At 38.6% G+C, this 71,038-nt stretch overlaps 5 protein-coding genes and 1 long non-coding RNA gene across 10 annotated transcripts in view; 2 read left to right on the top strand and 4 right to left on the bottom strand.

Annotated features, from left to right (window-relative positions):
• The window catches only part of kiaa0513 (KIAA0513 ortholog), a 15,298-nt gene extending 8,817 nt beyond the window's left edge, over window positions 1-6,481 (top strand). For 2 of the 3 annotated variants that reach the window (XM_058387721.1, XM_058387723.1), the window contains exons 8-13: window positions 165-243; window positions 1,043-1,120; window positions 1,701-1,730; window positions 3,869-3,949; window positions 4,076-4,170; window positions 4,685-6,481. In XM_058387721.1, the coding sequence (XP_058243704.1) occupies window positions 165-243; window positions 1,043-1,120; window positions 1,701-1,730; window positions 3,869-3,949; window positions 4,076-4,170; window positions 4,685-4,734 (413 nt within the window). In that variant the 3' untranslated portion in view covers window positions 4,735-6,481. The remainder of the gene's footprint in view (window positions 1-164; window positions 244-1,042; window positions 1,121-1,700; window positions 1,731-3,868; window positions 3,950-4,075; window positions 4,171-4,684) is intronic. The other variant, XM_058387722.1, reaches the window with a different exon arrangement.
• An 8,069-nt stretch (window positions 6,482-14,550) lies between these two features.
• foxl1 (forkhead box L1) lies at window positions 14,551-17,696 on the bottom strand. Its single transcript, XM_058387135.1, has one exon. The coding sequence runs from the start codon at window positions 17,298-17,300 to the stop codon at window positions 16,149-16,151; it is 1,152 nt and encodes a 383-aa protein (XP_058243118.1). The 5' UTR covers window positions 17,301-17,696; the 3' UTR covers window positions 14,551-16,148.
• Window positions 17,697-21,345: 3,649 nt separating this feature from the next.
• phaf1 (phagosome assembly factor 1) lies at window positions 21,346-37,702 on the top strand. Of its 3 annotated transcripts, XM_058387941.1 has the most exons (17): window positions 21,346-21,578; window positions 22,211-22,339; window positions 23,335-23,417; window positions 23,518-23,601; window positions 23,788-23,831; window positions 25,552-25,631; window positions 25,815-25,909; window positions 27,608-27,705; window positions 29,598-29,710; window positions 30,511-30,644; window positions 30,991-31,074; window positions 31,859-31,941; window positions 32,222-32,265; window positions 32,378-32,427; window positions 32,520-32,578; window positions 33,900-33,972; window positions 34,538-37,702. In XM_058387941.1, the coding sequence occupies exons 2-17, from the start codon at window positions 22,276-22,278 to the stop codon at window positions 34,625-34,627; spliced, it is 1,278 nt and encodes a 425-aa protein (XP_058243924.1). In that variant the 5' UTR covers window positions 21,346-21,578; window positions 22,211-22,275; the 3' UTR covers window positions 34,628-37,702. The 3 variants fall into 3 exon arrangements, with proteins under 3 accessions (XP_058243924.1, XP_058243922.1, XP_058243925.1); XM_058387939.1 differs by having other exon boundaries at window positions 21,346-22,339; XM_058387942.1 differs by having other exon boundaries at window positions 21,347-22,339; window positions 27,641-27,705.
• Window positions 37,703-46,093: 8,391 nt separating this feature from the next.
• Window positions 46,094-51,002, bottom strand: b3gnt9 (UDP-GlcNAc:betaGal beta-1,3-N-acetylglucosaminyltransferase 9). The gene is made up of 2 exons (XM_058387033.1): window positions 50,799-51,002; window positions 46,094-48,246 (listed from the first exon to the last, which is right to left on the bottom strand). Exon 2 carries the CDS (start codon window positions 47,925-47,927, stop codon window positions 46,590-46,592), a length of 1,338 nt encoding a protein of 445 aa, XP_058243016.1. The 5' UTR covers window positions 47,928-48,246; window positions 50,799-51,002; the 3' UTR covers window positions 46,094-46,589.
• Window positions 51,003-53,277: 2,275 nt separating this feature from the next.
• Window positions 53,278-63,921, bottom strand: bbs2 (Bardet-Biedl syndrome 2). The gene is made up of 18 exons (XM_058388560.1): window positions 63,540-63,921; window positions 62,884-63,021; window positions 62,562-62,789; window positions 62,321-62,446; window positions 62,162-62,224; window positions 61,076-61,153; window positions 60,863-60,967; window positions 60,666-60,752; window positions 60,441-60,576; window positions 59,238-59,377; window positions 58,528-58,666; window positions 58,223-58,394; window positions 56,754-56,883; window positions 55,335-55,454; window positions 55,062-55,199; window positions 54,430-54,542; window positions 54,195-54,343; window positions 53,278-53,735 (listed from the first exon to the last, which is right to left on the bottom strand). Exons 2-18 carry the CDS (start codon window positions 62,998-63,000, stop codon window positions 53,629-53,631), a joined length of 2,148 nt encoding a protein of 715 aa, XP_058244543.1. The 5' UTR covers window positions 63,001-63,021; window positions 63,540-63,921; the 3' UTR covers window positions 53,278-53,628.
• A 4,322-nt stretch (window positions 63,922-68,243) lies between these two features.
• LOC131352232 (uncharacterized) overlaps window positions 68,244-71,038 on the bottom strand; it is a 5,346-nt gene continuing 2,551 nt past the window's right edge. The window contains exons 2-4 of the long non-coding RNA XR_009204482.1: window positions 70,480-70,810; window positions 70,216-70,341; window positions 68,244-70,121 (exon numbers count right to left, since the gene is read on the bottom strand). This is a non-coding gene — a long non-coding RNA (uncharacterized LOC131352232). The remainder of the gene's footprint in view (window positions 70,122-70,215; window positions 70,342-70,479; window positions 70,811-71,038) is intronic.

Below are 71,038 nucleotides of genomic sequence, written 5' to 3'. Positions count from 1 at the left end.
GAGTGTTTTAGCCTGTAGTGAATAATAGACACCTCCCTCAGCTCTAAATATCTTGCTTGATTGCTCTGTCTATTAAAATCTCTGCTAATGAGCAGTCCTCATGCCTGATTGATTCTGAGACAAGTGTGATGAGTGTGTGAAAATGTGTGTTTTCTCATCTGCAGTTTCACCACCTGCATCTCCAGACAAGAAACAAGGAGAGAAGATATACTTGTACACACACCTTAAACAGCAACCAATCTGGTGCGTGATTCACTATTTGTTTGCAGGTTTGTTATTTTTAAAGCTCCAGAGGCAAGGAGTTCACACTGTGTCATTTGATCCATGAATTCTCATGAGGTTTTGATTCAGTCATCATGTTTGGTACACACCAAAAGAAAATGGAACTACTTTTATTCAATCCGCTGCTGATTTCTTAAATCAGATCAGAAGGTGTTGACTAATTTTCTCGGAAAGTTGTGCTAGCTATAAGACGAATCACAGATCAGCTCTTCCCAGCAGTTTTTCTTTATGTAACAGTCTTTAGCATAGAAGATGCTGTACTTTCCAGAATCTCAGTCACCTGACAGGCTTTGTTTTGTTTTGTTTTGTTTTGTTTTGTTTTGTTTTGTTTTGTTTTGTTTTGTTTTGTTTTGTTTTGTTTTGTTTTGTTTTGTTTTGTTTTGTTTTGTTTTGTTTTGTTTTGTTTTGTTTTGTTTTGTTTTGGAGGAATATTATAGAGAGAAAAAGAGAATATTGAGGGAATGACTTTTATAGCTGCTGTAGTGTAAGTAGTAACAGGAACTCACCTGTTTTGTGGACAGCAATAAACTGAACTGTAAACATATAAAACACACTAGTAATTCATTAAAAATGGAGCTGTTGGCAAATTACTGTGGTATAACAGGAAATAAACGCCTCAGGAAGTGCTATTATGTAAAAATAACCAGCTTGAAGTTAGTAACAGTAGCTCTGTAACATGTTGGGTCACATGACACCACTCTGCTCACAGGAATATGATTTACAGCCTTCATACAGTTAATGATGGTTTTCTCTGTTTCAGGCACACACTAAGATTTTGGAATGCTGCTTTTTTCGATGCAGTGCACTGTGAGAGGAACAAGAGGTCCCCCACGACGAGGTGAGAGTATCTGTAAAGAAAGAAAGAAAGAAAACTGCAGTAACAATATTACATGTCCTTTAAGTGAAATTTCCAGCCTGCTGCACCCTTTGTCTCTAGTTCTTTCTTCTAACACACCTCATTCATAATAAAAGGACTAACAGGTTGCTTCAGGTTTGTTCAAACAGTGGCCTTAAGAACTGGAATTGCCACGAGGTGTGTGATACCTGGGTGTGACTTTATAAACACTTTCAGATCATGTGATGTTTGTGAATAAGTGTTAAAGACTAAGGTCATGAGATTGCACAGCTTCAAGTTTGAATAGGATTTTTGTGCCTAGTAATTAGTACATTGTCTGCCTGAGTGAGAAACGTGTGTGTGTGTGTGTGTGTGTCTGTCCTCTACATACTTGCATTCAGTAATGTCTGATTCTTGCCTTGCTCTCTGAGATCACTCTGTCCCCGTAGTAGACTCTGCTGCACCAAACTGCTCAATGGCCTCTCTTTCCCTCTCTCTCTCTCTCTCTCTCTCTCTCTCTCTCTCTCTCTCCCTGCATGCAATTTTAACTCTTTATCTCCATGTGCCTTGCTGCCTCACACAGGCGGACAGCTGAGGAGGAGAAAGACGAGAGGTCTGTCGTTCATTCTGTCTGCTCTACCGGACACCACTAGACAGAAAAAGGCCCCAGAGAAATAAAAACGAGAGCAAGCTAGCAATAAGCAAAGAGCAAGGGAAGGTGTCAGGAAAAAGGGGTTTAGGGGAACCTGTGGATGTGTAGGTCTTTTATAAAGCAGGAGGCTCTGTCTTAGATATTTATGGTGTACAGTTGCACAGAAAACTGCAGAGTCATCAGACATTTTTCTGGCAGGAAGTTGTGCTAAGCTGATAACAGCGAAATGCCAAACAAAATGCTTTGTGGTTTAAGACACAGTAGTAGCTTCCAGATTGTTAATAAAAATAAGATTATATCTTGCCTCAGTTTCAAGAGTCTTAGTGTTAATACTGTAACTACTGACTGCACTAAAGTGTGGAGACACAATCAGTGTCTCACTAATTTACACTTATAAATCTATGAACAGAAATAAAACTTCACCATCATGTTAAAAAAACAGTGTTTTCCATGCCCCAGTCCACTATAACTACACATGACTGCCTTCATACTAAAATGTTTTATTTCTTGTAACTTATTGTATCTGTATTAATATGCGAGTCCATTAAACAGCTTAAGCTTTGATCAGTTCCCATGAATCGTCCATTACAGGTGGCAAAAACTCCAGGTTTTAACTCTGCAGGGTTAATGCAACACTGTGACCTAAAAACATTCTCCCCTATGAATTATTTGGAATAGTCCACAAGTCATGTGTTCAACAGGAAGTTGAACAGCATCAGAATTTCCTGGAAGAAGTCTTTACATTTTTGTGTTGACACAATAGTGACTGGCAAGGTGTTTTTAAAAGCACATCCCAGATAACTGATTAAATGATAGCATGTTAGTAGATAAAATGAAATAAATGTGTAAAGCTTGACAATGCCCTCATGATCGATGAGGACATGTGCTGTTGACCACATTTTGGGTGTTTTGTGCTCGAAAACATTTACTTTTCTTGCCGGGTTAAAGGGCATTGTAATCGCAAATTGAGTGCTAGGAGAGCTGGGATTCTACTATATGGAACAAAAAATATTTTTTAAGGTAAATAAATAGTCTATAAGTAAACTAGGCAGCTTCAACAACCTCAACATGTTGAGGCTATTTTGTGAAACTCCATGAGCATCTTTCTGGCTCAGGATATTTTCGAAACGGCCCATTACATATCTCATTTAAACTGTCCTTCCTTTGCTCGTAGTTGACATTCTTTGATGAATGCATCAGTGCCGACCGTATTTGCATAACGTTTTTGGAGGATTAAAGGAATACTTCAGTAATAGCTTCAGATCCTGAGGCCATGATTTCTGGATAGTAGTGTCTGGGCTTCTGTCTCTGGCCTCTGCATTTCCTTTGTGCATTTTATGTGGCTCATGCTCTGACTTGTCGTTGCATGCTTGCTGCGTACTGTGCAGGTCATCCGCATGCTACATGTCCTCTCATTTTATGGACAATTTTTTTTTTCACCCCTAAACATAGAAATACTAACCTTCTAACGGCAAATAGAAACTGTAACGGAACAGATGCATGCTAGAGTCAGATCAGCAACTTGGGAGTAATGGTTCTAGTCCTGATTAACAACTAACAAACGTGTTTAAGGTCTTACGTTCATAAGAAGATATAGGGAGATTATAATGAGTAAAGGTTTTGTTAGCTATTACATAACCATCACAGAATTAAGTTTTCTAAGGAATTTTGGATAAAACGTCTTATTTTTTTATTTTATTTTGCTGAACACATTTTACTTCATGCTGTTTAATTATTATCCCTGATTTAATCTAACCATGAAGCACTGCTAAACAATAAAATTGCTACTGATAAAACTGTAAGCTCTGCTCACATACTGTATGTGTGCATGGGTGCTACTATCAGGCTAATATTGTGTCATTTGTCTGGCCTTTTGCAATGTTTTCCATTGCTCATGAATCTTTTTGCTCATCACAACTCGCTATGGAATTAATCCTAACAAAATGAATTATGAATGTAAATGCACTAAACGAGAAAAAAGATCATGGCCCTGGTATACCTTGGCTGTGATTTCCCCCTTTGTTGGTTACCGTAAAATCACTGGAACTGCGAATGACCTCCAACCTTGAGCTTCTGACCTCTGCCTTCAACCTCCTTAGGGAAAAGTGGTGTCACATGACCCAAGAAGAGAAAGACGACAGCTCCAGGATTGAAGAAAACATCACCTTTGGACAGCTGGGGTGAGTGAGAGCATCTTTATAGTGGTTAAATTAAAGTAAAATAAAGAAAATTAAATATTTGTTAATCAGATAATGTGTTTTTTTTAACTCTGCAATCGTGTGTTATATTCGTTTGTGTACTTAAAGGACCTTCACCCATAATATGATCGCCTTTGGATTGAGTAAGAAACTCTGCAATGACTTCCTCAAGAAGCAGGCAATTATTGGAAATCTAAATGAAGGTGAGACACACACACACTTCCAGTATTTTCCTCCGTTTATTTTTTGGCAGTATTCCACCAACCCTTTGATAAAATGATTAACTTGGTTGATTTCTGCAGCGACTTTAAGTGAATTCAGTTTTATTAGTGTAGTCATTGTCACAAAGTAGCTTTTACAGTAATATAGGTATAGATATAGACGTCTAATGAGCAAGCCAGAGGTGCCAGTAGTGAAGAAAAACTCCTTTAGATGACACGAGGTAGAAATCTTGAGAGAAGCCAGACTTCTGAGGACACCGGATAGTGGGGTTATAAATCATTACTCTACTACAGCTGTGTACGATGGAGTCAAACAGTACTAAGTGTGTTGAAAAGATGTTCACTATGAGTCTTTATGCTTACAGCAGCATTTCTTACGTACAAGTCAGCGGTATGTAGGTAGGATTGTCCTCTGAAGAAAGGGTGAGACTTGGGCGTAAAGTGAAGGAAAAATACATGTTTGTTTGTTCTCTTTTTTTTTCTTTCCCCGTTTTAGAGCAATACAAGTTGCTGAGTGAGCATATCGAACAGATGGCAGGGGAGTGAATGGCAGCTACAGAGGACGTCTCTATCCTGCTGTTCTGTCCTACTGTTCGGTTCCCTAATGTACAACACCGTTCAGCTCCAGGTAGAAGCTCACGCCAGCCTCGCTCGTTTATCCTATTGAGCACTGCTACAACCCACCTTGATTTGAACAATCTTTAACAATCCAGCAACTGAACATATCTAAGAGGTGGTAAAGACATCAGTGCTGCTCACTGTAACTCAGTATACTTCTGCTATGCTGCAGCATCACACAAATGCCATGTTTAAGATGCATATCAGTACCTGACAACATCAGCTATACTCTCAATGGTACGGTCTTATGCAATAACCAGTTTATAATGTACTCAGTACTCAGTAACCTGTTTGACTAAGCTAATCCTGAAAGTGTCTTTATTGAGCTGTATGAACTGTAAAGGTTCTGTCACCTCTTTCTGTTCCCACTTTAAATAGTGACAGAATAAACAAATGTATGACAGGGCATTTAGGCTGTAAGTCAAACATGCGACACACTCTATCCTACTCTCGAACACCTTATCAGATTCTCATGTGCACACTATCAAACCCATGACAGTGTGAAGGCGTGATATTGTGCGTAAGAGGTTTGATAGTGTGCACATGAGAATATGATAATGTGTGTTAGAGAGGTATGATAGTGTTGACAGGGGGTATGATTGATGGTGTGTGTGTGTGAGAGGTGAGAGAGAGAGAGAGATGTCAAGTTTGAATTATGCTTAAACAGCCCTCCATAAAAAAATCTCAGCATTTCCAAACTGTTTATAGTGTAATGTTGTTGTTTTTTTTACCTGAAATGTGAGCCCCATATTATTCATGTTCAAAACAGTATTAAAACAGCTTCCTGTATTATTATTATTATTATTATTATTATTATTATTATTATTATTATTATTATCCATGTTGTGCACGAACCTTCAGAGTGAACTTTAAAACTCCAGTCTGTCCAAAGTGCCTTTTATAAATTCCCCTCGTGATGTGTCCTTGTTAAATGTTGGAAACATAAACCTCCAGTTTTACATATTTTGTTCCCCCAATCCTACCACATTTACTGTGGTTGTTGATGATGTTTTATCCAGTTTTGCATTTGTCTGTAATCTTACATGCACTCGAAGTGTATTGCTGTGTTTATAGAGTTGTTCTAATTGTTTAGTGATAGATCAGTGCGAGCTGTAGTGCTGTGTAACGGCTGGTGTTGTGTTGTGTTGTGTTTTGTTGTGCTGCGTTCACTGTGCATGTGACTTCCTAAGTATCGCTGTAGTGTAGTTTCATGTCCAGTCAATAGAGGGCGGTCGTGTTACTCCATATTACTGTAGCTGCTGAGCAGTGGAGGAGATTATTCAACAATTCTGGTGTTTTCGAAAGATTTATGAAATTACTGAAGTCTCCTTGCATGAGGATAAGGTAAGGTTAATATATATAATGAACAATTTGTAAATACAGAGGTTTTTATCACAGAATATTGCAGTTTGCATTGCAGCACAATGGCTGGTTCACAAAGGGATCACTGGATTGTCAAATGTTTCATTTATCTAAGGTTTATATGTTGACACATGGTGCCTGGATATTTAATGGATGTAGTACGTCCATTTTTGGAAAAATGTGTGCTTTGCAGATCCTGTATGTATCCCTAATGTACTGTGAATGCTTTGCTTTACTGCCCTCATGTTCCCTGCTGGAATGTACCTGTTAGATCATGCCTGTTATGTGTTAATAATAAAAAAAAAGATGTTTATCCTGATGTGTAGTGAACCTTTTTACAATGCATTATTTCAATTAATTCAGTTCAATTCAGTTTTATGTGTAGAGCACTTTTAACAATAGACGTTGCCACAAAGCAGCTGTACAGAATTCCAGATGTAGATCTAGATCTCTAAAAAAAGCAAGCCAAATGCAACAGTGGCAATGAAAAGCTCCTTGAGACAACACCAAGAAGAAACCTTAAGAGGAACCAGACTCAAAAGGGAACCCATCCACTTCTGTGTGGAATTGTAAATGATTACAGTAATTCCTTATAACATTTTTCACACTAAGAAGTTCCTCCATCATGGCTGATCCATGTTTCTTCACCAGAATTTCTTTTATCATTCCTGCGTGTGTGTGCATGTGTTATTTTGTGAACATGTGTTTTCATGTGCCAGTGAGTGCGACCAGGCCGAGGCTGCTCAATGTGGGAGCGCTTAAGATTCACTGGTTGAGGGAGCTGCCAAATGGCTGCCACGGCTGACTGAGAGAGTAAACAAACAGCAGTCACACTGGCCTGGACTGATTGGACACACAGTCATGAGCTGTGAAGCGCCAAAGCCTGGTGTCACACAGCAAGAACTCCAACACTGCTAATTAGTGCCAGACCTGGAGCTGAGCAAATACTTCTATTCTCATGTATCACCACACACTAATCACATCCTGCACTTTCACCTAGCTCACCACTCTCCTTAGCATGTTTATTCAGTGTGTTTATTTCTAATTAGTATCTCAATCGAGTAAGCACTGAAGTGAAACACCTCTATTTCATGACCTTGGTGATGTGATATATTAAAGCGGTGTTTGACTTGGGAAGGGGATTTCTTTTAGATGTAATTTGAGTCATATTAAGTCCATAATAAGTGTGAGTCAGTCCTTTGGGTGGTCTCAGACACACAAACACACAAGGTTCTGCTTTTTTAATGCCATTTCACAAGAGATATAATCACTTTATGCTAACAAGACAGTTCCCAATATGTGTGCCATACTTGTATTTACATAATAATCACAACAATATGTTGCAATTTTTTTTTTGTCCAAATATATGTACACAGCATCCTCAAAGAGGAGAACTGCTTTAAACCTGAACCATCTGTTTCTTCAATACTCAATATTCTGCTGAAGTTCGCAACATGCCTAGACTTTGATTTGGCACAAATGGTTCCTGATAGCCTTGGACCTCTTGACCTTGCTATGACCTGTCTGCACGGGTCACTGACACATAGCACGTGCAAGTCCCAGATCATATCTTGCACTATATAATGCACTCATTATTCATTCACAAAGGAGGCTTAATAACATGTAACAGCTATGAAAGAAGAACATTTATAAACATCTAGGCTACTAATTAATTCAGCCTGTAATAGGGATTGACAGATAATAGACACAGTAAAAAAAAAAAAACGTTCCTCAGTTCATGGGTGGTCAGTTTTTAGATAAACGTGACGCAACAAGGGTGTCACGGTTGCCTCAAGGCCAATGACCCAGTGCGCTTGGAAGTGAGCCAGGAAACAAACAGCAAACTGATTCTAAACCAAACTGAGAGGCAGCTGCACTTTGGTCAGCTAATGACCTAACTATTACTAATAAAATAAATCTAATACGACTTCAGTTTAAAATCTATAGTAAACTCAGTTACAGTCAGAATTTAGTTATATATTTTCCTTGCACAGCGTAAACCCCCGGGTCTGAGCAGATATTGTTAATGCTTATATTTTAATATGTAGTAAAATGTGGTAAATACAAATAAAAATACCCTTGGCTCTTTTGGCTTGCTTAGCTGATCCGAAGGTGGCCATTTCTAATCCGGCGAGTGCAAAATACACTAAAATACCAAATATTATGGTTATTTATGTAAGAATCGGTTTGGCCCAAGCGACAACACTTGAACAAGTTTATTTCTAAAGAGCTCTTTGTTTTTCGTTGTTATTTTTAATTTTCACAGTGTGATCTAGGAACCATATGTGTGAGCGGGATGGCTATTTATTGTGCTAACCTCATGTTACAGCTTTCCAGCCATGAAAATTTTAAAAGGTATGTAAACATTCAATCTTCAGAGAGTTCCTGGTGACAAAAGAGCTTTTCAATATATAGTTCCACCGTTTTAAGTTATTCATCAAGGATAGGGATACCTGACTCTTTTGAATGTGTCTCAGTGGCTGGAATTAATACAAATCCATGTGTGTGGTTGCTATTCCATGGGCATGTGCATATGCATGGCCATGATCCCACCCTGAAGTGAGCCATGCAAACATAAAAATATCAATAATTTCTGTCAGTATTCTTCTCGGAGCTGTAGAAGCTAGAGAAATCTTTATTTAAGTGACCTAAAGAAATATTATTACTTTTCCAATGCTGTATGATGTTACTCAATTTGTTTGTATAAAGTAATGGAATTACTACAGCAGATGTGACTTTGAATTATACCCTGACCTTGATTAATACATTTGAGGTTTATGCAGTTCTGAGCGCTGTAACACCGATTTTTTTTGTGTACTGGAATATGTACATGATTTGCAAACATGGTTCAGGTCCATTTATCCACTTAGAGTACTTTTGGCTGATCATCTCTATCATATAATGATATATTGTGACAGTGTCTCTATCCACAGGGCCCAAAGGATCACTGAAAGGTTTGATGAGGCTGAATCATATGCAATGGTTTGTTGAACACCTCTGAGAGAGTTTGGATTGATGTGTTAGACAGCACACTCAATAACCAGCATCTCAATGCCAATTGAGGGAATATCTTTTTAAAGTATGGTGTTAATCCTTGCACATTTGGCATGCACCTCTGGGGATGATGGTTTGAATCCCACCTCTACCATGTGTGTGTGTGTGTGTGTGTGTGTGTGTGTGGAGTTTGCATATTTACTCCATGCTTCCTGGTGTTCTCCCACTTTACAAAGACATAGTAGGCTGAATAGCATGTCTAAATTGTCTGTGGGGTGTGTGTGTGTGTTATTCTGCCCTGTGGTGGATTGGTAACACATCCAGAGTGTCTTTTGCCTTGTGCCCCAAATCCCTTGGGATAGATTCCAGGTTCTTTGTGCAGAGATAAACAGTACAAAAATGGATGGATGGATGGAGTTCATCCTTCTAGTACAGTTCCAGAGACTTGTAGAAGCTGTGTCAAGGCACATTAAAGCTGTTCTGGAGGCTTACTTTGGCCCAGCAGCTTACTAAGACACTTTAGGCTGATTTTTCCTTTAACTCCTCACATGTCTGTGCTATATCCTTTGTCATTTCTTCATGTTCTATTCTCCACACTTGGATAATGATGTATAAAACAGTGTGCCAGGAAGTGTAACCGGATTAGCAGTGAATGTTCCTCACAGCAATCTCATCAATCTTCATCACAGCCAGCCCACCCGCTGCACTGAGCACATATTTGGACAACTGAGGTCTGTTTATGTAGAGAGTGAAAATATATAACAAACAGCAAGATTAAACCCCTTTTGAAGGCACTGCTCTTAAAAATTATGATTCAATGCTGACTTGAGCTGTGATCGCAGATGAAATGAAGATGAAGACACTTCAAACAGTTACAATCTTACTTCTTTCTCTTAATCTCACCCTAATCAGGCCTTTGCAACTTAATGTTAACTCACATTGACAACTTGAGTAGATATGAAGGTCCAAGTGTGGCAAGAAATGTGAAATATACTATAAGGAAGCAGTGTTCATACTAGTTGGAAATCACAACCCACTAGCATATAAGTTGTTTGTGTTTACTTTTAAGATTTCTATATTCTATATATACTTATCTAGAGAATTGATCGATCTATTGAATTGATTTGAATTGGATTGGATTAAACTGACTTGAATTAAACTGAATTGAATTGAATGAGTTTTATCTGAACCTCAATATCTCTAAAAACAAGTTGCCTATAAATAAAGATTCAGAAAAAAAAAAAAAAAGATATAGAAACTCAGACCTGATGTGTTCTGGTAGTGGAAAGTTACGGAATAAAAAGCTCTATGGCCAAAATAAATAGACAGAGTGTAATTGTACACATTAGAATAATAAGCCTAATATTTAAACAGACAGATTATGTTCAGAATATTAATGTGTCCTGAGGACATCGGTTTGGGGATGTAACCAAATGCAAAATAAATGATTTGCAATGAACATATCATGTGCTTTAAATAGATACATATGCATGTTTTTTTTAAAGTAAGCTGCCAGAAAGGTTGAAACTATATCCTACTAGAACTTAGATCCTGCAGGAACGTTTAAAACCCCCAGTGACTGAGTTTCTTGTGAGTCAGTAGTCAGCTGTGAAGCTCACAGGACAAACAAAGACCACATTCATTAACATGATGTATCTTTAGTAACTCTCGGGCTGAAGTGATTTAAATAAGGCTAGTTCAAAATAACCGAAGCGACTAAAATCATTAGAAAATATTGCAGACAGACAAACAAACAAAATCTTGTTGAAAGCCATTTTGAACAGGAACTGAGGTAAAGGTGCTGTCAGAGCCAGAAGCTACAGACCTTACTGACACTGCCGTCTTTTGGTTCATTCTGAATGTGAAGTTTTCAGGTTTAGGCCACACCCTATTTGTGTTTGGTTTAAATACAAATACACATAAAGATATTTGGAGCACTAAGTAAACACAGATGGTGGCTTAGCTCACACCTGATTACAGTTAAAAGTCCCAAGCTTTGAAGCATTTCAGAACTTTTACCCTTAAGTCTTTCACTTAAGTTCTTGAGCTCTTTCACCTGTGTCTAGGCAGAATATCTCTACAAAATCTGATGATGAAAAAGAGAAAATGTGCATCCATCCATTGTGTATACCTGCTTTATTCCTAATTAGGGTCATGGGGGTCTGCTGGAGCCTATCCCAGCGCACATTGGGCAAAAGGCAGGGGTACACCCTGGACAGGTCACCAGTCCATCGCAGGGCCACATATAGACAGACAACCACACACAGACAATTTAGAATTACCAATCAACCTAATGTACATGTTTTTGGACCATGGAAGGAAACCTGAGTACCCAGAGTAAACCCACGCAGAACTCTACACAGAAAGGCCCCTCCCCGGGGACTTGAACCCAGGACCTTCTTACTGTGAGGCAACAGTACTAACCACTAAGCCACCGTGCTTAAATCTTTCTATTTTGATTGTCTATCAGCTAGTTTATAGCAAAAAAAAAAAAAAACTGCTTGTCTTTGACAGCTTTCCCCCTGGGGCATTTGTGGTTATGGCTGCACAGAGGGAAAGTGCTCTGTTTCCCATCAAAAATAAATGTGAACATGGGGATGATGCTCTCTAAGACCTAAATGCAGATATTTTACGCTTTAAACACTTTGGAGGATCATCTTTCTTTTCTATGTTTATTTTAATACGAAGCTGGTGAAAGAATAAACCCAAACTGAAAATGTTATTCTTTGAGTTTTCCCTCTAATCTGTGGCCCATAAACTCTGAGCTGTCAAGAGAAACTTTTGCCGTCTGTGATATCATACTCGTGGCCACAGAAGAAAGACTTAGGCAAGGCTCAAACGCTGCTTTTGTATAATGGTTATGGATAGCATGTGATAAACCTTCACATAAATGTTATTCATAATTCTTCTTTGGAAGAGGGCATTAGGGTATTCAAATAAAATGAACTAGGTCAACTTGTAATTATTGATCTTTAGGTCTTCATGAATGGCAGATGTGTAGGTGTTGCAGGCTTGAGTTCCTTAGCAACTGAAGAAATCAGAAAAATGTTATCTAATATTTCTCATTATGAGTATTATATAAGAACTATGAGACCATTCAACCCATTTCATATAGACACATGTACTTATTTCAAAGTTTAAAACTTATGTCTTCTTTCTGGCAGCTCAGTTTGCTTCTTTCTAGATATAAACATTTGAAGCAGGCACATTTTATCTGCCAAAGGAATATGGACATTTTCAACAAGTTTGAATATCTAGAAACATGATTAATAATCTTTGATTTGTTATATCAAGTGCATTTGCCGATATTTATGGTATATTTATTTTTTGCAGTATGTTTTGTTGGATTATAAATTACTGATTGAGTAATGGAACAAAACTGGTACAATACATTTGCAATGGAATTTTCATTCCAAGAAAAGACCAGATAAGAACACTTTGTGCTAGAAACAGTGAAGCTGTCGGGCTTTTGGTAGAGTGTCCTGTCCCACAGGAATGTTTATATTGGAAGAACATTTAGCAGTTTTCCATTTCTACAAATATGCAGATATGTATTCCAGCTCAAAGATTATGCACATGGGCATAAAACATGTAGCAGTGGTCTGATTTTGAGCATTATTCACTAGTCTTTATGTGTTTGATCACTGTATGATTCATAGACACTATTTTTAACCATAATCCCTGAAAAAGGCAGTACTTTCTAACTTGACACATTCTTTTTTTTTTCTCTCTTAAATCAATTTTGTAGAACAAATTGATTTAAGGATCAGTATTGTTCCCATATACTACGTTTTTTGATGAAAATAAAAACCTGCGTCAGAAAAGTCACAATTCACAATCTGAAATTTACACGTAATCTTTAGACGCTTCACCATTCACACATTTTTCAAATGGAATGCACATGACTTATTTTTCCTGTGTTATTTTTCTCACATAAATAATACTTTGTTTACATGATCGCATATTGTTCACATGTGCATTGAAATGCTGCTTCACGTTACCCATTTTCCCCACACATTATTGACATCATCCCATGTGAAAATTTATAATCAGTATTTAATTCTTCGATAAGGGATGGTTTCATAAAACCATCCAGTTCAGCCATCTGAGTCTATAAAGATGATGTTTTTGAAGTGTCTGATTAGTCAATGAAAAAAAATGTCATTCATGGATATGTGTTCTGCTACAGAGGCACAAAATGATAAGCTATTGTAATAATAATATTAAAATGATGTAATGAAAGTGATGAGGTTGTGTGGGTTATTATGAATGTGAGGCACTTTCTCACAGTGACACTTCAGAATTGTACAAATTGTATTACAATTCACTGACAAAGAATCCAAGCTTCATGGTTAATTATTCAGATTGACATAATTTAATTTGTTGTCTGATCATGCACATAAGTACTCTCAGCCTGTGAATGTCAAGTCGAACTATGAGTTGAATTAATGACTGTTATAGTCACTTCATAACTGGCTTGAAAGCTTCAGGCTGAGAGAAAGGGGAAAGTTCCCGCCTGCTTCATCTTTACAGCACATCTGCACAGGGGGATAAATGAGAGCCGCTGCCTCTCGCTCACTCCCAGCCTTCGGGTGGATGTCGCTCTATTTACACGTCTGACCAAAAGAATCCTATACACAGGAAATGCTTGTGAATGTGAGTCCCCCTTCTCAAATGTGGGGAAGTTTATTTATTTCCACGAGCATTCCTGATTTGCACTCTGTAAAGCTACACAGAGAGGCTGTGCAGCTGAATCAGACACATGGCTATATATAGTGGCATGGGATAAAGTGGGTACCCAAGGGGCTGGCTCTTCAGACTAAGATTAGATTTTATCCCTAAAGATAAATCTAGACAAGAAATTCACTATGAAACTGTCCACTGTCACCATCTGTATTCAGGTCCAAGTGCTACTTTAAGTTTAAAGTATCATATTTTAATCCCTAATTATTTTAGAACAAAATTCTTGTTCTTGCAAATAAAATGCCAATCATAAAACATTACACTAAAAAAAGCTAGTAAGAGAACAAATGATCATATAGTTGACAAAAGACTTATTTAAAGGCAATGAAAATCCTTAACACTAACAGCTATTTTAGGGTGCCTTATATCAAGTGCCTAATTTATTATTTTATTAAAATTCACACTGTGTTCACAAGTGTTCACAAGAACACTTTGTCAGCTGTTCATGAACAGACACATCTGGTTTCATATTAAAATAATAAGTTTAAAAAAATAAATAAATAAATTCATATTAAAATGAAAAGAGCATTTAGACAGTATAGGAAATAACATCTGGAAAAACAAGCACACACACACACACACACACACACACACACACACACACATTACTAACAGAGATTACACATAAAAAGTTGTTGTGTAAAAAATATTTTATTTATACAATAAGTGTTCCACAGACACCACTCGTTCACTCCTTTTATGTTTTTCCTCAGAAATGTTCCAAACTATTTGCATCCATGAGGTACTTAAGGAGCGAAGAAAAGCAACAACATGATACAATTTGTAATTTATCTTGCATTTCTTTTACAAGCACTGAAAGGAGCATAATAATCAAAGTTCAAATAAACATTTACATTTAAACAGCAACATCCATGAGGGTTTGCATGGAGCAGCTCTCGACGGATAATCCATCAACCGAGCTAACTACTGTCAGCCTTATGTGAACCTTTGAAGTGGGCCACCCAAGCTGTGCCAAACAACAACAACAACAACAACAATAATAATAATAATAATAATAATAATAATAATAATAATAATAATAATTTATGGCAGTTATTGAAATAAGGTATTGAAATAAGCCCTTATTACTGTGTCTTATCCCACAGCACTGCTGGATATTTTATTCTGACTGGTCAGAAGATGTTGATTAATAATAAACAGCATGTCTTTGCCAACAGTAATGCCAGCGGAATTCAAATACGTTCATGTTTTTGTACACTCTCAGAAAGAAAGGTACAAAACTGTACCTTTTAAGGTACAAGTGGTCGTCGCTGGAGTGGTACCATGAAGGGTACAATTTTGTACCTCTAGTTGTACATTTATAACTTGTTTTGGGAACATAATTGTACCCCAAGGTATACCCTGTTTTGTACCTATTTTTTGTTCCCCTAGGAACAAAATTGTACCTCCGCGGTACCCTTTTTTCTGACAGTGTAGTAACAACTTTCACATGTACCCCAATCTACAGCTAATAATAAAAGATTTGTTATTCAGCAAAGATATATACTTTCTAGAGATTGAAATTTAACATTTATAGAAGGAGTCTTCTGTGTCAGCACGTTTTAAGCAGTTTTCTGTCGTGGAAACTTATTTCTGGTTTCTTGATAACGCTGCTTCACATCTGCATTTTGTTGTTTCAAAAGACAGAAAATAGATGCTAGTGAGGGTGTGACTCTTTATAACTGGTGTAACATTGGTGATAAGAGGAACTAATGTTCCACACCGTTGCCTGTAACTATAAAAGGTTTAACATGTGATGTGTCATTCGATAATCATAAGAAATTCTTGGCTAATTGTAATTATGGGCTGTGTTATAAGAGCTTATAAAACACTTCAGAGCACCCACTAACACTCGGTTATTGGAAAATAATCAGCTTGGACCCAAATGAACACTGCAGGAGTTAATTAAACACTGTAGATCTTAATTCATAAGTGTGCATGTTAGTTCAATGCCTGCGTTAATTGAAGCAAATCTTCTATTTTATGAGTTCAGCCAGCACTCTAAGACCTCTTAACAACAAATTTCATGCAATACTAGGGACTTTCACCACCTCCAGTTATTAAAACACATCTGTATAGCCTATCAGAGCTTCTTCGACAGATGTCATCAGCTGGATCAGGTGAGTTGAGGAGTCTTGACTCTGAGCTGCAGTGAGTTCCTGCTCTATTCGCGTTAAGAACAACTGCTACAGATGTGAGTTTGATTCCTCAGTCAGATGTCCCGTGTTGATATCTGTCATATCTCAGACAAATTTTTCACCCCTCTTCTCGCAGTACTGGAGCAGAGTTTCAGGCCACGCCAGGGACATATAGGAGCACAGCGGGTAGGCTCTCGGATAAAGGTGCGGCGCGTGCGCAGCCGGAAGTAGCGCTGACGCGAGCGCGCGCTGACGCGTTTCTAGACACGCAGACTCTGAGCCTCCGCAGCTGCACCTACGTTGGAGCCGGTTCACCTTTTTTGCTAAAATGCTATCTATGCTAAATTCTTTCGATTTGTCTGAAGTCTTCTTGCTGTCCGTTAGATCTTTGGAGTCTCCCTTTGGAAGAGCATCGCGAAGTTTCGCCCAACCCAGAGTCGGAGTGCCAGCAGTGCTGTCTGCGCTCGTGGAATTCCCAGTGTGCATTTCGCGCACCTGTGGAGACAGCAGTTCTGACTGATGCTTGGGCTTCGGCGGAGGCGCGCTTTGATCCGCGGTTACGGAGCGGGGACGCGCGCTGGCCGGATTTGCGCCACGACAGTGTTTCAGAGAGCTGGGAGGAGAGTAGCTCAGATGTCCTCGAGGTGGAAGTTCTTGGTCTTTGTGCTGAATTATCATTTCAGCCAGTGGCTTTTCACTAGTCATGGTCCCGTCTTTCAAAGCCGGCGTTCCTGCGCAAAGTTTGGTGGTGCCCGGAACCAGAGGAGTCGGACCCCGGTTTCGTTTGTGACTTGGTTTAGCCTCGCTAGACTCCTGCATTTTGGACTTCCTTTTCCTCCTCCTGTAGTTGCCGTTCTCAAACATGTCCAGGCACTTAGGGTCTAGTGTCCAGTAGCTGCCCTTACCCGGGCGCCCTTTCTCCCTGGGCACTTTGATGAAGCAGTCGTTCAGCGACAGGTTGTGTCGAATGGAGTTTTGCCAGCCCTGTTTGTTGTCGTGATAAAACGGAAAGCGGTCCATAATAAACTGGTAGATACCGCTCAGCGTGGCGCGCTTGCCTGGTGCGCTCTTGATGGCCATGGCGATGAGCGCGATGTAACTGTACGGAGGCTTCTGTGGAGGTTCCTGTCGAGCTGATGCGAGTCCCAGTGCCGGTATCACGCCTCCCACTTCTCCACCATACAGATAGATCAGGGACGAATTGGTAAGGCTGAGACCCGCGGGTCCCTGCGATACCCGGCCGTGGTATAAGTTCATGTTGAGTCCCGTTAAATGCGCGCCGGATCAAAAGAGCGCGAGCTGCGGTCCATAGAGATGCTACAACGACGCCCGAGAGTCAGTCCGTCTGGCTGTCCTGCACTAGTCAGCAACGTTAATTGTTGCACGTTTTGCTTTTTTATGTTGACTTAGCGCTGGAAAATAAATTGTCTATGATAAACACTCGTTGTGTTTCTCTCAGCCCACCCACATTAATTAAAATTTCATTGCCCCAAAAGCCCCGTCTCTTCGTCTCTCTGCCTTCTCTCTTCCCGTGTGTCCCCTACCCACCAGCCAATGGTGAGCTCGGTTTATTCCCTCATTTGTTTATAGAATTAGTCTGTTGATAAGTCTGCCCACCCAAGTCGAATCAAGCTGTGTTTATTTGGAAAAAATTTCCGGGCACCCAATACATAAACGCGCTGATCTGATGTTTGAAAGATCACGTCCACCCCTCGACGCTGAGAGTTGCTCACACAGAGAGAACAAGCAAACACGACAGAGCTCGCGCTCCGGGTTTCTCTGGTCTGCTCGAAAAGAAAACAAAGCATGTAAAGGAAACAACTTAAACAGTTCTTCTTATATGTCAGCTTCGTAGACGTGGCGTATTTTTCACCAAACACCAAAAGCGCATCGTTTTCACCTACATGACAGTTACAAATTGTTGCTTCAACTCATTTCATATCGGTTTTTAAAGCTTTTAAACATATTGCATAAAAATTGAATGAGACATTTATGAGACTCCTTTTAAAGGAACATCACCGGAGTAGTGCAGATTTCAGCTGAAGTCGCTTAACCCTTATCACTTGTGAATAATGGCAGTATCATTAGATCTACTTTTTTAAAAAAAAAAATAAATAAATAAATAAAACATCAATAATCAAATCTCAATCATTTGAACAAACATGGCAGTCATTTCCAAAAAAGGAGAACTTGGCAGGATCCCGGAGTAAACTATAATTTTGTGAATGTGCACATGATGCTGTATATTATGTATTTTCCTGTTTATAGGAGCAAGGGGGATTATAACAACTTTACAAGTGCACACAGCTGGCCCATGATTACATTACGTGTTTGGAGGTTTCAATGGATAAACTTAGAAGTTTTCCTGAGTTTGACTTTTCCATCCACAGACAGTGATTCATAAAGTTTTATACATGCCAGACCCAACAGCAATATGTCTCAATGTGTGGGCATTGAGCGTATTCCTCTGTTTGAAATCAGTCAGCTCCGTTTCCCCTGCAGATGACTCTCCATTTTGCCCCATACCCTGCACAATTGCATCATACGTCTTGTACAGCAAATCCCACACTCTCAGTACTTTTGTCACTAGAGTAGTATCCTGGGGAAGCATTTAAGCAGCACTCAGGCTACATTAAATAAGTGAGTTGTCTGCATATGTCTACAAACTTATAAAAGTAGAGTTATTTCAACGAATTCCCATTTATCATGTTCATTAGACAGAACTGAGTAGGCTAAATGCTCTAATAAAATAATTTATAAACTATAATTCAGGCAGGTATGGGTGAGCTGATATGGCTTAGCTTACACTTAACATTACAAGAAAATGCTTTTATTCTTTCAGGGTTATGATTCCTAGGGGCCTTTCTGTGTGGAGTTTGCATGATATCCCTGTGCCTGCGTGGGTTTACTCCAGGTACTCCGGTTTCCTCCCACAGTCCAAAAACACGTACATTAGGTTGACTGGTAATTCTAAATTGCCTATAGGAGTGAGTGTGAGTGTGTGTGGTTGTCTGTCTATATGTGGCCCTGTGATGGACTGGCGACCTGTCCAGGGTGTAGCCCTGCCTTTTGCCCAGTGTGCACTGGGACAGGCTCCAGCAGATCCCCGTGACCCTAATTAGGAATAAAGCAGGTATAGACAATGGATGGATGGGTTATGATTCCTCTGTGTTTGATTATATGGACATTTTGATTACACATGTGAATATCTGAAAAGGAAATCGTGCTTAAACTAACAGAAAACCCATATCAGATAACTATTTGCTGAATTTGCTCTAAAATTATGCTAAAAGGATTACAATTCATACTTGATATTTAAAGTAGGAAAATATTGCTCAAGAAAATGTATATAGTTCAAGAAACAGGATATGAGGACTATAACAAAGGGGGTTTCATTTTATTGTTGCTTTTACACTCAAATCTGTTATAAAAGTTTACAATTAAATAATTTGTAGATTGCACTTTTGTACTCGAGCTGACACAGACTCTACAAATTTATATAAAACCTTATGAGCCATTTTAAATCTGAACACATGCTTCACTAGAAGAGATTAAGTCTGATGAAAATTTGACCTTTTGTACACAGCCGTTAAAATGGTGTATAATAATGCAGAATCTTGAATATTAAATTTCAAGAACTTGAACACTTATTTTTTTGTTAATTTCTAAAAACTTCATGTATGTACATATGTATGAATGTATGGTTCCAACCTGCATCCTGGTGCCATCTCTTCCCCAGGTAAAGCGTTGTACGCAAACACAACTGTCCACATGTTTACAGTAGTGGAAAGGGGTCTGCATGGGCTCTCTGAACGGTCTTGGCACCCATGACCCAGTCGTTAATTCATCAGTCCTTACTTGGACACACTTTTGGTAGGTACAAACCACTGAATATCAGGAACACCTCATTAGACTTGCTGTCTTGGAGATGCTCTGGCCCAGGAGTCTATGGGGAGGAAACTGGAGTACCATACCTTTGGAAAACAAATTTTAGGTTCTTTTTAAAAAAAATTTTTTGCTTTATTTAGCTTTTCCCCTGCACCTGCCTACCTGCCAGTTGGTGTGTGTGTGTGTGTGTGTACACTATATTGCCAAAAGTGAATTCAGTTGTTGTTTTTCAGGGTTTGGTCTTGGCCCTTTAGTTCCAGTGAAAAGAACTCTTAATGCTTCAGCATACCAAGACATTTTGGAGAATTCCATGCTCCCAACTTTGTGGGAACAGTTTGGGGATGACCCCTTCCTGTTCCAACATGACTACACAACAGTACACAAAGCAAGGTTCATAAAGACATGGATGAGTGAGTTTGGTGTGGAGAAATTGACTGTCCTGCACAGAGTCCTGACCTCAACCTGACAGAAAACCTTTGAGATGAATTAGAGAGGAGACTGTGAGCCAGACCTTCTCGTCCAACATCAGTGCCTGACCTCACAAATGCGCTTCTAGTGGAATAGTCAAAAATTCCCATTAACACACTCCTAAACCTTGTGGAAAGCCTGTTATAGCAGCAAAGGGTGAGCCAACTCCATATTATATTCATGTGCATGTAAGGGCAGACGTCCCAGTTTTGGCCTGGCTTGCAGTCTTCGCTCTAATTCATTATAGTATATAATATATACTATATAATATATGTCAATATAGTGTATGTTTCCAACCTGCTTCCTGATACCATCTCTTCCCCAGGTAAAGTGTTGTACGCACACACAACTGTCCACATGTTTACAGCAGTGGACAGGGGTCTGCATGGGCTCTCTGAACGGTCTTGGCAAACATGACCCAATCATTGATTCATCAGTCCTTGCTTGGACACACTTTTAATAAGTACAAACTGCTGCTTATCAGGAACACCTCATGAAACCTGCTGTCTTGAAGATGCTCTGGCCCAGGAGTCTAGCCTACTACCTGCTTTGTGTGTGTGTGTGTGTGTGTGTGTGCCAGTACTACCGTGTATGCTACCATCTGGTGGACATTTCTAGAAACGTGTTAAGATTAGAAGTGTTTCTTTCCAGCACAGTTCGTTAAATTATGAAGTTAAATTAAACACTGTAGTAAACTGTATGTGGAAGGCTAAATGCTGCGGATTTACACTTGGAAAGGTGTGACTCTGAACCCTGTCAGATTACTATTAATGGAAATGATTACTACAATCCATAAAATAATGATATTAGAGTTAAATGTTAGTGTAAAATGTCAAAATGTTTCGTTTTTTTCATTACACTGGAATCAACAGCTCAGTCATATTCGCCACAGGACTGTTACTTTGACAACTGGAAAATGCCCTCGGTTTCGGAAGTGCAGCGACTCTTCACACCGGAAGTTGAAGTATCAGCTGATCGAGGTGTTTTTGATGGAAGTTGCAGGGCTTTTTATTGTGTCGAGCTGAAGAGAAACATCTCAGTGAGGCAGGGGCAGAAGCGCGGTGGTAACAAGAAGTACGACTGAATCCGAGAAACACGGAGGCGCTATGAACAGTCTGGAGGCAGTGTTTTGAAATACGCTAGCTGCTGAACCTCAGTGAAGAAAGAAAACAAGGCTAGGCGAGTCACAGTGTGTTCGGTGTGTGTGTGTGCGCGTGCGTGCGTGTGTGTGTGTGTGTGTGAACGTGTTGGTGTTGAATCCGTTAGCTAATTTAAATAGAGTGGTCTGAGTCTGAGAGTAAAGGCAGCTAAATTAACTAGCTTTGTTTAATAACTGCTGAATAAGGGCATCGGAGTGAAGAAAATAAAGGAGCGTGTTTGTTTGTTTGTTTGTTTTTACTTGAGCAGGACGTTTAGGTTGTACAATCTGAGTGTGTGTGTGTGATGTTGGCAGTGCTTGAGTTCAGTGTGTTAAACATTTCTCTTTAACTGGACTGATTGATTTTTTAATGTTCACAGTATAGTTTAGAGGAAAGACAACCTGTAGCTCGTCATATTTAATAAAGTTTTCTGTATTTATGCCACGTTGATATTTATAATATATTGCTAATAAAGTGTGCTTGTATTCATTAGCTTGTGTTTGAGTATGCAGACACTGTCGCTGATCGGACAGCAGAGTTAACGATCGTGTTAAACCCGAGAGTTAGGGTTTTTAGTGAAGCCCAGATCGACAGTGTGTGTGTTGATTGGTTGATGTGGCCTCTGTCAGAGGTGCAGGTGAAACTGACCCCTGTGTAACAGCAGTTTTTCAGTCTGTAGTGTGTGTGAGAGATAAGGTCCAGCTCTGGCCCAGTCCGAGAAGCCCGCTGAAAACCCAATGCTGGATCTGGAGGTGGTTCCTGAGCGCTCTTTGGGAAATGAACAATGGGAATTCGCATTAGGTAAGATTCTTAGGAACTGGTGCTTAAAGGCTTTAGGGTCCTTCAGCAAAATCCTTAAACCATCAACTGCTCAGTTGTGTTTATTTATAAATAACTAAATAAATAGAGTGCAAATGAATGTCACTTCATCTCGCACTGTATGAAGCTTGTATTCTCTTTTGAAATCGATAAATCTTATACACTGATCAGACATAGCATTACAGACATAGCATTATGACCACCCGCCTAATATTGTGTTGGTCCCCCTTTTGCTGCCAAAACAGCCCTGACCCGTTGAGGCATGGACTCCTCTAGATCCCTGAAGGTGTGTTGTGGTATCTGGCACCAAGATGTTCGCAGCACAGTCCTCGAAGTTGCGAGCGAGCAGAGATGTAGAATATATCAGGCCCCCATGGATCGGACTTGTTTGTGCAGATCATCCCACAGATGCTTGATTGGATTGAGATCTGGGGAATTTGGAGGCCAAATCAACACCTCAAATGTGTTGTTGTGCTCATCAAACCATTCTTGAACTATTTTTGTCGCACAGCACATTATCCTGCTGAAAGAGGCCACAGCCATCAGGAAATACCATTTCCATGAAAGGATGTTATGGTCTGCGACAATGCTTAGGTAGGTGGTACCCTGTTGCCGGTTCACCACTGTTCCTTCCTTGGACTACTTTGGATAGATAGTGACCACTGCAGATTGGGAACACCCCACAAGAGCTGCAGTTTAGGAGATGCTCTGATCCAGTCGTCTAGCCATTGCAATTTGGCCCTTGTCAAACTCGCTCAAATCATTACGCTTGCCCATTTTTCCTGCTTCTTACACAACAACTTTGAGGACAAAATGTTCACTTGCTGACTAATATATCCCACCCACTAACAGGTGCCATGATGAGGAGATCATCAGTGTTATTCAATTCACCTGTCAGTGCTCATAATGTTATGGCTGATCAGTGTAAATAGAAGGTTAGATACATTAATGCAAATAATTGTTTTTATTTCTAAAAGGAATGCCATTGGCCCAGGCCATTTCCATCTTGCAGAAGCACTGCCGAATTATCAAAAATGTCCAGGTGCTCTACAGCGAACAAGTAAGGATTGACAAATCATTAGTTTGTTAAAAGAAAAACACCAATAAAGGCAGACTGGTTCTAGATCTTGGTGTTTTAAACGTCATTCTCTTCTGTACAGATGCCACTCAGTCATGACCTCATACTCAACTTGACTCAGGATGGAATTAAACTGCTGTTTGATGCCTGCAATCAGAGACTGAAGGTCTTTGTGTGTTTGTGTTTGTTTGTGTGTGTGTGTGTGTGTACGTACACTGGTCAGTTGCTTTGCTTATTTATAATTTTAATGGAGAATTAGCATTTGAATGTTTCTCAATAGGTTAGTTTGGTTATGTGTTCTGTCTCTTTGTTTTCTGTTTCACATTTACTAATCAAGCATTATTATTTCCAGGTTATTGAAGTGTATGACTTGAGCAAGGTGAAACTGAAATACTGGTAAGTAATATAAGATAATCCTTTGTTTGTAAATTTGCATTGTTAGAGCAGCATATGGATACCGAAAATAATATAAAAATATAAATACTCAATAATTATTGAGTTAATAATAGGATTTCACATGTGGTGGGGTGTACTGGGAGCAGTGCTGGTTGTTGAATGGGGTGGAAGTCATTCATATCTCTCTCTCTCTCATACACACATATATATATATATATATATATATATATATATATATATATATATATATATATATATATATATATATATATATATATATATATATACACTATATTGCCAAAAGTATTCGCTCACCCGTGCAACAAATCCAGTCGTGAAATTTCCTCGCTCCTAAATATTCCACAGTCAACTGTCAGCTGTATTATAAGAACGTGGAAGTGTTTGGGAACGACAGCAACTCAGCCACGAAGTGGTAGGCCACGTAAACTGACGGAGCGGGGTCAGCGGATGCTGAGGTGCATAGTGCGAAGAGGTCGCCAACTTTCTGCAGAGTCAATCGCTACAGACCTCCAAACTTCATGTGGCCTTCAGATTAGCTCAAGAACAGTGCGCAGAGAGCTTCATGGAATGGGTTTCCATGGCCAAGCAGCTGCATCCAAGCCATACATCACCAAGTGCAATGCAAAGCGTCGGATGCAGTGGTGTAAAGCACGCCGCCACTGGACTCTAGAGCAGTGGAGACGCGTTCTCTGGAGTGACGAATCGCGCTTCTCCATCTGGCAATCTGATGGACGAGTCTGGGTTTGGCGGTTGCCAGGAGAACGGTACTTGTCTGACTGCATTGTGCCAAGTGTAAAGTTTGGTGGAGGGGGGATTATGGTGTGGGGTTGTTTTTCAGGAGCTGGGCTTGGCCCCTTAGTTCCAGTGAAAGGAACTCTGAATGCTTCAGCATACCAAGACATTTTGGACAATTCCATGCTCCCAACTTTGTGGGAACAGTTTGGAGCTGGCCCCTTCCTCTTCCAACATGACTGTGCACCAGTGCACAAAGCAAGGCCCATAAAGACATGGATGACAGAGTCTGGTGTGGATGAACTTGACTGGCCTGCACAGAGTCCTGACCTCAACCCGATAGAACACCTTTGGGATGAATTAGAGCGGAGACTGAGAGCCAGGCCTTCTCGTCCAACATCAGTGTGTGACCTCACAAATGCGCTTCTGGAAGAATGGTCAAAAATTCCCATAAACACACTCCTAAACCTTGTGGACAGCCTTCCCAGAAGAGTTGAAGCTGTTATAGCTGCAAAGGGTGGACCGACGTCATATTGAACCCTATGGATTAGGAATGGGATGTCACTTAAGTTCATATGCGAGTCAAGGCAGGTGAGCGAATACTTTTGGCAATATAGTGTATATATATATATATATATGTATGTATGTGTGTGTATATATATATATATATGTGTATATATATGTGTATATATATATGTATATATGTATATATATATATGTATATATGTATATATAAGTTAGTCCTCAACATCAGAAAATGCTGTTGTCAAGACTTGTTAGGACATGGCCAGAAAATGGCATCTTCGCCTGTGTTAAAAAGACCTTTTTGGGGGAAAAAACAGGAGTGTGTTTAGCTCTGTGCTATAGCACCACCTGCTGGTGGGGAAAAAACAACAGGTTTAGAAGCACCCATGTGTTGTCTAGGTACTGCACAGAACACACTAATCTTTTCTTCCTTATCTTACAGTGGAGTACATTTTAACTCTCAGGCAATAGCACCCACCATAGAGCAGATTGACCAGTCCTTTGGCGCTACTCATCCAGGAGGTACAACATTCAGTCTCTTCGCTTCTATGCTACTAGATATACTGCTTTCTTTACTGACTTTATATGGACTGCAAGTGTACAGTGTGTTTAAATGTCTGTTTAGAGAGTTATGTGCATTGAGCATGCAGTGACCTTTCAAAGGAATTGCTCATGGTAATTAAATAATTGTCCCTCCATACCTAGTGTACAATGCTGCAGAACAGCTATTCCATCTGAACTTCCGAGGCCTCTCGTTCTCCTTCCAGTTAGACTCATGGAGCGAAGCCCCAAAATACGAGGTAAGCCCTGTGTCCATATTGTTGCTTGTGCTTTTCCCCTGATGTGTTGCTGCACACAATGCTTTAATAATTTTCTAGATTCTTCTGTCAAATTTCAGAAATTCTATCACGTTATTGGATAATCTAAAAACACAATACAGTATAATCTGTGAGTATGAAACATGATTGGATGACATAGTGCTGTTATGATTTTATATCCCAAAGTATTTTATTCTTTTACACCAAAGCAGGTTGTCAGCAAATTTTAATTTATACACTACCAGTCAAAAGTTTGGACACATCTTCTAATCCCATGGTCTTTCCTGATGTTTATTTCTTTCTACCTTGTAAAACAATGCTGAAGGCGGCCGAAATACACAATAATCTCGTTTGAACAGTTGATATTGAGATATGTCTGCTACTGATGCTCTGTAAAGCCTTCATAACGGCTCTAATCTGAGGTGCTGTTAATTGGTGATTTCTGAGGCTGGTAACTCTAAATGAACTTCTCCTCTGCAGCAGAGGTAAGTTTTGGTCTTGCTTTACTGGGATGGTCTTCATGTGAGCCAGTTTCATCATGGTGCTTGATGGGTTTTGCAAATGCACTTGACAATACTGTTCTTGCAAGAACTATTCCAGAACACCTGACCTTCATGTCTTAAAATAACAACTGACTGTTTTTTGTTGTCGTTACATATGGATTACTTAAGTCCATGTGTGTTATTTTATAGTTTTGAAATCTCCAGTATTGTTCTAGAATGTAGAAAATAAATCCCTAAACAAAAAACATTGAATTAGAAGGTGTGTCAACTTTTGACTGGTAGTGTATATGAATGACACAGGAAGCTCAGTCTCTTAGAATTTAGCACGTTTTCCTCGCACGTGAGGGGATAGGGGTTAGATTCCTGCCTCTGTCCTGTGCATGTTCTCACCAGATTCTAAAGGGTTTCCACTGGGTTCTCCTGTTTCCTCCACCAGTAAAAAGACATGCATTGTAGGTTGATTGGCATCTTTAAATTGTCCTGTGTGTGTGAGAGAGAGAGATTGTGCCCTGCGATAGGTTGGGCATCATCATAAGACTTAATGATTTTTGTGGGGGTGTTTTTTAAACACCAATGTAAAGGTACATTTTATGTTATGAAACGTCTGTGAAACAAGTTAATTTCTCTTATCACTTAAATACCAGCCTCTATTAATGAATGTTCTCTCACTAGCCTTTTTTCTATTTTTTTTACTCTATATACTCATGACATTTTTATCCATTTTGTTATTATTAGCCTTAGATTGTGAGTTTTAGAAAAATGTTTTATTAATATAAACCTGTGCTTTTAATTACACTCTTTACCATCAGAGCTTTACTTTTTATAGAAGATTATTAAACACCAACAACCAATCAGATTCAAGAATTTTACAACACTGTGGTAAAATTATAACCCTTTTGAGAATCTGCCATCTTGAGGGTTTAAAACATAACAAAACGCACAAAGGCTTCACTTACCTGAGAAGAATGCTTAATTTCCGTGATTTTATTCTAGAGTTGAACATTAAGTTAAAACACACTTCTAAATGAATTGTTTATTTCCTCTATTCATCCTAAGCTACTTTAAATTGCTTAGATAAATAAAAATGTTATGTTCACGAGTCTCAATAATTTATTGCATGCTAAATCCACACCTACACCCGCATGCCAATCCATTCCAAGTTATTTTACTTTGACAGCCTAACTTTGCCCATGGCTTGGCCTCCCTGCAGATTCCTCATGGGGCGACCGTCAAGAGGATGTATATTTACACTGGAAACAACCTTCAAGAAACCAAGTAAGAGCTTTGTGTTTGTGTTCAGCTGTGCATACACATGCCTGGCATGTGAATCAAATCATAATCTGAGAACATACAATCTCTGAGACTAGGCAGAAAATCTCTGTAACAATAGGTAGATGATTTCAAAAGCAGCATACACAAACTGCTTACCTCCCATTTAATACAGGAAAAATATAGTTCTCAGTCGGATGTAAGTTGACCTGCAAAACTGATGGATTTAAAAATGTGTAATCAGTTATAAATCCCATTAAGAAGATTCAGGACCTGAATAATAAAGTTTCAAGGGTCTAAGTCGTTTGGCCTAGACTGCTTAACTTTTCTCACAGCTTGGTCTCACTGTAGTTTTCCTCATGGGAAGGAATTTGATTTTCGAGGAGGATAGTAAGAGGGGGGGGGGTTTCATATACCATATCCATAAGAGCAGGCTGTATTGAAACATATCCATGTCAGGATATTTTTATCCAAATCATGGTTGCCTCTGCCAGGAAGTTAAAGGGAGTTGGAAGGGAGTTGGCTCTAAATGGCATTTTTCGACAAGATAATAAATTTTGGGTTCAAACCTGTGGTCTGAATTAAAGACTGAAGTTATATGATTGTAACTGTAGAAACAATTGTAATTTCTGCATGAAGGACTGGACCAAGATTGCTCTACAAGAGGTGACAAACTCTCTATACTCTACCTAATATTGTGTTGGTCCCCCTTTTGCTGCCAAAACAGCCGTTGACCAGTCATGCACTGTGTATTCTGACACCTTTCTATCAGAACCAGCATTAACTTCTTCAGCAATTTGATCAACAGTAGCTCGTCTGTTGGATCAGATCACACAGGTCAGCCTTCTCTCCCCATGTGCATCAGTGAGCCTTGACCGCCCATGACCCTGTTGCCGGTTCATCACTGTTCCTTCCTTGGACCACTTTTGATAGATACTGACCACTGCAGACCGGGAACACCCCACAAGAGCTGCAGTTTTGGATATGCTTTGATCCATTCGTCTAGCCATCACAATTTGGCCCTTACACTTGCCCATTTTTCCTGCTTCTAACACAACAACTTTGAGGACAGAATGTTCACTTGCTGCCTAATATATCCCACCCACTAACAGGTGCCATGATGAGGAGATAATCAGCATTATTCACTTCACCTTTCACTGCTCATAATGTTATGGCTGATCGGTGTATTTGCATTCTATAATTGTATGCGTCCAACTTCGTGACGACAAATTGGGGAAGAACCACGTATTTGTGTGATGGGCAGGTGTCCACATACTTTTGGCCATATCGTAGTTTGTTGTTTGCGATGGTCATTTTGAAACCTGTGTTCTCCTTAAAAAAAAAAAACATGTTGCTTATGAAATCCCACGACATGTATGCTCAAAATGCATTATTTATTTAAAATATGGACAGTTTTATTTCATTATATCGTTAATCATTAAGATTCGTATCCTTTTTTTTTATTTAAAGAAAACAAACCCGCCCTGAATCATTTAATTGCATTCTGAAGCATAATTGGCACAAATCCTCTGGATTGGTTTCAGTCTTGAAGAGAGAGAAATAACTTTAAGCTCTACACATTTGCCAGAGTGTCTCTAAATGTAACACTGTTCCATGTGAGTGCAAAGAGTATAAGTGTTGGATATGCTCCCTTGACATGCAGCTAATTTAATGATCAACGCTAATGTGTTCTTTTTTTTTATAACACATTAGCTATCGAATTCAGAATAGGATTTAAAATACCATTGAGTTCAAGTGCTTAAATGACTCCAAAACTACTTTCCTCAAGCACAATCTCTATATTACATTACATTTCTCTCTCTCTCTCTCTCTCTCTCTCTCTCTCTCTCGTTCTCTCACTCTTTCTCATTCTCTCTCTCTCTTTCTCTCACTCTCAGGGCTCCTGGGATGCCTCTGGCCTGTTTTCTCGGTAATGTGTATGCAGAGTGTGTGGATGTTCTGAGGGATGCAACAGGGCCTTTGGGTCTCAAACTGCGGATCCTCACTGCAGGTTCAGATGATATTAGTCTGTTTCACTCATTTCAGGATCTTACTGTGGTGACTTTACATAGCAGCATTCCCATCTCTTAACTATTAACATATATTACTGCACTGTTGCACAATTGAGTCTAAGCAGTGTTGAAGCAGAAAGATTTAGTTTAATTTATTTTCTATGACAGCACAGGTCCGACTTTAGTGTTTGTTCTCATATGTTTTAGTAAGAATTCATTCCCAGGTGTATGTATACAGCTAATAATTTAAAGGTAATAAACCGAGTTGAAAACCTTTTCATTTAACTGTGAAGGAATTGTAGATACGGTGACATTTTCTGCAGGGACACATTTACTTGTGGAAGAAATCTCAGTTATCAGAGTTTTGTAATGGGCAGTAAATCATCAGGATAAAGGACTTTCCGGCTTCTCAGAAACATTTGTTCTGAGAATTCTCATATTAATGCCAAGAGAAAGTCTATTGAGAGTTATGACTGTTTTAGTAGTTTCTCTATATTTATTTTAATGTACATAATAAGAGTAACTATCTTCACAGCCATTTCACAGCATTAGAGTAATATGTGTCGTTTGTTTAATAAATTCAAAACTGCAGTCATTGGAAAATCTTTGTGGTATGAGAAGCCTAAAACACTTAAGAACATGCAGTTGTAAGAGCATTCAGAATTTTATTCCTTAACATAATTTGCATGAAGAGTATGTAGCATGCATCATCTACTCAGCAAAGGGTACGCAATGCTGCAAAGCAAGCACTGACACTGCTTATTACACAGTCGTGTGTGTGCGTGTGTGTTTTTCACAGGCTGCGGTCCGGGAGTGTTGGCAGATGCAAAAGTGCGGGCTCTGGAAAGGAACATCTACTTTGGTGATTCGTGTCAGGATGTTCTGAGTGCTCTAGGCTCCCCACATAAGGTTTTCTACAAGTCTGAAGACAAGGTAGTGACACTGTGTCAAATTGCTTGTAGAAAAGCATCTGATTGGGTTCAGTACTCTCCCAGTGCTTGCTAAACGACAGGTCTTTTCACCTCTATAACGACTCATAACCTTACAAAGTCTTTTTTTTTAATAGAATTAATGTACTCTGAGCACCCATTTGTGTGTGTGTGCTTTCTTGATAGTATTTAAGGTTTAGGGTTTTGGGGTTTAGCTTGATAATATTCTTATCCCTGTCCCCAAGGATAATGTTTAATATTGTCTAGAAAGCACTTCACTAAAGATAAGGACATCTGCTATATGCTATAAATGTATGTGTGACGTATAATACTCTCACATCATCTTTTAGATGAAGATCCACTCTCCTTCTCCACACAAGCAAGTCCCATCCAAGTGTAATGACTATTTCTTCAACTACTTCACCCTGGGAGTGGTAAGTGTCTATAGTAGGAAAGCAGCTGTTTTTCTGCAGCTCAAGCCAGCCTGCTCTGTCCATAGCATTTGCAGTAGTATTCTATTGCATTAAGCAGCTCTAGGTTTTCAGTCATCCAAGTCAATAGAACCCCTTTCTGTTGTTAAAACAATTTACAGCCTCTCTTATTAATGCAACACTAATTAGGTATATTGTATAGCCATTTTGTATTCTTGTATTTTGTGTTGTATTTGTTCTTGTCATATTAACAAGTATTGGAGTCAACTTTATTTATGCTATTGTTATACGCGAATATTTAGCTGGAGTTTAGAAAATTAACAATTTCTTGCAAGAAATGCTTTGGCTCGTCAGGCTGCTCTAGTGATGAGGGGATTCGGCTTTATTAGAGTTATGAGAACCAAAGAAACAGCAGTTGATCTCTACCATTGACACATTATTTAAAAGAATTAGAATAGTTTATATGTCACTGACCCGACACTGGAAACCACAGCTTTAGAACGTCTGGATGTTGTAAGGCAATTGAATGGTGGGAAATTCCCTCAGTCTCCAAAAAACACAAATTAAATGCCTTGGACTTTCCCACCATTCAGGATACAAATGAGACAAATCCAGTTTCCTTGACCTACTACTACTTAAATGGCAATGTGGTGCCTAGATTTCATTTACAATCAAGTGGAGCCAATGATAACACAATTTTTGAAGCATATTCAAAAATTGCAATCAGCAAAGAGTATATTTCTGTGTTTTTATACAAACAATTCTTTTTTTCCTCTTGTCTCTTCAGGACATCCTGTTTGACTCCACGACCCACCTGGTGAAGAAGTTTGTCCTACACACCAATTACCCCGGCCATTATAATTTCAACATGTGAGTCTTGTGCTGCTTTGGTTTAGCTCGGCTTAGTGGTGCACAGAGAATGTATTTGGGATGATCATTTCCTCAGATTTAAAACTGCTAGAGCAGAAAGGTGGTGATGGAGGGGGTGATTCTTACTGTTTTTCCTTATGAAATATCGCATTTCTGTAGGTAATTGAGGCTATATGTCAATTAAAAACACTATTTTTATCTTATGGATGTTGGCCTGTTCTGATTTCTAGCAAGCACTTCATTGAATTTGATATAAATTTAACTCCCTTCCTGATTTCAGATACCATCGATGTGATTTTAAGATTCCACTCATAATTAAAAAAGGTGAAAAATCAGGCTTTTGTACCTTTTTCCTAAACTTATTATATTTCCCCTAATACATGTAGACAAATTGTTAGAAGCTCGGCTTTGTCTCAGAAGCCTTCGTGTTTTTCAGATGGACCTGATGCTCAGGAGGAAGACTGCATCCTCACCACCTACAGCAAGGTGACTGCACATAACGTACACCACAGAATGCACAATGAGTCATCGTCCAAGGTTTTGTGATAAATGTGCTAAATTTATTTCTTCCAACTCAGTGGGATCATATCCAAGAGTTATTGGGACACCCTATGGAGAAACCGGTGGTGCTTCATAGGTAAGAGAGACAGCACTGAATTCACAACAGCTGCCACTTTTAACATTGAGTATTAATTTAAGGAATTGTTCAAATAATTCCTAAGCATCTGATATCAATGTGAAACTAATAGTCTTTCTTTGTAGCCTATGGAATCTGAGCAGTAATTTTTACAAAACGCATATTCCAACACTTTTTTTTTTTTGTAATGTATGTCTGCTGAATATGGACAAGAACATAGTTTGGACCTTGTTTTTTCCACTACTGAGAAAAGCAAAGCAAACCTGTGTACATATAACTGACTTAAAATATAAATCCAAGGGCAGGTTTTAGGGCAGTCAGTAAACATTGAAGGAAAATATATTTTTGTAGTTATTTGTGTGTATGTATTCTAAATATGTGTTAATAAATGGGAATACTTCTTTAAAGCAAAGAATTTGCACTAACTACACAACACCAGACACTTAATCACAGAAATGCCGCTTTCTGCCTGATCTCACATGGCTACACAACATAATTAAAAGGCTTTATTTAAGCAGCTAGACTTTGATCAACCTACTAAAAAACAGCTTTGGTGTAAATCTTAGTGTTAGGGTGGCTTAGGGTTGCTGTTTATCTCCATGGTTACTGTGTATGTGGAGTTCTGCTGGGTTTCTCTGGGTTTCCTCTCAGTTCTTCAGTTTCCTCCCACCCCCAAAAGCCATGCATGTAGGTGTATTGGCTGTACCAAACTGTCTTTGGCGAGAGTGAGAGTGTAACTGAGCGTGCATGTGCATGGTGACCTGCAGTAGACTGGTATACTATTCAGGATTTATTTCTGCCTCACGTACACTGTGATCTTGACCAGGATAAAGCAGTTACTAAGTGTTAATGATTAAAGTTCATTGACATTTTCAGAATTGTAGTTACATATTTTAAAATTCATGTTGTCTTTGTCACATATACATCACTGCACTGTTAAATTATTTCTTCTCATATCCCATCCTTGGGGGTTTGGGCCAGACCTCAGGGTCAGCCATGATACAGCTCCCCTGGAGCAGGGTCAGTTGGGGGCCTTGCTCAAGGGCCCAACAGTGGCAGCTTGGCGGTACTGGGGCTTGAACCCCAATCTTATGGTCAATGACTCAGAACCTTAACCATTGCCCGTTGTTTATGTGCATGTTTTAATTGTTTAATTCAGTACATAGCATTAGTTTATTGGTCACTTTTCAGTAAGTAGGGTTTTGCAATTCTGTAGCAACACTGAAGTACTCTTTAAAGTTTTTGTTAAAAAAAAATCCATATAGGAATCTGGAAATTTGACATTTTTTATTTACTAAACTAAATATTCACTTTTCTTTAGGTCATCATCCGCTAATAACACCAATCCCTTCGGATCGACGTTCTGCTACGGGCTGCAGAGGATGATCTTTGAGGTGGGAGAGTCAGGCTGTTGTATGTGGGACTGTGACTTGTGTTTAACATACATACTCACTAGCTTTAATACTTGTTCATTCATGCAGCTATACAATCAGCCAATCGTGTGGCAGCAGGATAATGCATACATTCAAAGAGACACAGGACAGATGACAGGCTGGTTTGAACCGGTCAGAAACAGCTGATCCCTGGATTTTAACACACAGCAGTCTTTAAGGTTTACACGGAAAGGAGCAGCAGTTAATAAGAGGACACAGGACAATAGCTTGACTGAAATCTGAGCTGCTACTCACTGGATGTTTTATTGTATCTCTCTGTATAAACCCTAAAGACTAAATATATGAAAATTCCATGAGATCAGCCATTCCCCCACATTCTGATGTTAGATAAGAACATTAACTGAAGCTCTTGACTTGTGTCTGGATGTTTTTATAATTGACTGATTGCATAATTGCATAAATCAGCATCTGTATAGGTGAGTGTAGACTTTTCTGGTAATTCTGCTCACACAGTGAAGTACTTGATATACCCCGAAACATGACGCCTCTGTCAATTTGCTTCCAGGTGATGCAAAATAACCACATAGCATCAGTGACCCTGTACGGAGCCCCTCGCCCTGCCAGCCTTCCACATGCCGAGCCAAGCGCTCACTGAGATTCCCGTCCTGCCCAGTAGGGCCCACCAGCGCAGTGTGCCTTCCCTCACTGCTGCCATCACACAAGCTAGAGAGCCATGTGCTGGGAGTTCCCCAGCTATCCTCCTACATCCTTCTGCTGCACACCAGGATGGGTGTCCCTCTCTGACCCCCTTTATTTAAAAAAAACAAACAAAAAAAAAACCACACACACACCAGACTGCATTGCTTCTTCTTCTCCCTTCCTCCACCATCTGTGTCACTGTCAGCAACCACACACACACTTTAACTACATTAATAATCATTGTGCACACATTTACAGTGAAGCTGTTATGGCTTTATCTTTCAAAATTTGTCCTTGATAAGACTTCACAGGGTGGATGTGAACTGCATTTCATCACTGGTTAATTTACTGCACATTACACACTCTTTAGACACACCTTCAGTTCATTTCAGTACAGCAGTGATGGCACACAGCTCACACAGATAAACACATGGCTAACTGGCATCTACTGCATGAATACAGTGTTGCTTTATGGATTGGTTTTGTTGTTTTTTTTAAAAAAATTAGCATTGTGTGGTGTACATTCTTACAAGCACAAATGGAGCGTGTCAGTGCTGTGAATGTTTTTTGGCACAGGAGACAAACATTTTCTCACATGCAGACAAATGTACACAGCATGGATCTTCTCTCTTTGCAGTGCTGTGCAGTGCAAGCTTCAGCTTAACATTCAGTTGGCTGCCCATCATCTTTCTGTGCTGTTGTTTAGGTTGGGTTTTTTTTTTGGTTTTTTTTTTAACATTTGCACTAAATATGCATCGTATTTACTTGGCAATTGATGTCTTGACTTCTTTTCACTGAGGACCGTTGGGATTATTGAGTGTGGGAGGTAAAGATCATGTGAGAGTAGAGGAAGGCAGAGAATTATTGATTTTCAAGCTGTTAATGCAGCCCTTTGGACTTCCTGATCTCACATGTTTTGTTCTCCCTACTTACACTCCCTTTCACGCTGTTTGTGGATTTGATCTCATCATTTTGCCAAAACGTTTGCCAAAGAATGTAGAATAATAGATTGATCATCTTAACTGACTAAAAAATGGTTGTTTAGAATATTCCCTAGAAATCCTTCTTGTTCTTATTATATGCTCTTATATATTCTGTCTTATTTAAAGGTATTTTAGCATTTAGATATCCTGTCCTCATTTGCTCTGTGCTTTTCTCCTGCTTTCTGTTCTACAGTAGTGTTTCAATACCAGACAGAAGTGAGGTTTTCCACAGCACTCTGCTGCTGTGTCCGTTTATGTACAGATCTGTAAATAGTGTATTCTTGTCCTTTTAAGCTCATGGTACCATGTGGGTTCAGATCAAGTTGAACCTGAGTTTTCAAACCTGAGTGGTTCGGATGGACACTGTAGCAGCAGACCAAGTGAGAGCAGTGCTTTTAGTATTTCATTTTCGTCTAAATAATTTCGAGTCCAATTGTCCATTACTTGGTGGCGCTTTCCTTGCTAAATAAAACACACCTGATTGACCTCATGATTTTATTACCAGGCTTAGAGTTGTGTTTAACAAGGGAAGTCAGTAAACCGTGCTTAAGTCGCAATGTCTAGGAGCGCTGTTTTAAAAGAAAATGCTGAGTCCCACAGTGTCATATGCGTTCTAGATGGGAATGTGTAGTGATGTTTTCTGCTGTAGCAGAAAACATCAGCCTACACTGAACAAATCTTTGCAGCTCAGGCTTCAGTATGTGCTGCAGGCGTATGTGGGCATTGGTCGGTTTCACTAGATGTGAAGGACGGCTGTGGTTCATGTTCTCGGTTTTTACCCCTTGCATACAGCAAGTTCCACATTAATGGGAATAAAAGTAACGGAGTAAGCCGGAACTGCTGTTAGCGCTGTCATTTCCCATCCAGCTTGACTTGAGTGTAAATGAAAATTATTTAAACTGCTTTGTGTATGATCGAGCATGTACAGCTCTAAAACCAGTGGACTGTCTGTTACAGTCATTTTGCAGCAAACACACAAAAAAAGAACGCTACATGATTATGTATGAAATAAGAAATGTCATGAAGGGCTGAAGAAAATCAAGTAAAAAAAAAACAAACAAAAAAAAACACTTTGGTACTGCCATGGAAATTTATTAAATGTAATGAGACATCTTTTTTACATTAATTTGCAGCAGATTATTCCCAGCAGGTTCGTTCAGCTCTTCATGACTCCAACATTCACTCTGATGGTTGTGACGTTTCTACAGAACAAAGCACGCACTTTCATAGAATCTATTCAAAGTTCTTATGAATAGCTTTTACATTCATACGAGGGTATTTTTTTACATGCACAAGTCTCGAGTTCAGACGTTCATCCAGGAATTTCTGAAAAGAAGCAGCACAACCACTCAGTCATACCATTTTGAAAATGTCAGGAGAGAGTAGTAGGATGGGAGGATGGGCCGATTGGCTGCCCGATCTCAGGTGGATCTTTTTTTTTTTTTTTAAACCCGGGAGCAAGTGAACGCTTCATTTTCATCAACATTTTTTTTGCTTATTTCTTGTTTTGGGCTTTATGGTAATGTTGCATTGGAATGATTCAGAAATGGAACTTCTGTTCAGTGTAATGCACATATAAATGCTATGTATTATATTCCTGACATGTTGTATGTTTTCACCCCATCCTCTGAAGTTTTTTTTTTTTTTTTTGTGGATTCAGTATATTTGGCCCATTTCTGGAAATGGGATTCTTAATTAAACATTGTGAATCATAATTCATTGCAATGTGGTGTTTTGTATTTTGCTCAGAAAATTAGTATTTATCAAGCATATATTCGGTTGTTTTGTTCTTTGTTTTTGTTCATTTGTTTTTAAAGCAATAACTCTAGCTGTGGTGAATAATTCATTGAAAGGGCCAGCTATAAGCTTGACCAGGCCTTTGAACCCATGCAAAAATGCTGTGACTAGTTTTTCTCTCGTCTAGTCTACTGAAAGCACGACATTTGCAATTTTGTAAACTGCATTAACTTTTGTTCATTAAACATTGTTACAGTGTGTTCAGCAAGAATAATATTTGAAGACTGGATGTAATAAATATGGGGAAATAATTGTGGTCTTTTGGTTTTTTTTCTCCTCTTTTTTTAATGAAAAAATGAAGAAAAACCTTAAATGGTACATAAACAGCATTTTCACCCTTAGGTTGTAGTAACAAACAAACAGTTGTTTACCAAACAAAAATGGCAGATGGTTTCAACCAGGGCTAGGGCTAATCATTCGGGGCTCGAGCCAGCAATAAAAAAAATTGTCAGAAAACACAAAAATCTTATCCAGATAATAGCCTAACTTTTAATTTTTAATGTTAACGCAGTTGATAAAAGTAGGCTAACAAATGTATGTTGTGTCAAAAAGGATTCCCACTGTCTTTGATTATGAGAACCGCTGACATATAGGACCCTTTTGAATATTATTCCATACCTAAGACGTACTTAAATGAAATAAGCCTAAAGATAGGTCTAAATAAAATATAAACTGTTAAAGCGCTAATTTACATTTACATTACAGTCTGAACATCATGACTTTCTATTTTTCATCATGATGTTGCAGTAATTTTGCATTTCTGCTAATTTTGGGAGTTGGCGCGCACATGAAGTCACGTGATGTCACTCGGACACATGTCACGCAGTTCCCCACAATGTGCTGAGTGTCTTGATATGTCACGTGTATGTTGCGGTAATTTTGTGATTCTGCTTATTTTCGGGGTTCACATGCACGTGACATCACATGATGTCATTCGGACACACTTCACGCAGTTCCCCACAATGTACTGAGCATTTTGATATGTCACGTGTATGTTGGGGTAATTTTGAAATTCCACTTATTTTGGGGTCATGGCACACACGTGACACCAAGTGACGTCGCCAGGATACATGTCACGCAGTTCCCCTCATTGTACTGAGCGTTTTGATAGGTCACGTGTAGGTTGTGCTAATTTTGTGATTTCGCTAATTTTGGGGATTGGCACACACGTCATGTCACGTGACGTTACTTGGACACACGTCACACAGTTCCCTACAGTGTGCTGAGCATTTTGATATGTCACGTGTATGTTGCTGTAATTTTGAAATTCCACTTATTTTGGGGGCGTGGCACACACGTGATGCCACATGGCGTCACCAGGATACACGCCATGCAGTTCCCCTCATTGTGCTGAACGTTTTGATATGTCACGTGTATGTTGGGGTAATTTTGAAATTCTGCTTATTTTGGGGGTGTGGCACACACGTGATGTCATCAGCTTACACGTAGCCCAGTTCCCCTCATTGTGCTGAGTGTTTGGATATATCACATGTCTTTATTGCAGTAACTTTGTGATTTCACTTAATATTGGATGAACAGACAGACAGACAGACAGACAGACAGACAGACAGACAGACAGATAGATAGATAGATAGATAGATAGATAGATAGATAGATAGATAGATAGATAGACTGCTCACAAAAAGTTTTTGGGTGAAATTTCAGGATGCACCTAAAATGCACTATAACCTTTACAGGTGAACTGAATTTGACCTTCTCTACACTTTTGAATGCACATGTCCAACTGTTCAGTGTTTCAGTACTTTTTGCATAACTTGCTGTTCTCTAACAAGGTGCTTAACGGCAAAATTCACAACTGGTGTTTGATCTATGAATCGACCAATAAATTTTCTGGTTCAGTTAGAATTGGTATTTAAACAGTCCTCTTCATCATGCTGTTCACATTTTGACATCATGAGACCAAGACCACACCTAACAATTGATCAACAGTACCTCGCCACTGTGAGGTTTCAAACAGGATGTTCTCAGAGGGAAGTGGCCACTGAGCTTAGAGTGTCACAGAGTGTCATCAGCAGGTTGTGACAGAGATACAGAGAGACTGGAAGAGTCACAGAACATCTCGTGAACAGCATGAGACGTCGTTGTCAAGCTGTAATTGATGGTCAAGGGCACATGACAAATTATTGAGACATTGACATTTTTGTTGTGGTATACCACCACTGTTGTTGGCTTTTGTTTCAATAAATTGTTTGAGATGAGGAAATCACCATTGCATGCTTCTTCTTAAATGCTCTACTTTCATGATATAATATCACTGTAGCGCAGACCTGGGCATTTTACGGCCTGCGGGCCACACCCAGCCCTTTGGACGTCCCTGTCCGGCCCGCGTTAAGTCAGTCATAAACATAAATGAAGAAGTATTTATGCTGTGCACGCAATACAATTGTGTTTCTTTTATTGTGAAAACCCTGGTGTTTTATTATTTACCTATGGACGTGCTTACGTGTGTGCGTGTCTGAAAAGTAACAGGTGATGCTGGCACGTTAATGCTGGTCAGCTCCCGTTAAAAAAAGAAAAGTTGATTCCGAATGCCGCGTTTTCAACAAGACATGGACTGCAAAATATTTATTTACAGAAATCAAAGGTAAAGCCATGTGCTCAGTTACACAGTGGTACAGAGGTTGCTGTGTTCAAAGATTACAATCTGAATCGCCACTACGTGACCAAACACAAGGAGAAATACAAGAACTTGTCTGATGAAGAGCGTGCAAAGGAGTCGGAGGCTGTGACACGCTGCAAACCCGACAAGGACTTTTTACAGAACTTCCCACACCCAGAGATGCAGCTGTTAAGACAAGTTATGTCATATTTCACAAAATTGCTAGAAAAAGTAAACCGTTTTCTGACGGAGAGTTTATTAAGGAGTGTATGGTGGACTCTGATATGCCCAGAGAACAAGGGAGCATTTGAGAACGTGCCCGTCTCCCGACGCACTGTAACGAGAAGGGTTGAGGACATCGCAGGAAATCTGGAGCTTCAGCTGAGGAACAGTGGTCAACTTTGACCATTTTTCACTGGCTCTGGATGAGAGCTGCGATTTACGTGACACTGCCCAGCTACTCATCTTCTTATGTGGGATCACTGCAGACTTCAAAATCACGGAAGAGCTGGCAGACTGGATTTTTCTCACTGAACAAGTAAAATGAACTGAAAACAAGCACTTATTGCTTTTTGAATGAAGTTGAGCAGTTGCTTATCTTTAACATAATGCAAAACATCTTTTCAGTATTTGTGAAGATTAACAAGTTTAAAATAAAATGAAACAGTGATGCAATGATTGTTTGTTTTAAACTGTTTATTACTTCTACAGCATTATTTTCCTCTTTGACCTACACAACAATTCATAAATTTACATAAATATTTACAGAATATCCTTATTCTTCTGATTACCAGTAGCAGCTAATCAAAATATATAATTTATTGCTTTTTAGAACGGGAGGAAATTAATATTGAGCAAAATTAAGTTCAAGTTATCGTTGGTGCGGCCCTCCAACACAGTTCATATTTGTTATGTGGCCCCCTGTAGAAATTAATTGCCCAGCCCTGCCATAGCGTGAACTTTTTACATTTTCCATAAATTTCACCCAAAAGCCAAATATCCTTAATAGCCACAGCGAATCATCTCTTTCCACTTATCCCTATCTTCTGCATCGTCAACACTTGCACCCACTAGCTTCATTTCCTCATTTATTATATCCATATACCTCCTCTTTGGCCTTACTCTTTGCCTCCTGCCTGGCAGCTCCATGTCCAACATTCTCCTACCAATATACTCACTCTCCCTCCTCTGGACATGTCCAAACCATCTTAATCTGGCCTCCCTAACTTTTCCCCCAAACGTCCAACATGAGTTGTCCCTCTAATGTACTCGTTCCAAATTCTGTCCAACCGTGTCACTCCCAAAGAGAACCTCAACATCTTCAGCTCTGCTCCCTCCAGCTCTGACTCCTGACTCTTCCTCAGTGACACTGCCTCTAAACCATACAGCATGGCCGGTCTCACCACTGTCTTGTACACCTTCCCTTTAATTCTCACTAATATTCTATCACCTGATCAGAAGACTATAGCCTATTTTACATTTGTAAAATAATGCCATTTTGTAGGGAATAATTGAAATTTTAGTGAATCGAATTAAACTAATGATTCAGAAATTAATGAACTCAAATTGTATATTGTACAAGGCAGAGCTTCAGTACAGTTATGCAACCTCATGCTAAGAGCAGAGCTCAGCTGAACACAGCTTCATAAAGATTTCAAAATGACAGAAAATGTACTCCATTTACAAAAGAAAGTTTTCAAATATTATTAGCACTACAAATATTCGTAAAATATGCTCAGGAGCTCAGTTAGCAGAAGGTGTGTTGGGTGGGTGGTGGTGATGTGGTGATGTGGTGGGGTTCACAGAGCTTTTGTTACCCAAAGTGAAAGCTAAAGATGGTTTTGATGGTAATGTAAAGTATTATTCTGTATGCTAGTGCTCTGCGAATACACTTTGCAAGCTGAAATGCAGTGTAGGATTTTATCTAAGTGACACTTCAACTATATTACTATTCAATAACAGTTTGTCTGGAAAACTTCAGATCAACTTATACCATGAAGAAATAATATACATATATAAATACATTTCTATAATATGTAAATACATTTTTGTATTTTGTGTTCTGTGATGTGAACAGTCTCTATCATCTCAACATCGCTAGATTCTTCACTATGATTCTTTTTTTTCCTCATTTTGAACAACAGAATTAAGAGAAAAATAAAACAGGATCAAATTATTTATAGATCATACAGTATATGATCTAATGCTGAGCTAGTCTGTGTGCTTCCTTTCATTTTATTATTGTGGAAAAAGGACCTGCTCTTATGGTGTATTTTGTGTTCTGTTGTGTGGAGTTATGTGAAACAGATCTGGAATAGTCATGACAATATTGATTTTTTTGCTATGATCCATCTCCTCCATGCTTCACGCTTATGTTTATGTGTCCAAAATGAAAAACAATTTGTATTCCGTAAAGAATAACACACTTCAAAGTGTGTGTTCATATGAAAATAATCCATTCTGGAGTGTAGTGATGCAGCGGGAGACAAAACAGAGTGGATCATTTTCATACAGCAGCAGAGGCAGAATGCATTACTCTGATTATATCACAGAAATGTGCCACAAATGACAATGTTTAATTTATGAATTAACAATACGTCACACTTTTTACCGCTAGAAAGTGAAATAATACACTGAACATCTAGTAACAAAAAACCTTATTTTTACAGGTGTGAAAAATAAGTGCAACCTATAATTCAGTACGAGGTAAAAGAACCATGAGCCACAATAATATGAAGTAAATGTTTTCTGCATGAGTCTTGGTTGATGTCCTTTCATTCTGGCATGTTGCAGACTGCTTTTATACACGTAGTCACACTTCACTTTGTGCATTTCATTAGTAACCTGGCTGCTAATTGCTCTCTTCATGATGGAGGATCATGGAAGCACTTATTTTTCCCTACTTGGTATCAAGAATGTTGGCTAACTTTTTGAGGGTAAAAATACCTGCAATACCTGAGATTATTAGTTTCTTTATAGGAGCTTGTGTGGAAAAGACACTTGTTATTTAGCCGCTGATGAATTAAAACATAAAATAGAAGGAGGGGACACTTTCTTTTTCCCCATGATTTTACGTAACTAAACAGACTTAATGCATAGACATCATTTTGTGATAACTTCAAGGGAGTGTTATATTTGTAGATTTTTAGGGTTTAATTCATTTCCTGTTTTGAGACATATTGTACAATAAAGTTTATGACTTCAATTCTGACAGAAATCTGCACATAAATATCCAGGAAAGTTTTCTATTCATTTTTTTGCATCTTCAGGAGCTCACATTTTATATTCTTAAACATTTCAAATAAATTAGGTTACATCAGTGGTGGGCCGTGCATTTCACACCTAGGACTGCTGTCTTTCCTAAATTAATCCACCTCTATACTATCATTATGACACCTTGGCAATAGATACTAATCAACTGTTAAATAGCAAAGTTAAAAAGAAATTAGGCTACAGTATTTCACAAGGAATAGCCAATTTTATTACAGTCCGCCTTGAAAATGCATTTGTAAGGATGTCTGCGACCAAATCAATTTCTTCTCCTCTGTCAGCCACTGTGAGTTGATATATATATATATATATATATATATATATTGTTTAGTTTGTGCGGTTTGCTGCCTCTGACTACTCCAATTATCCAATCAAAGGACGGGAAATTGCTGACATAATCCTGTGCCTGCTAGATGGCCCCAGTGATGACAACGTGAAATCTGATAAGGTAACAATTTCATTGCCACTTATTTTAAGCTACGGGCGCCTGCACTATTGATTCTGAAGGCCTTAAGGCAGATTTTTTTCACCCTGGCAACACATGATGTCAGCCACTGGCTGAAATATGATTGGATAAATACTCTGATCATAAATATACACTACTGGAAGCAGCACAACCAAGAGAAAGCTATGAATTGTACAGAATAGACTATTTGGAATGATTTAATACACTTTCAATGGAAAAATATATTAAATATATTAAAATGCAAGTCAGTGATTCAGATCACTGCTGTTTAGGCCAGCAGAGAAGGCCTTGCTGGCCCTGATGGACCACCACTGGGTTACATATTATCTGAGTACTTCACTTGAGTGCTGCTTGAAAGGTACAAAAAGTACAAAAAAATCACTATTTTTGAATAACATTTGCTGATCTCAACAGTACAGCTATCTGTATTTTTTTTTTTCTTTTTTTGCTTTTGCATTTCATAAGTTAAGTTGATGGTGTGCTGCATGTTTTTTTTTTAATACAAGACAAAGCATAGTTACCGGGGGGGCGATTCTAGGATTTTCGTTTAAGGGTGGCTCAGCCCCCAATGAGGGTATAATAGTAAGAAGCTAAAAATAAATAAATAAAATAAAGTAAAGGTTTGACTCAGGGGCGTCGCTAGGGCTAATCATTCAGGGCTCGAGCCCGGTGAAAGTACAAATACTACTGGTCAAACATTACTCCATTACAAGTAAAAGTTGTAAAGACAGATTTTTACTCAAGTAAAAGTACAGAAGTAATTGTTTTTAAAAGTACTTAAGTATCAAAAGTAAAAAGTAAATGCCAACGCATTGTTTTATTTTTGTTGCATTGTTGTGTGCAATACTTACAATACCTTTTGTAGCAATATAGTGAATATACTGACCAGTTTGTAGTATCTGTGGAATTAAACAAATACATTGAATTTGCCTTACCATAGATACTTCATGGCACAGGCAATATCCATTTCAAGCTTTTACCAGAAATTAAAAGTATACATACCTCAATATGCTTCCGCAGGTTGGATGGAGAGTTTTTGTAGGCTGTGATGTGGTTTGTTTTCGGTAAACAAAGCAAACATTTAAAACGAAAAGAATCTTTACTCTTTTCTAAACATACTGTCTAAGTATGGCCATGGATGCACACACTGCGCCAATGATCTGTCTTCATCCATTTTGCCACCAATTGTTCAAAAAATGATGGAAAACCACTGAACTTCACGACATGTGATGCTACAAAAGTGAAAAAAAAAATCATCCTATGATTAACGTAACTACTTTCTACTCAATGACCTGGACAGAAATGTAGTGGAGTAAAAACTACAATATTTGTCTTTCAAATGTAGTGAAGTTAAAGTACTAAGTTTCCAGAAAAAATAATACTCAAGTAAAGTACAGATACTCAAAAAGTGTACTTAAGTACAGTACCCAAGTAAATGTACTTCGTTCCTGTCCACCTCTGTTATCCAGATAATAGATTATATAGATAATAGATTATATAGATAATAGATTATAACTTTTAATTTTTAATGTTAACACAGTTGATAAAAGTAGGCTAACAAATGTATGTTGTGTCAAAAAGGAGGCCCACTGTCTTTGATTCTGAAAACCCTGGACATATAGGACTCTTTTAAATTACTATTCCATACCTAAGACATACAAAAGCCTTAAATTAAATAAGTCTAAAGATTGATCTAAATAAAATATAAACTGTTAAACGCTCATTACAAAGACATTACAATCTGAACATCACGACTTTCTAATGCAGTATTTAACTAATGCAGTATTTAAGTATTTAAGACATGGCTTAGGCAAACAATGGGCCAGAACAGACTCCATCATTCGCCTGTTCTGTCTATTGAAAAAGGAATTCTCAGCACTATAAACACTAGTATGGTAATTGACCGTTTTGCTCAAGTCAAGTCTCAGAGATACTCTAATGATTCCACCCTCAAAGAAATAGGATAGAAAAGTCACAAAGAGCATGAAGTAGACAAGATACAAGCACAGATGAGAGAATGAGAGATGAGAGAACAATAAGAGAAGAGAAGAGAAGCTGTAAAAAAAGTGGCAGCATAAATGAGGAATTAAATAAGAGGTGCAGATTATTATAGTATAGATTATTGTAAAATAATAATAATAATAATAAATCTACACGACACTGCTTCACACACAAGCTGTAAAAGAGATAATATTGCATGGCATACCTGTGAGAGAGAAAATGTAATGAATTTAATGAACTCCTATTTAGTAGCAAGACTCTGAAATAATGGGAGGAGTCAGAAAAAAAGATTGAATGAAATTTTCTAAAGTTGCACACTGTGTTCATTTGTGTTTATTATTAAACAATATTACTTAAAAATGTCTTTACAAAACATGTTATTCTTGCTTACCCTCTCTCCCTAAATATCCCCTGATGTTTCGGGCTCAGCCCCTGATGTTTTCAAATCCTAGAAACGACCCTGGTTCCAACTGCAAAAGCTAAAAACCATTTGAAGTCCAAACCCATGCTTAAGAGTATTGGTGATGATAAGTGGTACAATTTGAGTATCTACATTATTCCACATGCCTGTCATTAAGATTAGCCTGTAGGCTTTGATAAGGCAGAACTGGCTCTGTTCCCTTGGGCTTTACTGTCCCTAGAAAATGTCCTTGGCCTCCACAGTTAGCTTTTATAGATTGTAACAGTGCCAGCAGTAGACAGGGAAAACATAATCAGTTTGAAACTGTCAATAACAAACCTATTACATTCAAATCTGTAGACATTTCACAGCATGAACATCTCAGTGCTTCATAAACACTTGCATGTCATAGTCAGGTTTATGAGAATCCTCAGTCTCTGCTTGTTTATGTGGGTTTTTTATCCACTTAAAGGGTTCGGCAGTATGAGCATGATTAGTATGACAACGTAGGCTGGGGTCATGTAGGAGGTTCCACATGAGCCAGATCTGTGGCACATTCAAGCTGTGCACCACCATCAGCTCTCGGTAGAAACATGGGTCAAACACCTGCAGGTGTGGTGCCGCTGATGGACGCACGATTCCAAAGGTACGGAAGCCCTCGTGGCGGCTCGGCTTAAGACCGAGCCTGAGCAGACACATTCCCAGGAAGACGTCATCTATGGGAAAGAGTTCTACTTCCTTGCAGGCCAAATGCAACCGAAGTGCAGTGTGGCCCGACATGACAAAACCTCCGCCTCCTGCGTATGAAGGATAGATGCCCTGGCCATATATAAATTCAGGCACAAAATATTTACTGTTCCGTCTCCGAATTGGTTTTGCATGGAAGATAATGTCTCCGACAAAAAGGTCCTCACCAGCTGGTCTGCCGCTAAGCATTTCCAGAATGTTCTCAATGTTCACGAAGACATCTGCATCACCCTTGAAAATGAACTTCACGTCTGAACAGCTTGAGTTGACCCACTGCAGGAAGTGAATTTCTTTAAGTGTCAGATTAAAGAAAGTGTCCTCAAAGTCCCAGAGCAGAATATCCTTGAACATTTGGCTTTCATATGCCAACAACCTATCCCACAAGGGAAGCGCTGTTAAATTATGGGGCACTCCAAGAAGAAAAACAGTCATGATGTTCATTCCTTTCTGGGCTACACCTTCTGTACCCCAGGTGTGTCGCACAACCTGTCGCTTGTCAAAGTCTACCGCTACTGATTTTATGGCAATCAGCAAATATGGTGCACCTTTAGGCCCTTTACATTTCTCTGGCTGGTCAATGAGCAACCTGAACTCCCGCTGGTCTTTCTTACGAAGGTAATCCTCAAAGTCAAACTGAGGAAGAGTGGGTACAGTCACAGGTTTTGCTGTAGCCTTCTTCCTCCCATCTTTTTTCTTTGATTTGACTTGACGTTTTGGAGATTTTAATTTAGTCTGTGGTTTAGATTTAGCTTGCCCCTGGACTGTAGGTTCACAATGATCACAAGTTGGAGAGGGTGGCAAGATTCCTTTTGCTGGTGCCCCAAGAAGTGCTCTAGAACTGCTAGAGACATGGTCGATGCGCACCGTCCCCCAGCTAGGCGTTAAACTCTGGTGCGCATACCACAATATACAGAGTAGTACCAGTAATATTAGGGTGCAAAGCACATCTCCTTTTATGTGAACTCTCCTCATTCTTTTAAACACTGAATCCCAGAGTTTACAAGCCTCGTTTTTTTAGATTGCTTACTAAGCATGGGTTCTGCAAATTCGTCATACTCTCCCAATTTCCTCACTGCCATTGATTCCAGTCCAGCCAGACTCCATTTCAAGCAATGTTTATCCCCTGCTTGAGTGTGAGCTTGATTTTTTCCATCTGGGAAGCTTTTTCTCTCAGAACTATAAGGAAAGTAAACTCAGAAATTCTGATGAATATGCTGGCCAAAGACAGTCTGTATTAAAAGTTACATTTTTTTAATACACACTCTGTCAATTCCCATGTCCAAGGCAGTTCCTAAAAACAGAAATACAGTATTACATTAGATACATCGAGAAGTTAATAGTGAATGAGTTAATAGTGAAGAGGCAGTCCTGAATTATTACCACCATTCGTGAAAGTGAGCAAAAATAATAAATGAATGCTGAATTGAAACTAACATAATTTTTACTGATACACTTCACTGATACATGTATGTATGTATATAGGTAGGTATACACTGATCAGCCATAACATTATGACTACCTGCCTCATATTGTGTTGGTTCCCCTTTTGCTGCCAAAACAGCCCTGATCCATCAAGCCATGCACTCCATTAGATCCCTGAAGGTGTGCTGTGGTGTCTGGCACCAAGATGTTAGCAGCAGATCTTGAAATTTACAGAACTTAAAGGATTCTTACAGGACTTAAAGGATACTTTTGATAGATAGTGACCACTGCAGACCGGGAACACCCCACAAGAGCTGCAGTTTTGTAGATGCTCTGATCCGGTCGTCTAGCCATCACAATTCGGCCCTTGTCAAACTCGCTCAAATCCTTACTCTTGCCCATTTTTCCTGCTTCTAACACATCAACTTTGAGGACAAAATGTTCACTTGCTGCCTAATATATCCCACCCACTAACAGGTGCCATGATGAGGAGATCATCAGTGTTATTCAATTCACCTGTCAGTGCTCATAATGTTATGGCTGATCAGTGTAAATAGAAGGTTAGATACATTAATGCAAATAATTGTTTTTATTTCTAAAAGGAATGCCATTGGCCCAGGCCATTTCCATCTTGCAGAAGCACTGCCGAATTATCAAAAATGTCCAGGTGCTCTACAGCGAACAAGTAAGGATTGACAAATCATTAGTTTGTTAAAAGGAAAAACACCAATAAAGGCAGACTGGTTCTAGATCTTGGTGTTTTAAACGTCATTCTCTTCTCACTTTATTAGGAACACTTATACAACGGCACTGCAACTATCTAATCAGCCCATCATGTGACAGCAGCGCAATGCAAAAAAAATAAACAAAAAAATAAAAATCACGCAGATACAGATCAAGAGCTATAAGTAATATCCACCTCTGAGTTCTCTCATTCACAAGGCATTTCTACCCCTAGAAATGTCACACATTCTCTGTGAAGGCCAAAATCTTTTTCGTTTTTCACATCAGTCTGTATGAGCTCTAGGACTGCTGTGTTTCTGAAATACTAAAACCAGCTCATCTGGTACCAAAAACCATGCCATGGTGAAAGTCACCATGAAACTGATTTTTTTCCACATTTTACTGTTTGATGTGAATATTATCCAAAGCTCTCATCTATGTGATTGCTTTCTATTGCACTGCTGAAACATTGGCTGCATGGATAACTTCATGAATGCAAATAGCGAGTATTTACAATATTCCCACATTATTAATTTATTTTATTTTATTTAGTTTTATTTCAGTTATTTACTTAATTTGTTCCTGTAGATACACTTCCAATGGATCACTGAAATCCTTTTACAAAATCTGGAGCCCTATACTGGGTTTTATTGAGAACCTAAATGGACCTTCTCATTAGAGTCATTATTTGTTTGTTTGTTGGTTTGTGGCCTCTTAGAAGGGTTATGGGTAGGGGTTCTGTTGTACTGATTGGTTTGGTACTTGTTTCTCCTCTTATCAGACATCCATGATTCATTTTGTAATTGAGGAAACACATTTTGCATGTCTGCAAAAATGTAATAAAAAAGAAAGGAACTAATTTGTTTCCCGAAGAACAGTCCTGTCCTGGGGAGGCTTAGGCAACAGTGCTGATAACTGAAGAAAACAATATTCTACTTTTTTGTTTGGGGGAAAAAAAATCTCTATTTGTTTTTGAATCACACTCATCTCACTCTTTATATCAAAACTTTTATATCAACATATAAACTGTTCAACAATTACTGTTGAAACAATAAAGCAAGGCATCTCTGTAGACTTTATAGGATTCAAGTCAAGTCAAGAAGCCTTTATTGTCATTTCGACCATGTATAGCTGATGCAGTATAGAGTGAAATGAAATAATGTTTTTTCCAGGACAATGGGGCTATCTAAAGTCACAGATTTACTGTCGTTGATGGAAGTTGTTTAAACTGTCTAATAAACAGCCTATATCATGGCTTAGATTAGCATTCCTTTTTATCATGCCCAGGAGCTATACAGTCTATTCATCTGCACAGTGGAAACATGGGGGCGTGACAGATTACAGAATGACTTTTACTATGTTTTTGAAGTAAAAGAAGTTTGAGCTTCAGGATTCATTTCCCTAAATTGTGCATTGAATACTTTATAGTTTAGTTTAGTATTGTGTGTGAATAAGACAAAAAAGCAATTTCCTTTGGGCTGACTTGTCCAGATGTCCAGATGTTAAATATCCTTCTTGCAAATCTTGTGCCAGAGGCCAGAGTCGAGCTACAATCCTAACCTGTAAAGCTCCATACTCTAAATGCTTTAACTTAGTGACAAGTTTTTAAGTTTTTCTAACGTATATATATTTAAAAAGTCTTCATAGTGCATTCCATACTATTTGTGATAAATCTAATAGTAACAAAAGAAAACTTACCCAAGAAATTTCGCCAGAGAGATTAAAATTCCACAAGAGCAGTTCCTAACATGTGGTTTTATATTCCGACGCGCTGATATACTTAGTATAGCTGTTCGATTAAAAAATAAATAATAATAATAATAATAAAGTAATAATAATAATAATAAAATCAGTAGAGACTGATGCTTCTTTCATCGCGTTGTTGCTGAAAAGACAGGCTTTTTTAAGTAGGCGAGCCCTTTAAGAAGCTGATGTGGTCACGTGACCTCCAGATGCCAGCACAGCAGCGTGTGGCGCAAGCAGTAAAGAGGGCACGAGACGCGATAGCTAAACTTTGCAAAAGTTTGCTAATGAATGTTTTTTTATTCTTTAGATTTTTTTTGTTTGTTTGTTTCTAACAAACAAACAAACAAAAAATACCTGCTGGTCAATTTTGTTTCTGTGACGGTTGTGTTGAATTGTATTGGATTTGCAAAGTGTAGTGTGTTTATTGAATGTATATATATATATACACATATTTATATATATATATATATATATATATATATATATATATATATATATATATATACACACATGTATATATGTATATATGTATATTTATTTATATATATATATATATATATATATATATATATATATATATATATATATATATTTATTTATTTATTTATTTATTTATTTATTTATTTATTTATTTATTTATTTATTTATTAACTAACTACAGCCAAGTTCTGGAAATCTAAACAAAATCTAAACTGTACGCAAAACCCACATAAACACTAGGGAACTGCAGGACAATTTAACTGACAGAGGACTGGCAGTGCACAATTCCCTCCTCTAATGTTTCTTGCATAAATATGATCTGCATGGGAGAGTCATCAGAAGCAAACCTTACCTTTACACAAAAGTAAACCTATGATGCAAAACAATATCAAGATAAGCTAGTGGCATTTTTAAGATAAGTGCAGTGGCTTGATGTTTGAGAAAAAAATTAGCAGCATTGGAAAAGTACACCATCTATTCTCTATAAGCATGGGGTTGGATCTATTATACATTGAGGTTGTGTAGACAGAGGAAAGACTGCACTATTTAGATGAAAGAACACTTTCCAGGATATATCTGCAAATTTTCGAAGCAAATGCAACTCAAAAAACTAAAGGTGAAAAGAAGCTGCATTTTACAAGACAATGGTTCAAAAACAAAACTCAAAACCTTTCATTAACTACTTCAAGAAATGCAAGCTGAAGCTGATTCAACAGCACTGACAGTCATAAACATGATGTGCCTGCTCAGCTAGAACAGCTTCAACTCTTCTGGGAAGGCTTTCCACAAGATTGAGGAGTGTGTTTATGGGAATTTTTGACCATTCCTCTAGAAGCACACTGGGGCCTAACCTGACCTCAGACTCACAGTCTCCACTCTAATTCATCCCAAAGGTGTTCTGTGAGGTTGAGGTCAGAACTCTGTGCAGCCCAGTCAAGTTCCTCCACACCAAACTCTCTCATCCATGTCTTTGTGCACTGGTGGGCAGTCATGTTGGAACAGGAAGGGGTCATCCCCAAACTGTTCCCACAAAGTTGGGAGCATGAAATTGTCCACAATGTCTTGGTTTGATGAAGCATTAGGAGTACCTAAACCCTGAAAAACAACACCTGAATTTGGCAATATAGTGTATCACAAGGACTCAAACATGGGCCAATTGGCTCTTGGGCACTGTTGATTAAAATCGCATAAAAAGGATTTGTTGCCACATCTTTCATCATTTATATCCACAGAGAGGATGACTCACTGACTCATTTCCCTCTTGTACACATTCATCAGTTTTACTCACATCCTGTCTGACTGAGAATCAAGCAATACTGTATTATCAAATCTTTTGTTAATCTTTTCATCTTTCATTAACATTCATTATATTATTGTTTATATAAGACTTTTTAAAAATATTTATACATTTTTTTTAAATAAAAAAAAACCACCTCAGCTTAAAGATGGGTCAAATTGGATGACCTTTGCCTTTTTACTCAGACTTTTTTTTCTCTTGATGGGCTACATGTTCACTAGCAAAAAGATTTCAGATTATATGACTTTATTTGCTATGATCTTTGTTTTACATTTTATTTTTTTGCTTGCTAACAAAATTATGTATTTTAAAAATAAGTGCCTCAGAACCAAGTCATTGAGTGTCCCAAGTAAACAGCATAGTCATGTTTTTTCCATTACATATTGCTTGATTTCTTTTTAACATAATGGGTTTATACAATCACTGAATGAACATCTAAAAAAATAGCTTTTAAAACCATTCATATATGACATGCAATTAGATTTCAGTTTTAGTTGTTCGGCGAAGATGCTATTTGTCATTACGTAATAGATTTGTCCTAAGCAGATGCAAACATCTGTACTCAACTATATATTGAACAAAATGATGTTCAGTGATCTACAGCATCACCGGAGCAATAACGCTTATAAAGACAGAGATCTTTGACAAAAGAAATGTTTTCAATAATTTAATCAGAACTCATAGACAATAAGTGCCTATATACAACTATAAAAAGTTTGCTTCATACAATCCACTGTTCGTTGAACTCAAAAATTCTTTTCAGCTGCCTCTTTCACAGGACCCAACTACTCCTCTACATACTCTACAACTGCTGCCACAGTGGGGAAGCAGAGAGAGCCTGGAGTAGAGATTCTCTCCTGTATGATTTTCCCTGACCTTAACTGTAAGAGCTGAGGTTTCAGGACTGTCTCTGTGCAGCACTGTGTTTCTGTCTCTCCTCGAGGGCTGGGTCAGTAGCCAGAGCTCCATCTTGTAGGTAATACAGGTGACCAGTGAAAGGCTTCCTCATGAGGAGGCAGTCCCTGCTCGCATGATCTTAAAAAGGGCATTTATGTTGTTGTTTTTGATGGCTTCCCTGCAGGCAGTGATGACCTGGTTTTTTGGTTTTCCAACTACAAGATAAAGAGATTAAAAAAAGGCTATATTTAAACATATTCTCATTTGTCTGAGAAACTAGAAAGAGCAAAGTACTGACACTGGAGACTCCTTCTACAGTAAATAAGAGGGTAAATATGCAAAAACATTGTAAACAGAAAGCTGCACCACAATCAACAATTAAGTTTCTCTGTTAATTAACACGTCTTTAATCTGTTTATTATTAGCCTTTGATTCAACATTACATCTACCTGTCCCTGTGACTAAGCTGTTACTATGGAAACAATAGGAAGAGTGCATTAATATAAACATATCACTGGCATTACAGCTGGATATACTGTCAGACCTGCAGAATGACTAATCAGATGTGAGAATTCAATAGCGTTGTGGTATAATGCATAATCAGACAGTATTATACCTGCTGCTGTTTTTATAAACACAGATCCATCATAAACCTTTCTGAGGTCTGTACCTACCTCTCAGCCTGCCAGCTCTCTGAATGGCTTGGTTCACAGCCTTAAGGCGGGTCAACAAAGCATTGTGGTTGTTGGAGCGAATTTTATATTCGTTGATCAGATCTCGGTTGAGGTCGTATAGCTCAATATAACGCTTCTTCGTCGTTTTTCTGTTAGAGAAAGGGGTAAGGCAGATTTATGTGCAAGGCAGGTAGATAGAATGAGACATGAGAATTAGAGATTTGAAGACACTTACAAGTCCCCCATAAGCCTGGCGTCTTCTGCCTGCACCAGCATGTTCCTGATGTGGCTGGAGTGATCTGCCATGGCTGCTGTCAACTTCTGATGCACTGAATGGAACTCATCCACCTACCAACACAGTAATGTATATTAGCATGACTGTTCAGTATAATTTACATGTCTATTGCGGTGACTGTGGTGGTCCCACCCATTTCCCTGGAGCTCTTAATATAATCCTTATAAAAAGATGCTTTAGGATCTCATCCATGTGTTCACCTATCTAGCCAAATTCATGGTATGTATGTTCAGATACATTTATTAACTAATAACATTCAGTAACTCATTTTATAGCATGACAGCATTCACACATTTAACTATTTGGTTATCTATTCCAATGAGAATCCCTTGGAGTACTGCAAGACACAGCATCTTTCTGATCACCCACCAAGTCAACATAGCCAGTTTTGCTCTCTTCCCCAAAATAGAGCATACATTCTCCTCTTGTGGCAACCAGCTAAACCAGCATTACTCAACATTAAATGTAACTATAAACGTATGAAAAACTATGATTCTTAATCATAATCATAATCTATGATTATTCAGGGGGTAAAAACTTCAAAGCAGGTAGAATTATACACTATTAGTTACCTCTGTGAGAGTGACTCGAAGCTCTTCAAAGTAGGCAGGAAAATCAGCCTCTGCCTGCAAATCTTCTATTGCCAGGAAAGTAGCCAGTGATTGGACCAGATCTCCTGCCAGGTCGATGTCATCTGTATTTAGTGTTATCTGAAAGAGCAGCAGAGGTCCATTTGGGGGGAAAAAATGTATTAGTTCTCAAATTTTCCATTTTGTAACACTATGGTTAACGTTTAAGTTGCTGACAAGGTGATAAGGCACAGATTAGGTAACACACACACACACCTCGCCACTGGAGTGCATGCTAATAGACAGCAGTCCTTCTCCGCGCAGTGCTGTGAATGTGACATTTGGGCTGTTGATGCCTTCAGGTAGTAGAAAGTTCTGGTTCAGCCACATGACAACCTGAATACAGACACAGAGACTGCTTTAGCAATGGCAAGAATGTTCAGTTAAATCAAAAGGGAAGCTTCATCTTAGCAAAAAGTAATGCCACTCCTCACAAAAAAACAAACAAACTAGCCTTAGAATTCCACAGACACTTCCAAGGGGCACCAGCAGAGGGGGTGGTCACACCAAACAACCCTATAAACCCACTTATACCTAATCAATATAGATCAAATTACAGTAATTTAGCATATCCCACAATCTCTAAAAAGTACAAGGAAGATATGCAACATGATGCCTGATTTGGCACCCAAGTGGTGGAATGAACGTCCCCTGACTGTACAGAGATATGGCTATTATCAAACAAAAACTATTTAACCGAACACGATGGTAATCAGATTTGGTTGCTATACCATCTCCTTGCTATACTAACTCTTCTCTAACAGGAAATCTTCTCTTAATGGTCTTCTTAAACCCTGCCATGCACACACCAACATGAAGATAAGTTTTGTACTTCTGTTAAGTTGCTCTAGATAAGTACATCTGCTAAATCTGATAAATTGCTCATCAGAGTTGTGTGTGGTCAAATCTGGCTATAAAATGAGCATACGTAAGCTCCACTAGGAGTTTCCTTATTGATCTATTTAATCTGTGGTGTATCTGTACAATTAAAACTCATCTCTGGTAGGAGTATGTGTAAATTGTGATGTATTTTTAACCATGTGAAAAAGGTTGTGGATTTGAGCCATGTGAAAAAAAGCCTTTTGTAATGGTCTATACTCACAAACATGATACCATTACATTACTTACGAGAGAGAGAGAGAGAGAGAGAGAGAGAAAACAGGAAGCCATTTGAAGTTGAGCCTTTTCCCTGGGCAGACAATTACTGCTACCCTAGAAACAGCTGTAAATACAGTGTGTGTTCTCAAGCATGTGTTGCTTGCTGCAGAGGAAAGTGCTTGCATAGTCACAACATTAAAAATTATGCTTTGGTGTTACTGAAGCGATACTACACTGTATCGCTTAGCTTTCAAAAGTGATTTGGTGTCACTTTAATGTGTTTCAAAGGTCATCTTATACTTGGGTTTCCCCCCATTTAGATAGATACAGACCTTGGAATTGTATTACTGGAAATAACTACCTGGGAGCGTTTCCAAGATGGCTGCCGAGTGCACAAACATTGCATAATAATGACTTTACTTCAGTGCAGTGGCATACACCACAAAACCCAAATGGGAGTTCAAATCTGAGTATTATAAAGAGAACATTATAAGAGGTTTGTATTTGTATCAGTGTGTATTTGTATGTTAACCGTACCCTTTGTGGCCTGTCATTGATACTGAATGTAACTCTTCCTTTTGGATGAGGGGTTGAGGGATCAACTTGAAGGTCGTACATGGAGAAGCGAGGCAGCTGACGAGTTATCTCAAACACGTGAAACTGTGTACTAGACGAAGGGGACATAAAAAGCAAAAAAAAAAAAAACATTAACTCTTCAGCACAAACGTTTATAAAACTGGGAATCTCGGTTACTGTGGTCTGCATTTTTTACTTCAGTGTAGCTTAGAATATAGACAAAGCTCTTCCAGATTACTTTGGATCAACATCACATCTCGTGTGCTTTCATGCAAGGCATTCATTTATGAGCGCTGTGCTGCATCAGTGGTTAATAATTGAAAACGGTCTGTTAAATGTGCAGTGCAACACAAATAGGTTAGCTTTTGTTTTGTGCTCAGTCCTCCTTATAAATCATCATAAGCAGATTGATATAGGTATAATATATGAGCCTGTAATGTCTGGTGCACATCAGTTTTAAATGAATGTTTTTAGAATGCTGGAATCCCATCATTTCCTTACTTCTGTTTATCTAGACAAAAAATCCTTGACAGGTTTATACTATTAAATATGATGGCACTTGATGGCACATGTTTCATCTTTTTTAGAGCAATTTCCTGCCCCCCCTTTCTCTTATATTAAAAGCAGTAAAATTCAATACAAACACAACTGTCAAGTCTAAGAGCTTTGGACACCTGCCATTTAACTGTATTTGGCCCGCTTACATACACCGATCAGGCATAACATTATGAGCACTGAAAGGTGAAGTGAATAACACTGATTATCTCCTCATCATGGCACCTGTTAGTGGGTGGGATATATCAGGCTGCAAGTGAACATTTTGTCCTCAAAGTTGATGTTAGAAGCAAGAAAAATGGGCAAGCATAAGGATTTGAGCGACTTTGACAAGGGCCAAATTGTGATGGCTAGACGACTGGATCAGAGCATCTCCAAAACTGCAGCTCTTGTGGGGTGTTCGTGGTCTGCAGTGGTCAGTATCTATCAAACGTGGTCCAATGAAGGAACAGTGATGAACCGGCGACAGGGTCATGGGCAGCCAAGGCTCACTGATGCACATGGGGAGCGAAGGCTGACCCGTGTGATCTGATCCAACAGACAAGCTACTGTTGCTCAAATTGCTGAAGAAGTTAATGCTGGTTCTGATAGAAAGGTGTCAGAATACACAGTGCATATTAGGTCATAATGTTATGCCTGGTCAGTGTATATGTAAAAAAAAAAAAAAGTTTATATTTACAGGTCTCCTTTCTACTTTTAAGAACATTTTTTTTTTTGAGTACAACTTTGATCCCGGCTGCTTTGGCAGTGCTACTTGTTTGGCAAAAAACACAGTTTGTCTTATTTTAATCATTTACTATTTTCTGTGCGATTTTACCATTTAGGCTCCAGAATAACCACACACTGATATGGTTATCAACGAGAATAAAATGTACCTTGACCTTCCGCCCACAAATGCCTTAATGTGCAGATCTACTGGAATGTCTTTAGGAGGAATTATGGGAACACAGATGCAGCCAGACAGGGACTGAGCACTCGGGTGCACCACATGACTCTCCCCCTCAAAAATGCCCTCAGCAAAAATCAGCACAGCACGAATGATGGTCTCTAAAGAAAGACAGAAAGCAAGAGTGTGGAAAAAAACATGTCAGGACCTAGGGAAATTACAAGGCAGGAGGAATTAGTACTGTTAGTCTGTTACAGGCTCTTTCGAAGGGTTTGAGGCAGTAGTTGATCCTACCATTTGGTGTAGAAATGCTGAGCTCTATGTGGGCTCTCTGGCTCTCAGTGGCTGCTCGGACACTCAAGGCCGTCTGGAGCTGAGTGTTGGCAGGAATGACACCCATCTGAATTTCCCCTTCTGGGGCACCAGGAATAGCCTAGAGCAAGGGGAGTTAAATATTCAGACTCTATTGTTTTTGTTACATAATAAACTTCCAGTGTATATATCTACTTCAACATAATAAAAATGTATGCATTCCTAAGCATTAAAAAGATTTGAAAATTGATAGGGAGAAACAATTTGGGCACCATATTAAAAACAAAACTATAGGTCTCATAAAAATAAATGAAGCTCTTATGCAAAATGCACTGCTGTTATTATAAAAGAGGGGGGAAACACCATTTCATCACCAGTCATCACCAGTCCTGTACCACTTGAATACTACTCTGCTAAATAAAGGTCAGAGAAGCGTGTCTAAAAGCATTTAAAAAATCAGAACTTTTGGAACAATGTACTCTGGTCAGGAAAAAAACAAAAACAAAATGCAACTCTTTGGCTATAATTCAGATCATGTTTGGAACAAAAAGGGTTGCGTGTATGATCCTAAGCTCAACAGTACAACCGTGATCTACTTTCAATCAAAGACCTTCAGCTTCTTCAATTATAAGACATATTGTGTCTACTAATCATGACATTGTATATTTATTTCCACATGTATATATTTGGACCTTGTTATTTTCTTCATAGTTCCGGAGTTCTAGTAACAGGTTCTGTTTGCGCTGGCTCAACTCTCTAATGAGGTCTTGTTCCACACTTGCATCCATAAGATTCCCCTTCAGCTCCTTACTGGCTGGAAGGTAGCCACGCACTATAAGACAACAGGCAAGCAAAAGATAAGCGGATAGTGAAGCATAGTAGTCTGCTTGTCTGTTATGTGTGAACCAAAACTGACTATAGGGAAGTACAGAAATTGCAAGAACATGCTTAAAATCAATGTTTCAGCATATCTGACCACGTGAACTCGGAGAGAGAAATAGTTAAAGGGAAACAATTCACATGTTCGTTATACATATTACAGCTATGATTCAGTTTTTTCATGCCATACATGAGACCTAACATAGACAAGGTTTTTAAGAGATGACATTTTGGTGAGCCATTTAAATGCTGTCAATTTTAAAGACCCTTGCAGATGGGTCAAAATGTGAGTTATTTTTCTGTCATCTAATATTTTTGATAATCTGATCGCCAAATTAAATAGAAATGAAGATGCAATAAAGGGCAATCATTTATATGGATGGCGATGCTTTGTGGACAATTATGTTTTCAAGCCTTCTCTCATTACAAAGACATCCTCCCTAGAGATTTTCCCCATGCTAACAACTTTCTATGGATTGGACATGGACCTGCTCTTTTATTTTTATTTTGTAATGTATTCATACAGGAATAGTTCTAAGTCTAGTTTTTTTTTGATTATTGTGTTGTATGTATGATTTTCTTGCTATATTATCTCCCCAACAGTTTTTAGATGGTATTGTTAGTTCATGACCTAGTGAACCAGTAGGTAAATTTATTGACAAAGATGTCCAAGCACTCTGTATAAGAGCATATGGCCAACAGGTAAAAATGTAAAAGTAATATCAAGCAATATATACACTCTATTGCCAAACGTTTTGGAACACCCCTCCAAATCATTGAATTCAGGTGTTCTTTTTTAGGGGTTGGGCTTGGCCCCTTAGTTCCAGTGAAAGGAACTCTTAATGTCTTGGCATGCTGAAGCATTAAGGGTTCCTTTCACTGCAACTAATGGGCCAACCCTGAATTCAATGATTTGAAGAGGTGTCCCAAAACTTTTGGCAATATAGTGTATCTTCCATTTGATATGTTCAAATACTTAAATTTGTTACTCAATATAATACTCTTTGCTATATCACCTTCTCCCTCCACAGAGGTGCAAATAAGTTGAATCTGTCCATCCATGCGATAGTCTCCCTCTACCACACCAGCCACCGATGAAGAAAAGTTGTCCTTGAAGATCACTTCACCAGTTCGGTCACTACGAGCATCAATCTAGATAATCATCAGAAAGGATATCTCATAAAGAGGCCAAAAGTGATGAAGTCATTAAGTCAGAAGCAAGTGTCTTCAATGAGTCTTACCTTTCCATTAGACCAGCCAGTTATGAGTTCTACAACTCCATCCCCATTCAGGTCAAAAGCATGGATACTCATTGCATGATTTTTTGACTATAAAAAGAGAAGACCTCATTATCCACTTAAAAAAATCATAACAGTAACAACTTGTTTACCCTGAATAGAGAATTACAATTTTTTTAACCACATTGCAAAAACAGTACCTTAATTCTCCAGTAGCGAGCTGTACGGTCATACACTCCTACTGTTCCATTGGCCAAAGCATAGCCAAATCTGCTGCCGTGCATGTGACACAGTGATGTTACAGTCTGAGAGGGGCAGAAAGTTACAAATAAACATACATTAAAGATTTTGTACACGATTCTTTTTAGCCCACATTACAATCAGCAATTAAAAATTCATTTTCACATAGTCACCTCATTCTCTGCCATCTCAGACACCAGCTCATCTTCTCTAAATACCCTGATGTCAAAATCTTCTGATCCCACAAGAAGCTACAAATAACACAATACAGCTTGAGGGACACATAGAAACAAATACCTTGAAACATATATATCGTTTATTATGGTAGCAATTCTAAATACTGTAGATATGATTTGTCTGACACATGTAAAGACAAATAAACATCATAGTACAGCATAATGACCAAATACATTGGGACGGATAAATCAATAGCCAGGAATCTCAGAACAAGCAGATTTTGTTTCTGTGCTATTAGGTTTTAATTCATTGTTGCCTAGAGGACAGGCAGGTTCAACAACCAGAAAAAGGAAACTTTTTCTTTTTGACATTTGCCTCATACAACTACACTATATTGCCAAAGGTATACTGAAGCATTAAGAGTTCCTTTCACTGGAACTAAGGGGCAAAGGCCAACCCCTGAATTCAATGATTTGAAGGGATGTCCCAAAACATTTGGCAATTTAATACTTTAGTCTGTCATTCTCAACAATTTGCTTATGCTTTATGTTTTCAACTGTGTACTGTTTCATTAGCTAGTCAATAAATGTACTGTCATCATTCTATGAAGCTCAGATGTAAGTAATGTATATTATCAGTTACTGTCATGCGGTTCATGCACAACTTTAGTAAGGTATAGCACGATGTGTAAAGTAAGATTATGATGATAAAACACTAAAAACAGATTTGACAAGCCCAGGTCAAAAGAATGGCAAATGTGAATATGAATCTTCATTTAAAAAAAAACCTGTGCAGTATTTAGTTTAACTAGGTGGTGTGTGAACATTTATTCATTCATCTTCAGTAACTACATTATCCAGATCAGGGTCATGCTGGGTTTGGAGCATACCTGCATAACAAATCCACCTCCCAGCATAATTTAGGGAGGCTGATGGAAAAGAAAGAACCTGGGAGAATCATGGACATGGGGACAACATAAAATACACATAGATTTGGGTGGCTGCTAGGTGGCTTCCCACTGTGCCACCCTACTGTGTAAACAATCACACATATATGGTCTAAACAGTATAACTAAACCTTACCTCATTCTTCCCATCACCTGTAAAGTCACACAGCACCATTGATCTCACGTTATCGCCCGTCACCTTACAGACACAAACACATACTTTAAAAAACCTGAATCTCTTTAAACCATTTTTGAAATCAACATAAGAAAAAAAATGCTCTTGGGACTGCCTTACTGTCCAGAACTGATCATTCCCCTCATGGTCAAAGCCTTGAAGTGCACAGTTTCCTCCAACAATGGCAAGGGGAGACTGAATGTTCCCCAATTTTCCCAAAACAATGGCATTGGCCCCATCCGTCACCTGTAACATAACATAACAGACATCAGATAAAGCTTTCATGGAATAAACACATTTTTTTATGTTATAATATCATAGTAAAGATCTCTGAATAATTTAATCTCATTCAACACCTCACCTCCCTGTAGAATATGTCAGCATTGTCATGTACATCATAAGCTAGTAGACTGGTTTGGGACCCCACCAGGAGTGTGTCCCCTGTCGTATTGGGACCCAAAGTACCGGCTGCCAGAGAGCTTACAGCCTGGTTAATATTGAGCAAGGTGATGTCGGAGTCTTGGGTACTCTGACTCAACCGATGAGCTGTTTGCCTTTTCCCTCGAGTGTGAGGGTTGTGGATGAATACCTAGCAGGTGTGACAGGGATTTATTTAGTTGTGGGCTTTCAATAAGAGGTTGTTTTTGTTTTGTTTTTTGTTCAAAACGTCATAGTACTCTTACCTTGCCTGCTTGTGTTGCTGCAGTCAAGCATGGATGAACGCCATCAAATTTCCCCACAGTCACCATCCGTGGGTTAATCTTATGGTTCAGCTTTAGGGTGAAGATTGGGACCAACATAATGGCAGAGTTGGCTAGAGTCTAAAACAGATCAAATGTGATTTAGAATCATTCACTAATTTGGAGTCAATAAAACTAAATGCATAATAATTTGCAGTAAAAGTCATGCTAAAGCACAATAATGCTAGGTGTATAAATCCTCCTGTCTTTCTAATGAAATAAACAGCTTAACGTGCGTCTGCCGTCTGCCAACCTGCGGTTGCCTAGCAACACCGCGCGCTTGGGAAGGCTTTTATCAACCTACTTTTGCTAACGTGCTAGTAAACTATTCATAACTATTTAACCCCAGTTAAAAATAACAACAATAGCAACAACAACAAAAACAACCTTTGCTATGCCTTGGGGCATATATATTCAGAATATACTGGAAATATACTGTTTAACTGCTGAGGCGAAGAGATATCTGCGTTTAACTTGGCTAGCTAGCCAGCGAAAGCTAGAAAGCACGCCAATCTGCTAACTAAAGATGGCTAAGCAAATGAACTAGTTATGACATAATCATTTTATACTGTTGACAGCAAAGCATTTTCAGATCTTACCCAAATCTTTTTTTGTTGACAAAACAAGATTGGGACTGAGTTATCCTCCTGACTAGCATGCTAAGGAAAGCATCTTAGTTCATTCTCGCATGCGCGAGATTTCTGACGCAGGAAGATCCCGGGAAAAATAGTAGCGCATATGGAATACTGTGTTCACTATCCCTCATATCTACTAAATATTTACTGTTTAATATATAAATAAGAATGCGGATATATGATTAGCATCCAGACTTTTACAGCAGATTTTTCAAACGCGTGTGTTATTTAACAAGTATGCACGGGAAAAGTTTAATAGGATTTCTGTTGGAAAAGATCAGATCCTGTACCCTGTTGTAACACTCAACTTTATTCAACTCAGCTATTTTTTGGGGGGAACAGTGACTTAACTGGAAAAGACATTGCACTCGGTACGCTATTTTCGTGCTCATCTTCAAAACCCCCTTTATCATGACTGAGTGCAAAACTCTTTATTTTGTTTGTTGTGCTCTCGCGCTGGAATCTGGCTGCGTGCACAACAGCGCGCATAACCGTCAGCGACAGTGCCGTGTGCAGAGTGACCACGGAGAAGCAACGAGAATGTCCTGGAATTGTTCAGAATTACATTTATATATATTTTTAAAATATATATATTGTCTGTGCATTAAATTCAGTTTAAATCGAATAATTTTTTTACATTTAAACACAAATATTCCTAAATAATATGTCTAATAATGGAATAATCATATATATATATATATATATATGTATATATATATATATATATATATGTATGTATTTTTTTTTTTTTCATTGATCTTTCGGCTGCTCCCTACATGTGTGAGGGTCGCCACAGCGGACCAACTGGACAATCTCTGGACAATAGAAATGCAAATATCTTTATTAAAAAAACCCGCATTTTTCTGTCATCATATTTACAGGCTTAAACACACAGGAGTCTTCTGTCCACTGATTCAGTTCATCGCATGGACATATATCATATGAAACTGTATCATATGTCGGTGTGGAGAAAACAGACAGCGAGAGGGACAGATCTTAAAATAAAGCTTTTTTTTTTTAGAAATTGTGAAAGATGTGTATTTTATGTACGTTTTTAAGTATGAACAAATTGAGAATTATTTTAACCAATTGTATTTTATCAAAACTTTTATCTATTTATTTTTACATTTAATCATTTATTCAAAGATTTGTTTAAAAAAATCTTCTTGATTGCATTCAAAAATCTTTAATTCTTGTTTATTTGAAATGTGAGAAAAGATTTTTAAATATATTTTTGTAACTTTTATTGTAATATTTTCTTTTTTTTTTATATTGCAGTTCCCGCGGGCATTTAAGTGCCGTGTGCAATGGGTGACTTGCGCAAAACCTTCTATCATTAAACACGGACTTCTTCAAATATTTGGACTTCATAATTGCACGAATAAACGTGGTTTTTCGTGAAGTTTTTTTTTAAAGCGTTAATCGTTTCAGTCACATGCAAACACACTCACAAACTTTCTCCATAATAACAGGCTCAGGTGAGCTTTTTGAAAGAAAGCTGTTTAGAAAAATTCAACAATTGTGTATAATGTTATAAACAAGGCACTGATTGAAGGGAGGCGTGTGTAATTATTGGGTAAGGGTTTGCACCCAGTCTTGATGACGTCATCGAGTCAGTGAACGAGCGTGACGCCGTGTGTTTGTGGGCGGAGCCTCTGCCTTTTGCGCTCGGTCTTCGGCTCCTCGGTGTGATATAAATTCACCACCTGCACGTTTACACAGTACATTCAACCTCCAACCACAGGGAGAAAGAAACTTCTGCGAAATTACAAGACGAGCTTTATTATTTGAAGGCGATAATGGATCCTTGCGACTGCTCCAAGAGTAAGTAGCTGTTGATGTTTTTGCTCCTTTATCTGTGTGTAGTGTTGGTAAACATTCCTCTCTAACTGTCTCTCTCTCTCTCATATTAATTCAGCTGGAACCTGCAATTGCGGTACATCCTGCAAATGCACCAACTGCCAGTGCACATCCTGCAAGAAAAGTAAGCTTTCCTTAAACTTTTCAATGAAAAAACCCCTGACTCCTCATATACTCACACATCTGTCTGTCTCTTTCCCAGGCTGCTGCTCTTGCTGCCCGCCTGGCTGCAGTAAGTGTGCCTCTGGATGTGTGTGTAAGGGCAACTCCTGTGATACCAAGTGCTGTCAGTGAAGACTCCATCACCATCACTGCCATGTGACTTTTTGTCTTTTGTATTGCCTGTAGCCTTACCTGAGGTTTTTTCTTTTCTTTATGTGGAAATTACAATAAATAGTATCAGCGATACCTGTTCTTTTTGTGGTGGTTTTTGTCAAACTTGTGTCTTTTGTGGGGAAAGGGCTTGTGCAGGACTTTCGAGCAGTTAACATTTGTTTATACTTGTCTTTTGACTTCAGGGTCTAAATGAATCCTTTTTACTAATTCCCTTTAAACCTTAAATCTCTTGACACAATCTTTGTGACGATATAAGGATTTCCTTCATCACAGTGCAGAGAGAGGACATGTAATTGGCCTTTTTTTTGTTTTTCTTAATAGTGTCTAATGGGTTTTAGACTATACATTAACTTTTATGATGCCAATTTCACAGTAATAAGTGTTAAGTCAATTATTTGCAGTGATTTTTATTGTGACTATAAACAGGTCATCCTTTACTCGCTCACAAATGTATAAAGACATTTGGCTTTTTGTCCATTCTTTGTTTTGTACTAGGCGTGAGAAATGTGATTTTCCTGCACAAAAACAGTCCTTTAAGCAAACTGCAACTGTGGAGATTTTTTTTTTTTTTTTTTTAAATCCTACGCTTGTCCCCATCATGAGTGCCTGCCATTGAGCCCACAGCTTGGTAAGAAGGCGTGTTGAATGAAAGAGGTGCTAGAAATGACAGGTTAAAAGCCACCTACAGAATCTGATTTAGATTTAAGATGTTATTTTGCACTTTAGCATCTTTAATAGTATTTGGATCTAAATTGATGCACTGATGTGTTACTAGGAATATGGACATGGTTTTTATTTCTTTTTATTTTCCCTTAGTTATCTTATGCTGCATATGTTATAAAGTACAGTTTATTCATTGAATAGTGTTTCTGCATGTTTATGCTTAAATGTCTATGCTCCTGTTTGCAATATATACCAGTATGACCAAATGTTTGTGGACATCTGACCATTACACCAGTATCTGTGCATTCCATAAACAGTTGCCACACAGATATCATTGCCTGACTTCACTAATGGCCTTGTAGCTGAATGGGCAAACCTCTACAACCACACTCCAAAATCTTATGGAAAGCCTTTCCATAACAGCAAAATGGTGATTAAATGTATTTGATGTCCAAAAAGTAAATATGGGTGTGATGGTCAAGTGTCCACAAACTTAAATCCCAATTGTGTACGTCGGCTACAGAAGGGCCATACTGAAGGGAGACTTGGAAGCTTTGTTTTGCTGGGGGCTTTTCTCTAGTTTATTTGCCCCAGGTGAGCAGGCCTGGGGTGCAGTCAGCGTTTCAGTTCAGTGGGGTATTGTCATGCTGGAAGATGTTTGGACTCCAGTGAAGAGAAACTGTAATGCTACAGCACACATAGACATTCTATAATGATGATATTTTGGCAAAGGTAATATTTAATAATGTAAGCTGTATTTTTTATAACTTAAATACGTTTGGTTGTCCGCTGGAGTTCGTCCAATGACTGTGTGCTCCTGTAGTTGTGAAGGGGAGTGTTGTCTATGCTTGCCTTTTAAATCTCTCTGTATCTCTCATTCTCTCTCTCTCTTTCTCTTTGTATCTCTCTCTCTCTCTCTCTCTCTCTCTCTCTATCTATCTATCTCTTTTAATTCAATTCAATTTTAAGCTTTATTGGCATGACCATATACATGTACTGTATTGCCAAAGCTTTATACACACATATTACTCAACATTGAGTATACATATAACATCTATCTCTCTCTCTCTCTCTCTCTCTCTCTCTCTCTGTGTGTGTGTGTGTGTATGCGCTCCTGTCTTAGTGAAGGGGAGCGTTGTCTGCTCTTGGTTTTTAAATAAAGTTATTTTGAAAGCGCGGCCGCGTCACGGAGCGGTGTGAATGAGCCAATCAGCGTGGTCGCTGTGCAGAACCCGGGAGTGAAACTGGAGTAATGTGAATGCTGTGCCTCTTGTTATAAACTGTCAAAAGAACTACTTTGAGCGTTATATCGCAGTTGTACGTTTTGGAAATAAAGCGGTAAGTAAATCGATCCGCTATCAGCTAATACTCACTCTCAGTGTGAGTTAATGGTTTAGGGACACGTGTATATTCCTGCCTGATATAAAACGTGCTGGACTGCTGCTGGCTAACTCAGCTAGCCTGTGTGTGTGTGTGTGTATATGTGTGTATATGTGTGTGTATATGTGTGTATATATGTGTGTATATGTGTGTGTATATGTGTGTGTATATGTGTGTGTATGTGTGTATATGTGTGTGTATGTGTGTGTATGTGTGTAGTTAGCTAACAAGCCGGTCTGTTCATTCATACATTCAGTCTAGAAAATTTGATGATAAATAGGTCCGTTTCTATAACATCTACAGTAGCCAAGTAACCGATCAGTGTAGATAATTACCGCTGTTCAGCTGAACTGGAGCTGCTGCTGTTAACCAGTTAGTTCATTAAGACAGAAGCCTGGTATAAATATCATGTGTAATATCAGTGTTTATTGTAATGTGTGAACAAGTGGACGTGAGCAGTTAAATACAGTGAAATTCTTGTTTAAAAAGAACTTATTCAGTGTACTCCTGGCTTTGGGGGATATGACAACACCACCACTTTATTACTATACCTTAAAGGTGCTTCTGTAATACACTGTGTGTGTATGTGTGTATATTATAAGTACCATTTTAAGGTCATAAAAACATCTCTTCAGCTGCTTTCAATCAGAGATCATAACTGTAATGTAAACACTGATGAAAACATAACATACCTAGTAACACTGGATCTCGTTTATCAATGCTTTATTTGTCTTTTTCAGGCTTTCTTAATCATTTAATTTTGCTAAAACAAATAGTTTTATTTTGCACTTACATGCCTGGTGGTGTAGTAGTTAGCATGTCCAAATATGTGCATTCAGACTGCTTGGTATCTCTGAATGATCTGTTCTCTCTCTCTCTCTCTCTCTCTCTCCCTCTCTCTCTCTCTCTCTCTCTCTCTCTCTGTGTAACTAACTGTGTGTGTGTGATGGGTTGACTGGCCCGTGTGATCCGATCCAACAGACGAGCTACTGTTGCTCAAATTGCTGAAGAAGTTAATGCTGGTTCTGGTAGAAACGTGTCAGAATACACAGTGCATGATGGGGGGACCAACACAATATTAGGCAGTTGGTCATAAAGTCATGCCTGATCAGTGTATTTTTAAAGCAGTAGGAAATATCTCTGTCTCTGTCTCTGTCTCTCTCTCTCTCTCTCTCTCTGTATCTAACTGTGTGTGATGGGCTAGCACCTTGTGCTTCTCATGCCATGTGCCTAGGGGTCTCCAGATTCCCTACCACTTTTCTATTCCAGAAACAAATGTCTTAGATAAATGCATCTACAAACAATAATTTACACAATTCACCACAACAAATAACACAGCAAAGGCCCAGTTTTGGCCTGGCTTACAATCTCTGCTCAAATTCATCCCAAAGGTGTTCCATCAGGTTGAGGTCAGGACTCCGTGCAGGCCAGTTAAGTTCCTCCACACCAAACTCATCCATGAAATGGACCTTGCTTTGTGCACTAGTGCACAGTTGAAACAGGAAGGGGTCATCCCCAAACTGTTCCCACAAAGTTGGGAGCATGAAATTGTTCATAATGTCTTGGTATACTGAAGCATTAAGAGTTCCTTTCACTGGAACTAAGGGGCAAAGGCCAACCCCTGAATTCAATGATTTGAAGGGATGTCCCAAAACATTTGGCAATTTAATACTTTAGTCTGTCATTCTCAACAATTTGCTTATGCTTTATGTTTTCAACTGTGTACTGTTTCATTAGCTAGTCAATAAATGTACTGTCATCATTCTATGAAGCTCAGATGTAAGTAATGTATATTATCAGTTACTGTCATGCGGTTCATGCACAACTTTAGTAAGGTATAGCACGATGTGTAAAGTAAGATTATGATGATAAAACACTAAAAACAGATTTGACAAGCCCAGGTCAAAAGAATGGCAAATGTGAATATGAATCTTCATTTAAAAAAAAACCTGTGCAGTATTTAGTTTAACTAGGTGGTGTGTGAACATTTATTCATTCATCTTCAGTAACTATATTATCCAGATCAGGGTCATGCTGGGTTTGGAGCATACCTGCATAACAAATCCACCTCCCAGCATAATTTAGGGAGGCTGATGGAAAAGAAAGAACCTGGGAGAATCATGGACATGGGGACAACATAAAATACACATAGATTTGGGTGGCTGCTAGGTGGCTTCCCACTGTGCCACCCTACTGTGTAAACAATCACACATATATGGTCTAAACAGTATAACTAAACCTTACCTCATTCTTCCCATCACCTGTAAAGTCACACAGCACCATTGATCTCACGTTATCGCCCGTCACCTTACAGACACAAACACATACTTTAAAAAACCTGAATCTCTTTAAACCATTTTTGAAAGCAACATAAAAAAAAATGCTCTTGGGACTGCCTTACTGTCCAGAACTGATCATTCCCCTCATGGTCAAAGCCTTGAAGTGCACAGTTTCCTCCAATGATGGCAAGGGGAGACTGAATGTTCCCCAATTTTCCCAAAACAATGGCATTGGCCCCATCCGTCACCTGTAACATAACATAACAGACATCAGATAAAGCTTTCATGGAATAAACACATTTTTTTATGTTATAATATCATAGTAATTTAATCTCATTCAACAATTAAAAACATAAGACATTCTAATAAATATGATTTGCACTCACCTCCCTGTAGAATATGTCAGCATTGTCATGTACATCATAAGCTAGTAGACTGGTTTGGGACCCCACCAGGAGTGTGTCCCCTGTCGTATTGGGACCCAAAGTACCGGCTGCCAGAGAGCTTACAGCCTGGTTAATATTGAGCAAGGTGATGTCGGAGTCTTGGGTACTCTGACTCAACCGATGAGCTGTTTGCCTTGCCTGCTTGTGTTGCTGCAGTCAAGCATGGATGAACGCCATCAAATTTCCCCACAGTCACCATTCGTGGGTTAATCTTATGGTTCAGCTTTAGGGTGAAGATTGGGACCAACATAATGGCACAGTTGGCTAGAGTCTAAAACGGATCAAATGTGATTTAGAATCATTCACTAATTTGGAGTCAATAAAAGTAAATGCTTAATAATTTGGAGTAAAAGTCATGCTAAAGCACAATAATGCTAGGTGTATAAATCATCCTGTCTTTCTAATGAAATAAACAGCTTAACTCTTGTATGGTGGTCATATTTTTGTTACTCAGCCAATGTTTGTGGGTCTGGTGGACCCTCTGAATTTTTTGGGTCTT

The sequence above is a fragment of the Hemibagrus wyckioides genome, linkage group LG04 (genome assembly GCF_019097595.1).
Source record: "Hemibagrus wyckioides isolate EC202008001 linkage group LG04, SWU_Hwy_1.0, whole genome shotgun sequence".
NCBI lineage: Eukaryota > Metazoa > Chordata > Actinopteri > Siluriformes > Bagridae > Hemibagrus > Hemibagrus wyckioides.
This window is presented reverse-complemented; position numbering and strand designations above follow the sequence as displayed.

What these genes read in the sequence shown, in the direction of transcription:
- foxl1 (XM_058387135.1), bottom strand. Translation starts at nt 17,300, where the DNA reads ATGAACTTATACCACGGCCGGGTATCGCAGGGACCCGCGGGTCTCAGC.
- phaf1 (XM_058387941.1), top strand. Translation starts at nt 22,276, where the DNA reads ATGCTGGATCTGGAGGTGGTTCCTGAGCGCTCTTTGGGAAATGAACAA. An exon ending in CCTGCAATCAGAGACTGAAG is followed by an intron (nt 23,602 to 23,787) that starts GTCTTTGTGTGT and finishes TATTATTTCCAG; the next exon opens with GTTATTGAAGTGTATGACTT. An exon ending in GGCCATTATAATTTCAACAT is followed by an intron (nt 31,942 to 32,221) that starts GTGAGTCTTGTG and finishes TCCTGATTTCAG; the next exon opens with ATACCATCGATGTGATTTTA.
- b3gnt9 (XM_058387033.1), bottom strand. Translation starts at nt 47,927, where the DNA reads ATGAGGAGAGTTCACATAAAAGGAGATGTGCTTTGCACCCTAATATTA.
- bbs2 (XM_058388560.1), bottom strand. Translation starts at nt 63,000, where the DNA reads ATGTTGGTCCCAATCTTCACCCTAAAGCTGAACCATAAGATTAACCCA. An exon ending in CAGGTGATGGGAAGAATGAG is followed by an intron (nt 61,154 to 62,161) that starts GTAAGGTTTAGT and finishes TGTTATTTGTAG; the next exon opens with CTTCTTGTGGGATCAGAAGA. An exon ending in CTGGCTGGTCTAATGGAAAG is followed by an intron (nt 60,577 to 60,665) that starts GTAAGACTCATT and finishes ATGATTATCTAG; the next exon opens with ATTGATGCTCGTAGTGACCG.